The 72,089-nt window shown below is 40.8% G+C and overlaps 4 protein-coding genes across 4 annotated transcripts in view; all 4 read right to left on the bottom strand.

Moving 5' to 3' along the window:
* Positions 1 to 15,741: 15,741 nt before the first annotated feature.
* On the bottom strand, positions 15,742 to 30,454 carry foxk2b (forkhead box K2b). Its single transcript, XM_023406967.2, has 9 exons — positions 29,958 to 30,454; positions 23,834 to 24,028; positions 22,528 to 22,681; positions 21,274 to 21,420; positions 20,669 to 20,862; positions 20,099 to 20,301; positions 19,220 to 19,468; positions 18,685 to 18,885; positions 15,742 to 17,403 (listed from the first exon to the last, which is right to left on the bottom strand). Exons 1-9 carry the CDS (start codon positions 30,248 to 30,250, stop codon positions 17,195 to 17,197), a joined length of 1,845 nt encoding a protein of 614 aa, XP_023262735.1. The 5' UTR covers positions 30,251 to 30,454; the 3' UTR covers positions 15,742 to 17,194.
* Positions 30,455 to 33,915: 3,461 nt separating this feature from the next.
* Positions 33,916 to 37,689, bottom strand: tmem238l (transmembrane protein 238 like). Its single transcript, XM_087174159.1, has one exon. It carries the CDS (start codon positions 37,467 to 37,469, stop codon positions 36,987 to 36,989), a length of 483 nt encoding a protein of 160 aa, XP_087030285.1. The 5' UTR covers positions 37,470 to 37,689; the 3' UTR covers positions 33,916 to 36,986.
* A 2,202-nt stretch (positions 37,690 to 39,891) lies between these two features.
* pirt (phosphoinositide interacting regulator of transient receptor potential channels) lies at positions 39,892 to 41,254 on the bottom strand. The gene is made up of 2 exons (XM_023406974.2): positions 41,056 to 41,254; positions 39,892 to 40,745 (listed from the first exon to the last, which is right to left on the bottom strand). Exon 2 carries the CDS (start codon positions 40,727 to 40,729, stop codon positions 40,322 to 40,324), a length of 408 nt encoding a protein of 135 aa, XP_023262742.1. The 5' UTR covers positions 40,730 to 40,745; positions 41,056 to 41,254; the 3' UTR covers positions 39,892 to 40,321.
* A 29,897-nt stretch (positions 41,255 to 71,151) lies between these two features.
* The window catches only part of shisa6a (shisa family member 6a), a 77,711-nt gene continuing 76,773 nt past the window's right edge, over positions 71,152 to 72,089 (bottom strand). Inside the window, exon 9 of the mRNA XM_023406972.1 lies at positions 71,152 to 72,089. This exon is cut by the window's right edge and continues 2,286 nt beyond it. The gene's annotated coding sequence lies outside the window, so the exon portion shown is untranslated.

Here is a 72,089-nt window from a genome sequence, read left to right as displayed (position 1 = left end):
AAAGCTGTGAGACATAAAGCTTTCTTTTCCTTTCCTCACCCCTGACAGCCTCACAAAGCAATATGTGTCAGCCAGCGTTTCCTCTTGACTCTGCTCCTCCAATACTGAGACCAAGTCATGCAATGCTGCTCAGAGACCGCCGGAAGCAGAGGTAGACGTGTTCTGTATATCTGAAAGGGAAATGTAGGACATGTTGTTAGTACTCTGTAACCAGCAGCAGCAGAATGTATGTATGTGTATGTGGTGTCTGACTGGCTGGTAAAAATAGATCAGTGTATACAGGGGCCAAGCCTAAACTGGGGTTAGGTTCATGATGCTGGGAGGATGACTCCCATTGTCACTGCCTGCTCGACTGTTGGAATAGCAACACCTTCAGCTCATTCTTTGCTAATTAAATAAGATGGTTCTCGTGGTGACTAATGGATGAGTCATGATAACTGCAACTGCTCTGAAGTTGGTTTGGTTATTACAGTGATTTTTTTTTAATTACTCAAATCCAAATTTTTGGCTCTTATGTAGTGTATTCTAACACTAATTCTCAACCCACAAAAATATATAACTTTAAACATAAAAAAGTTCTCTCCAGAGTTCTCCAGAGACAAATACTACGGTATCAGTCTTACACCCCTAGTGGCAGCGAAAAGGAACAGTTTCTTAAACCACCACCTTGATGTTTAAGGTGGTGAATAAAAACGACAAAAACTTTCATTATGCTTGCGAATGAGCCCAAGTAAAAGCTAAATAGGCCTTTTTGTAGAAATATGCAACCTGTATTATTGAGAAGGCTCTGACCTCAGTGGCAGCTAAAGATGCTGGTTATCCTCATGCAGCTGTCCATCAATAAGTTGCAGAGATTTAGCTGTCCACTAGATTTTACATATGTGTTTTTGAATAAGTGAAGGAATAACTAAAATCTACATAACGGAAATGGAAAAAAAGCCTACTTTGACTAATTTGGTGGAGGTTTTGCTTCCATTGTGACAGATACAGGTGTATTTATAGCACAGTCAACTGAAACCCATTGACTACACATTGGTGGTCTCCACATAAATGAGTTAATTTATGTGGCTTCTAAAACCAGCTGACTTCACCACTGATGATTTAGGTGTGTCCTATCAAAAGGGCGTGAACACTTCTGTAAACATGTATTATATTTAAATCACTTTGAAGGGATCAGTTTTCACTGTCAAAAAAGCCACATTAAATCTAAAACATGAACATTTCTGAGGAGGCTGTAAACTTTTCACAAAGACAATGTTTGATTTTCATTCTGACTGTTTTGACAGTTTGAATAACCCAGTAATAGTCATGAAATTGAATGCACTGATTCATGTACATCGACACAAATTTTACATTTTTTTGTAATGTGTTGTTTCCTGTGTTTAATTTGAAGTGTTGATCCATAAGAAGATATATTTGTGGTTTTAAGAACCAAAAATAATCTCAATGTAGTTTTACATGTCCTCTCTCAGGCTTCTCTCTGGAGCTCTAGTAACAACAGGTTGGTGAGCCAATCAGAAGAGGGGAGGCTCTGAGCCTCCTTTCTGATTGGCTGACTGTTTTTTTAAGTGAACTAATAAAGATATATCAGATTTCAACTAGGAGACAACACTAGGAGAAATCAAATCCTTCAAGGTTGCAAGGTGAGTCCAAGTGGGTGGGGCTTGGGGCATGGCTGAGAGTGGTGACTGGTTTATTGTGACATCACAAAGTTACAGAAAGTAAGGCTACCAGCCCCGGCTGTTAAGAGCGGGGCTGGTAGCCTTAGGCACCTTGGAAGGGTGAGAGGCCTGTGGTGGAGCTGGTGAGGGAGTTGTGGGCGTACTCCACCCATAGGAGCTGCTGCGACCAGGAGGACAGATTCCGGGAGACCATGCAGCGAAGGGCCGTCTCCATCTCCTGGTTCTTCCACTCAGTCTGCCCGTTAGACTGGTGAATATGATGGCCCCCTGGAGAAGCTCGAAGGCAGAAGAGATGAGTGGAAGGGCATAGTGGTTTTTAACCGTGATGTCGTTAAGCCCCTGATAGTCTATACAAGGTCTCATAGTTTTGTCCTTTTCCACAAAGAAGAATCCCGCCCCCGAAGAGGGACAGATGATGCCAGGGATTCATTAACGTAGGTTTACATGGCCTTTCTCTCAGGGCCAGACAGGGAGTACAGACGTCCCTTGGAAGGGGACACGCTGGGCTGGAGGTCAATGGCACATTCGTAGGGCTGGTGAGGAGGCAGAGACGTGGCCTTGACCTTGTTGAAGACCTCTCGGAAGTCGTGGTACTCAGAGGGAACCCAAGCCACGTCTGGAATGGTGATGGGTGGTGACGAGAATGGAGCTGAGGCCACTTGTTTCAGGAAAAACAGATGACAAGATGTGCTCCACCCAGTATGGCCACAGTAGTCCAGTCTATGTGGGGATTGTGCTGACAAACTCACAGGTACCCCAAAATCAGGGGAATGTGTGGAGAGTTGAGGATATGGAATTGGACTGTCTCATGGTGGTTTCCAGATATGAGAACGTGGACCTGGGTGGTCTGGTGGGTGACAGTTCCCAGGAGGTGTCCATTAATTGCGCCCCAACTGAGGCTCCGGAGTCGAAGGTGGCGAAGGTCTGGGGCCCATCAGAGAGGAGAAGCATGACCTGGAATAGGGGTCGATGGTTGAGGGAATGTTGCGTGGAAGCCCGGCTCATCAGAAATTCCCTCTCTACTGGTGAGCCCTGGCCTTTTACTGGGCAGCAGGAGACAAAATGGCTGGCCTGGCCACAGTACATGCAGAGGTTACCCTGCCGACAACACTCTCGCTCTTCTGTAGTGAGACTGGTGCAGCCCAGTTGCATGGGCTGAGGACCTCCTGAAAGTGGCTCTGCCGAAGAGCTGGAGCTGAGGGAGGAGAAAGAGACCCGAGGAATAGCACACGGGTGATGATTCGGACCACTCTGCCTCTTCTCTTGTTTCTGTGCCTGGATACGAAGGTCCAATCTAGTAGCTAACATGATCAACCTGTGTGGACGGAGGTCACGCGGCACCAGTTAAGCCTTGATATAATCCTCTAGGCCATGAAGAAAAGCGTTGCATAGAGCTGATGAATTCCAGTCACTCTGGCGAACCTTGGTGCCAAAGTCAATGGAGAAGTCAGCCACCGTCCGGTTGCCCTGACCCATGCTCATCAGACCCCATGCTGTGCCAGAAACAAAAGCCCAAATATCCAAAGGATATTGGTAGAACCCAGTTGCAGCACCACAGGTACGATTGGTAATGACCTTTAATTATGAACCAGCAGAGATAATGCACACAGGTGGGTATTAGGGGTAGAGGTAGGGGTCCAGGGCTGGAGAGCTGTGGGTCAGGTGTGTGGAGTGAGGTGACTGAACTCAAACACACAGGGGAAAGTTCATGGACCCAAAGGCTGGGGCTGTGGCGGTGCTGTTCGTTAGGGAGCAGGCTGGAGATCTCGTCGAGGGAGAAGGAGGATCAGAACCAGGTGAGCAGTCAGCGGGGAAGAAGAACCAGGAAGGAGCAGGCAGGCGGGTAATCAAAGCCAGACGAAGGATCAGGAAACCAGCAGGGAGGCACTCACGTTGCGACGTCGGAGCTGGTGAACACCAAACAGCCACAGGGATAGGCACACGGGGACCAGGAAGCGCACAGGCAGAACTCGTGGTCGGGGACAGAATGCTGAGGCATTTACCAAGGCAGAGACGAGGCAGGATGGTCAGGGACGAGCAGAGTCAATAACGGGAAGTCAGTCCGGAGATGAACGCTCGAAAGTCTTGCATGAATACTAAGAACGATCTGGCAAAGAGCGAGTGAACCAGGGATGCATGTATACTGGCCTGATTGGAGATAGAGTGCAGCTGGGGGCAACAGGTGAGGACAGTGAGGCTGATTAGGAGGTGTGGCAGAGTTTAGAGTGAGACAGAGGCAAGGTGAAAAACAGAGAGGCATAGCAGGCAGTGACACAGTGGTTTAAAAAATTCTCTATGGACATTTTTGCACATTTCCCCTTTGACTGGATGTGGACACTGATGGAAGGAAAGACTATGCTTCTAATCAACTTCATTCAGTCATCATAACAGATTGAAGTATGTTGATCAGAGCAGGTCTGAGGAGTCCTCTCATCCTTACGAGTGGTCCCTGTGGGCTCTCAGCCCTGCTGGCCTCAGGCACATTGATGTCACATGTGGCCTCACAGGTGGCTGTGTGAGTCACCTTCAGCTTTATTCTGGATGGGTACACCAGCAGGTCAGCGTCTGATGTCCAGTCCTTTGGTCCAAGTGTTCTTAGCAGCTGTTATTGTGTTGATATTTTTGGACACACAAAGGCTGGGCCGAAATAACATTGTCAAAATGATATAAAAAAAAAAAAAAGTAATTTACTTGTTTTATTTAACCTTTATTTATTTTTGTTGTTTTTTCTATTCATTTCTCATTCATTCATGATTTTTTTTCTTTTTTTGACTTATATGTTTTGGGGAAAATAAACACAGTCCAACTTCCTGACATACCTGTATATAGATTAAAAGAGTATGCAACTTGAAATCAAGCATGACACACATTTCACAGAGAGTACAATGAAGTTAAAAATGAGGCTGGTGTTTTTCGGTATTCAAATCCCATGAAAAGACCAAAACCAACATTGTGCATTTAGCAGAAAGTAAAAGTAATTTCAGTTGGATACTGTAGTTTTCAAGGTAATGCTACTCAAACAGGAGAAAATAGTCCACAAAAAAAACCTACTTGTTAGCAGATCAATTCATTATAAGGTTTTTAAATTTCTTTTATATTTTAATTAGATTTATTGAAAGAAATTTTTTTTTGTTTGTTTTTTTTAAAAGCACCGGCACGTATTGTTCAAACAAAGAAGCATAATTTGGAAATGGGACAGATGTGAGATGATGTTATGATGAGACTGAAATGACTGAACATATACACCCACACACACGGCCAGCCACAGGTTTACAGGTGTGTTTTCCTATTTGACAACATGTGCATTGTCACATGTTATGAAAGGCTCTGCCACCAAAGAATCTGTAGTCTTGGAGACATGATGCAACAAATTCAATGGAGCCATTATATCATGTTGTGAAGTAAGAGTTTCACAATGAAAATGTGGCCTGAGGATTGCTCTCTGCGACAACAGGAAGTCCTATGTAACGGACAATGGTGATTATGAGGCTGCGGTGCATTCAACTAATTAAAAAAAAAAAAGATACAAAAATCCCTGACTGAAATGCATGTTGTCCGTGTGGAAGCCTGTGATTGCTACACTGGCAGGAGCCGAGAAGAAAAAAAAAAAAAAACCTGCTGCAGTGTGAAAGCGGCATCGTTGTTTCCTTGGGAACTGAGAGGAGGCTTTCCATCTCTGAGCTGAGTGCTGGGAGAGAGTGACACTGACCAATTAAGAGCGAGAGGGCCAGTGGCGCTGAGCCTCTCACACGGCCTCGCTAAATTATCTTCAAGAGCCTTTCCAGTCACCTCAGTGAAGAATATAATTAAAAAGCAACAAGGTAAAACTTGGAGTATTATTAAAGCATTTCGATTTGCTTTATTAGAGGTGAATCCAACTTTATCATCAAATATCCTTGAATTTCTCTTAAAATGTTCTCCATCTTAATTTACATTGATGGCATGTTTTTTTCTGACTGCATTAATGGAGTAGCACTCAAAGTCTATTACTGTATTAGTGTCCCTTTTTATGCAAATACATCATGAAAGCTCTATAAAGTCAGATTTTTAGATGCATAAATCTTTGCACAGCTCAGTTCTCTCATTTAGCCCTGCTGAATACAAGAACCAAATATCTGTATTTTACAGGTTTCTGCATACTGGTATGGCTTCCTGTTGCCCATTTAAATTAGGAGGAAAAATTATCTTCCCACCTCTGAAAGAAAATGTAAAAAAAAAAGGAAGCTCAAAGCTCTGCAAGTGGCCTTGACAATGTGTTATACCCCAAGATATGAATGTCTTGGATGGAACGAACAGCATCCTGCAAATCAAAACAGGGAGTTAGCACAAGAAGAAAAGCCATTAAAGGGGTTAAAATTGAAAAGCTTTTTTCCTCTTGGGAACACAAATGTGCTCAGTAAACATACTGTACACAACAGGAAAAAGTGCAATATGTGAGCAGTCATTAGCAATTAGACCCCATCGTAACGTCTTAATTTCACCCCATGAGCTGTACAGCAATATCCCCCTGATTAGTCTGGACACTGAAAACAAATCTAAATACATTAACCATGAAAATAATCTCTAAGCTTTATTTGGCGTCATGAAAATTACGGCCATTTTTCAACTTTTGTCCTGAGGGTGGTGCCAGAATAAAGGTCACTAAGTGTCCAAAGTGTAAAGGCTTCTCTTTTGGGGAGCATGAATGTGGTCAGAAACTGTCATTGCATGCCAGCTGTTAGATTTTTATTTCTTGTGTGGAAATTTTGGCCAGCAGGTTAAGCTAAAAAAATAAAGAAAGAAGGGAGGTAAACAGAATAATAGGTATTCATGTCTGGGCACCATGAATACCCACAGCCAGTTTAATTGAAATCCAATGGTTAGTTGTTCCAAGCTGATCATTTATCTATTTCAGTGTCCAAAATGTTTTTCTCCAAATGGTGGCACTAAAGAACAGGTAATAAGTTCACAAAATGGAAGGATTCATCATCTGAGTGCCCACAATGAATTTTATTGGAATCCAGTGATTATTTAGTTTTTATATCTTGTCAGGGACGGAAATGTGAATTAAAGGCTTTTGATTCAAGTTTTAGGTCACAAAAAAGGAGTCAGAAAAAACATTATGTTTCATCATCTGGGGACCATGAATATCCATAGCTTCTTTACTTGGCAGAGTGAAATTTTACTATTTAAATTGGTGATTACAATTTTGATGCAAAAAATTCACTTTATATCATCAGCTTCAAGTTTTCTGTGTAACTTAAGGACAAAAAGTCGAAAACTTTTCTGCACATAACTGAAAATAAACCTTTGCTCTGGTTCACCTGCAGTTTGAGCTATTGATTGAATGTCATGTTTGGATTCCTGGTAAAAAAAAGCTGAACTCAGACAGGTCCCGGCTGTGTTTAAGTTCACAGGTTTTTGAGTCAAAGAGCACAGATGTTTTCATCTTGGGTGTTGGGATCAGATTGTTCATTCCAAGAGGAAATGTTATTCAGAGTCAGAAGAAGCATTGCTCACTAATGTTAATACTTGATGTTACAGAGAACCCAGTGTGTTCTGCTACGTGGTTTCATGGATTCTTGTAAACATGCCAGGCAGACATGAGATCTTGTGTTCTGCTCAGTTGAATTTTATGAAATGAATGTCTGCCTCACTTAATCAGCCTTCACCAAAAAAACTTCCTCTTTGAATCTGACATGTGATCAACACATTTTATTGTAAGGGGCAATTACTATAATGACTTCACGGTTAAAAGCAAAGAGGTGCAAAATTCACATGCTTAAAGTCATTTAAAGTGTAATTTCTATCATCATATTTTCTTTTTTAGCCATTGAAGAAACACAGGTGTAAACAAAAATGGCTACTGGTCACTCGAATGAACCAATCAGGAGGCAGCACCTATAGAGAAAACGAGCTGTCTGACCAAACACACTGCACTCTGGGACATGCAGGTAAAAATCATGAAGTTAATAATACAACAAGGGGGGCATAGCACCGGCTGTATTATGACAGAGGCAGTCAGGACCTCACTGAAGGATTTTAATACAGGTCAGAAGCAATGGTTGTGACAGTGAGAGAGAGAGAGGCAGGGAAGTTGGGGAGAGAGGGGTGTGTGACATGCAGCATATGGCCACAGGCCAGACTCGAACCCAGGCCGCTACGGTAAGGACTAAGCCCACATGGTACGTGCTCAATGCAATATTTTGGCATTCCTCAGTGGAAGTATCAAAAAAGACGTTGTTGATGTCAACATGGAAAGTACCACACAACCCGCAACCAGTTTTTCCTGGAAAACCATCAGAATAATTTGAAAGATGACAAATCAAATAAAAATTCTTCACATAAGAACTTGAAATTGACAAACACTGAGGACTGTGCGGCATTGTTAGAGGTTTGTGTAGTTGTGTAGTTTAGTCTTGATTTTGGAGTTTTAGTCTCTCTCGTTATCGTCCTAAATCAGTGAATCACTCTAAGTTTGTGATTTGTTGGATTGAAAACAATCAAATATGAACATATACTGTCATAATGGAATGTCCAGTCAATCAAAAAATATAATTTTCAGCAAAAGTCCGGCGTTAAATTTACACATTTGCATGTTCGCACAGAAATACTTCATACAAAAAACAAACAAAAATATCTATCAAAGGTGAAACTAAAGTTTGAAATGTTTATGAGCCAACATGACTGTGACAAACTTTGTTTTGCACAGTGGCTGCAGAGTAAAACGCTCAGTCTGACAGATATGTTTGTGCACCTCTAAAAATGCGTTACGGGGTGTACAAACTCGCTGCACTCTCTCTGAGGCCCCTCTGATGTCAGTCCAAGAAGATCTCATGTGATGTTTTCAGACCACTCGATGACCCAGAGGCACCGCTTGATCCCGGCCCTCCAACACCCAGAGCGAGCAGCAGCCAGCCACATGTCCAAACCCATCCACGAGAGCCGCAGAGATAGAATATGAGATAGAGAGAAGAGGTCAGAGTGAAGAAACAGAACACTCTTCACGCAGCTGACACAAAGCAGAAGCACCTCGTACTTGGCATTTCAAGTGTTTTTAGCGTCCCATTAGCATGTTAACATCAGCAGCGCAGTCTGCGTCCATGCTGAGGCCTCTCACTGAAATGCCTCTGAGTGCTCTTAGCGTCCATTTGCTGCTGCTGCTGCCAGAGAGGTTTTTCAAAGCGCTGAGATTTGTGGGAGTCCTGCGTGTTTGGGGACTCTGGGATCCAGTTGTGGAGCAGCTGTTACCCTAGGTTACAGTCTCCACAGAGGGTCACAGGCAGCACAGCTCATCCCTGCGCTCCTCGCTGGCAACAAACGCCCACGCAGCCTCCCAGAGTAGAGCATCTTTCCTCTCTGCTTAAAACCACCCACATCTCTTTTTCCCTGTCTCACTTCCACTGATTTTTTTTCCCCCTCTCCCACTCTGTCTCCATCACGCTCTCATCCCTCTGTCCTCATTGCCCTCACTACTACTTTTGGAAATGGCTGCTGCTCGGCCACCATCGGATGTCAGGGCTGAGAGAGTGAAAAAGAAAATCAGATTCAACATCGTTGTGAACACTCTGGTATCCGGTGCAGCACTTGTGACTTTGTTGTAAATGTTGTGTGAGTGAGTGTGGCCAAGTGTGTGGACGTGAAGGTTCACATGTTTTGCTCTGCACTGCCACCATGTGGTCAGTGGGAGCACTGCAGCACTACACTGGATGTTTCAAGTGAATAAAACAGACAGTTTTAACCGGGAAAAAGACTCACTGCAAGGAAAAGTGCAAAACCTTTGCAGTGATTGTTTTGTTCTGAAACACAAAACTCATGTATTCTGTGGAAAGTTCATGAAAGCTGCTCTATTGGCTTCTTGTGAGGTGAAAGTCTTCATTGTGAAAAATCACTCAGCAAGTGTTTCCACTCCAAGAATCATTTAATGCAACACAACAATGAATTTCCACTCTTTCCAACCTTGAGTTTTCCTCTTCAGTGGTGAAAGATGACAAAACTACCAAATGCAAACAGGAAGCGGATGCAGGATGGTGGTTCGTAGAAAATGTGACTTTTAAAGAGCCAAAGAATGAATTTCAAGAAACAACTTTCCCAAAAGCCAGGGGAAAAGACAACCTTGTAATGTATTCATGGTAAAACTACAAAATGTAAAAGGGTTCAGACAAACAAGTGATTAATGCAGTAAGGTGTTGCATGGAAAAAAATAATAAAGGAATAGCTTTTACACTGCCAAATTTTTATTTCATGCAACACAATAATGATTGCTTTGACTCCAAAAAAAGCCTTGTACTTTATTCCCTTCAACTATAAATCTATATGACAAGGATTGTGCTCTAAGGTGTTTCATACAGTGGCTCTGAGAGCTCAACGCACTGCAACTTAAGAAAACACATGCAAATACACAAACGTGCTGCAAATTCAGAATCTTCATCAATTCGACAACAGATGCGTTGCATTGTTTCCTGGGGTCACTGAAAACTGATGAACCAAACTGATCCCTGTTGTTCAAAGCCAATTGTGACTTTTGAAGTTAAAAGCATTGGATAACAAGTGCGTCCCATCCGAGTTCATCACTTTTTCTTTTTAAGTTATTTTTTGCCCTAATTCAGAGAGTGAGAGAGAGAGTGAGAGCAAAGGGTCATGGGCTGGACTCAAACCTGTGGCCTGCTGCTGCGGTTAGGATTACACCTTCATGGCAACACCTTCCCACCCCCCACCCCTCCTCACACACTTCCGTCGTGTCGTAGGACTGAAATCGCAGTGCGTTTGTGTATTTGCATGTGTTTTTCCTAAGCTGCAGTGCGTCGAGCTCTCAAGGTAAAAAGGTGTTTCTTGCAGAATGGTGGTTGGGAAATAGAGGTTGTTCATAAGAGGTGGATAGAAAACTGACATTCGGCACAAAAACAGTTAAAAGAGCACTAACTAAAGTACAGGGCTCTATAAAATACCAAACACAGCAAAAAAAAAAAAAAACAGAAATCATAAGAACGTTGTGGGAAAGAGACAGAGTTCACGAATAATATTTCAAATATAAAAGCTTATTGTGAGCCAATAAACACAACTTTATTGTCCACCTGGGGCCTGTTCCAGCAAATTTGCAACATGAGATAATTTTCCTCTGGTGTTAATTTTGATCTGTTCTTTCAACCAGTGCATGAGCATCCAAGAGCCTGAGAGGACTCGTCGATTTATCTTCGTGACTGATGAATTTATGAAATTGGAGGCCTGCCACCAATTATGATCTGTGTGAAAGCGATGCTTTTTTGTGAAACCGGTTCTGGACTTGAAAACTGTCATTTGCTCACTAAGACATGAGTCAAGCACAAAAGCACATCACACAGAAGATAAATAATAAAAATATACAGCTAAAAGAACACCAGTTAAGAAAAAACAAAACAAAATACAGGCTGACATGAAATACAGTGAAGAGTCTATTCTCCAGCTGCAGCTCTCATTGGATATAAACTTGTTTCTGTGAGGCTGGAAGACTGAAAGGCTCGTTGTTTTTTCCTGTCTTATGTCAAAACATGGATTGCAATAATTACCAAATAATTAGAGACGGATTTAGTCTCTTAAAATAGCAGGATCACAAGAGGAAATCCACGTGGAGAGGCAGATTTTGTATAAGCAGGACTGTGCTTCAGCGTTCGGCACAATGCAGATCATTTCATTCAATGTCCTTTTTTTCATGTTGACCTGTCGGAAAAGGAGCACGTCCACTTTTTATGGCCTCTCACGTCGCCCTCTGACCCCTTCTGTTGTTGATGTGGTGATGACTCTCAGAAGATGTTCGTGGAAGCAGCAGCTTTAAGGAGCTGCGGTCCAACATGCAGAGACTAGATATTATCAGAGGATTAGAATCCTGGAATAGTTTTCCTCAGGGAATACAAACGGAAAGCAACCTCATGACCTGAGAGACCAGTTAATAAAAGACATCAGGCCCTAGTTTTAGATGAGTGCTTATGATTAGATCTTTGTTTGAGAAAAAAAGGGATAATTCTGAGGACAATTTTAATGAACAGAAACCATGCAGAGTGGATTTTCGGTCGTTTTTTGGCAGATGGTTCTTCCTTTATCATCTCTCTAAGCTCCTGCAGCTTCCAGAGTATCAACATTCAATACAGGCAGTCACAACAAGCTCCTGGTTTCTATGGAGAGTCCACCTACACAGCCGGCACTGGAGGCAACACAAATGTGTTCATAATGCCAACCCCCCCCCCCCGGTGTTTTAATGCCGCTGCTGCTTCTTCCCACTGTTCATCACCTTCCCCCGGTGTCTGTCAGTGTGCTGCACGGGCGATGTTAGAGAGCAGAGCGACAGCAGTGTTCAGTGTGTGCTGAATATTTACACACAGACTTCATATTACACAGTGTGTGTGTTTGCTCTCCAGTTAGGAGCAAGAAGTTAGAGACTCATCATTAACCCATCAAACTCACCCGTCTTTTCAAAATGTCTCATTTTGAAATGTTTGGAAATGAATGCACACCGTCTGCAGGTGGAGAAAACCTTCCACAGTTAAGAACCAGCTGCTTAAAGATTACATTTTACAAATTTTTGAATTTTTTTTTTTTTTAGAGCTTTAATGTAAAGTTAAAATAAATCCGGCCCACACTTGGGCCACATGCTTGTTTTCTTCTGGCCCAGTATACGCTTGGTTCCACGGCCCAAATCTGGCCCATATACAGCATGACTATCAGATGCTACTTCCACACTTGGACCAATTCTGGCGCATACACAGAAAATCTTGTGGCATTCAGACAATGCCAGAACATAACAGCTGGAATCTTCCCACATGTGTAAGTATAAGGGCCAGACTCGGGCCGAGGACCCAGGCACTTTGCTACCGTTCACAGGATTCAGGTGTACCAGACCTCTGTAGTCATGGTAACAATAATAAACACTTAGTTAAGATTGTGGAAAGGTCATGGTTCGGTTAAGCATAGGCACAAAAGCACTAATTGGTTTTTGTGGAAAACGAGCCCACAGGTTGTTGAGCCCAGATTATCACAGCCCATAGTCTCGTTATCGTTAGGCGACCTCTAGTGTCCAGAGTGATTAAGATGGGAGCAAAGGAGGAAGTCAGGTTATGTAGTGTATTGAACAACAAAATATTGGATTTTCACAGGGGAGACCAAGGGAGTCAGCATTGTCTCTTTTAACTGGTTTAACCGTTCCACAGCCTTAGGCATGTGTTTATTATTGTAACCATGACAACAAAAGTCCTTAAACCTTAAAGAAGTACTTATTTTAACCTGAACCAAGATCTTTTACTAAACCTAGCCATGTAGTTTTTTGTGCCTGAAGCTAACCAAACTGTCCACAACCTGAAATCTGTGTTTGTTAATGTAATCATGAAAACAATTTCGTTTTATTTGAATTTTCACTAATTACTGAGAAAATCAGAATTGAGAAGAGAGAAAAACTCTGTTTAAATCCAAGTAAGTATTTTACCTTTTTTTTTCTTTTACTGGTGTTTTTGCATGAAAAATTATGTTGTCCTCAAAACTGACATCTAATGAATCTCTGTTGAGCAACTTATTGATTAATCAACCTGTGTGTGTACATGAGCAACCTGTCCTCATACTCCCAGGGTTTCATGATCTGCTAACAAATAACATTTAGAAACACAACTTACTGGAAAGAACCTGCTGGAGACACTGGTAACTTCTTCTCTGATTGTTTAATATCTGGTGCAAATTGTAATAAAACTGCATGCTACAGATGGACTGTAATCTCTGAAACTAATGTATGCATAACAAATAGTTTGTCCAGTTCACATATCGTCCTGTTCTACTGAATTACCTTAGCCCTGAACATTTTCGTTTGAGTTGTTTCTGGTCCATTTTTTATCTTGATTATTTGTTTGATACAAGACACATTAACACTATAGCTGATCTTATTTCAGTGTTAATATTAGAACGTAGAAAAAAGCACCTTCGCAGTATCAGGATCAGGTGCTACTTCCACTTGTCTTGACAATCAGATGTTCTTGTGAAATCTTTTTCCTTCTAATCTCAGCAACAGTTCATCCACCTTTTACCTGAGAATGCTAACAGCTAGCGATGCACACTTGTTAATGAGCTTCCGACCTGTTCAATCTGTCAGCAAAAGATGCTTTCTGTTTATGTATGTGTTTTTTTCCCCCAGTGCACTTTCCTTATTACTGTGTATGTGCCATCATCTTTGTTCTTGCAGGTGAACTTTTCCTCTTTTGTGCTGTTACGGCTCAAATCACTTTTACGTATATATAACTGCAAATAATTACATGTTTTTAAACTTTGTATGATGGGATTCAGGTGTTATTTTGGGGTTTATGTTGAGCTAAATGCCCTTTCTTTGCACCAAATCCTGGATACATTCAGTGTCCAACAAAGTTAATAACCCTGCTGCAGAGTGTCATGATTGGTACTCTAAAGGTGTGTTGCTGTTTTCGTATCTCAGTGCATCTGCTCACTGCTTTGAAAACTGAATATTGGAGTTGCTTTCTGTGCGAGCTGAAGTGAGGAAACACCTCCGACACAGCAGCTTTATTTAGCTCCTCCGACACAAAGCAAGAATGCGGGAGCTCTGCAGAGTGCAAACTGGATAATTGTTTCAGTGTCGCCGGGCGTTTGTTTATACAAAAACACATCAGAACAAAAGCAGAGCTTTCATACGCCTCTAATGCCTCTATAATCTAATGAAGAAGAATCAGTGGCGCAGCAGCTGGCTGACTGTTGGAGGGAAATTCAGGAGCAACACATTTGTGCCAGTTTTACATTTAAATTAACAGAAAGAAGTCTGCCGGTAGATATCAGGAGCTCTCGACTACATTGCAGGATCTTGTTCAGCAGATGGAGTTTGCCCAGATGTGAATAATAAAAGATGAGTGCGATTCAGCTGAAAGCTCCAGAACAGCTACTGAATGGACCTGATCTGTTTCCAAGGAGATGATTGAATGAAATTTCAATCCGATTTATCTTTAGCTCCACAAAGGTGATCGAGCTTTTACCATGTGGCTCCTGGAGCCTGCAACAGTCTTCTGCAAAGTCTTGAAGCATCTTCAAAAAGTATCTTACAACACCTGTTTTCTTTGTCTCTTTCTTGATTTTCTAACTTTATATTCTGTGCTTTACACAGTATGTTTTCTGATGCGTTTCCCTTCTACATCATCCAATAGAGGAGCAGACTTTCTATACTGGACTTATTTATAACTGACTTACATTTCTTGAACTCACAGCTGGATTAACCTCCTCGAGGGCCCTGGGGCAAAAATATGTTGTTGGGCCACTATTGGCCCCCCCGCTGTACGTGCCACTTTCATTATTTCCTCAGGCACAAAGAAACCAAACTACAGCTAAAATGTTTTAATTGAGTTGCCTCAGGGTTAGCTTATCGACAGAAAGAATTGGAAACAATCGTCATCATTGTTTTTGTCGATTTTGAGTTTTACTGTGACGGAGCCTTTGACTCCTGCTCAGACAAAGCAAAAGACTGACTGTGTTCACCAGGGCTTCAGGGATCAGTAATGGACATTAAACAACTGTTTCCTGTCATTTTATAAACTGAACAATCAACTGTTTGTTTATGCTTAATGTCGTTTGTAAATTGACTTAAGTTTTCTATGATTTGAATTATATTTTGCGTGTGGACCAAGTACGATGACCTGAGATTTAGTTTGATTTAATTGTAAGAAACTGTCCAACATCAAGCATCTTATTGATGATGGGGCCGATTCAACACTGCCACTGTCCTATGAAAACCACGTATCCCCTCCAAGAAAAGAAAATCAGCTGTTTCCAGCCCCACAGACTCAGAGGCAACATTTGTGTTAAAAAAAAACGATGGATGAGCTAGTTGAACTATGTGAAATCAGTGTGTAATGAGGATCACACGCTGACATGTTCTTGCTATACATGTGTACTTGAGCACTCTTGTGCTGATGCAGCCATCCCGTGTTAAAGGACAAAGTTAATCTGCAACCATCTGATGTCTGCACAACTTTTCCTCTGCTGTCCCTCAGTGGAGCAGAGGGGAACTACAACCGCCAGCGTCACACTACCATCCTGACACCGAAACAACGCACGCAGCTACAGAGAAGGGCTTTAAATTAATTTATTAAAAAAAAGCATTTCTCCACTGAAGCAGAACAAACATCAATTTTTTTTCTTTGACTATTGTTTGGAACGTGTACAATCAGAAAACAGACTCACCAGGTCGCCAGAGCAGAGTAAAATAATCAAGCAAAAGAGGAGGAGGAGGAGGTGGGGGGTGGGGTGTAGGGAATGGAGGGGAGGGGGGTCTGCCAACACCACAACATCAACACAGCTGGGAGGGACAAGGAAGAGGAGGAGGAAGAAGAGGAGGAGGGTGGGAGGGAAACAAAACAAAACAAAACAAAAAAAAAAAGAAAAAAAAAAAGAAGAGGAAGAAGGAGGGAAATGAAAACACAAACATTTAATCAAGTGCAGGTTCTGGTTTGGACAAAGCGGGTCTTTTTTTTTCCTCTGTTCAATTTACAGTTAACAACTTCTCTGTCGGATACATGCAAGGTCAACATCTGGAACTACACATGGAGATTTCATATGCTTATATCGGTTATCTGTGCAAGTATTAAAATATGTAGGTATAACGAAGCAATTTCATATGGATATGTCAGAACGAGGGGGGGAAAGAAAATATTACGAAAACTATTACACTGTTTCACTGAACAGAAAAACAGAAGTCCACATAAAAAAAAGTGAGATTTCTAACTTAGTTACCGAAATGTCACCGACCTCACCGTTCTGTACTCTTCCTTTAATTAAATTATTACTTATCTAGGTAAGTGAAAATACATTTAAAAAAAAATCCTATGCTCCACATTTTGAACAACAAAATACTGCATATCTACGTACAGCTGCGATATAAAGGAAGGTCAGTATTGTGAGAGGCTAGCTGCCAGAGTTTTCAGGAATATTGGCTCCGAGTTGATCCCTTTCTGGTTGCGTTGACCGTTACTTTTTTATTTTTATTTTTTTTTAACCGTTGGCGTTCTCGTCACGCTCGGCGCTCAGTCGGTCGCGGACCCGGGGGGAGGATGTCGTTTCGTCTGCTGGCTGCCGGAGTCTCCTATCTGCTCTGAGGTAGATGCGACAGAAAGGTGGCGTCCAGCCCGAGCTGAGTCTTCCCGCTGTACCGCGTGAGGTCAAAGGTCAGCTCTTAAGGGTTAATTGTTGTTAAGGCTTCCTGTGGTCTTGGTTTAGTCACTCTCCTGTTTCAGTGGCTCACAGGGGACACCTTCTGAGTTCATCTTTGTCCCGTTTCTTTATTTTGTTCTCAACCCATGTTCCAGTCTTTAAAGGGGTGGACATTATTATTGTTTTCTTTCGATGCTCTAGAACAGATAACCCAAACTGAAAATGAAAAGAATCCTCTCCGTTTGGCACCTCTGGAGTCAGTGGTAGAAGGAGGTGTAACAAAACAAACGACGGGGGGCGAAGACAGGAGGGAGGAGAAAGTGGTGGTGGTGGTGGTGGTGGGGGGGATTGTGTGGTGTATGTGGTTGTACAGACTAGTTGAGGTGGCTGCCTTGGTCGTTAGCTGCCGGCAAGTCTGAGTTTGCTCCGGCGGTGGCCGGGGCCGCCTCGTCCTCTGATTTCACGCGCTTCGCGTCCGGCTGTTCGCTGGCCAGCTGGTCCCCGTTCTGACGCTTGGTGGGGAGGGAGGCAGAGGCGGAGGCGTGGGCCGCCAGCAGGTGGAGGGGGCTCGCCACAGCTGGAGCTGAGAAGAAAAAAAAAGGCAGGTTAACAGAGGAAATATTTCACTGTCAGACTGCGGTTAACCAACATCTGGAAGCAGCTGGCCTGTGGGAAGTGTGGTTTGGCTCAGAGAGAGCGAGATAGTTTTTTTTATTACGCGGAGGCTGAGAAAGTGCTTATTGTTGAACATAAACATAACTGTCAGGTCTTGTGGTGCACTTGAACGTGTGTGGTTATTTAGAACCTGTAATGACACCATTCATTAGAGACCACATGAACACAGAGCTGAGACGTTTGGTTGATTCATGCTACAACAAATGTGTGAGCAGCTGCGTGACACGCAGAAGTGATGAATATGTCATGCCCTCGTCTTCCTCAGCAGCTATCTTATCTCTTTGGCACATATTTGATCAGCGCCGCAAGGATGATGATGATGAACAAACTGTCCCACTTCAGCTTGGAAGCCGCCATTTTTGGGAAGTGGAGAAACAAATGTCCCCATGCATTTACGTCAAGACAGAGGGTGTACGCTTAAAGAACGCAGGCAACAGGTAATCCTGTTAAATTGTATCTGTAATTTATCGGTTAAATGAAAAGGTTTAAACTACCCCTCTGTAATCGCTTCAGGCCTGTTTATTTATATGGAGCATGTTTATTCTGTTTGGGCTTTTAAACTGATGATAATCGGATTATTAAGCTCCATGTAAACACACCCATTTAAATCATCTCTGGTTCAGCTTCTCAGATACGAAGATTTTTCCTGTATTTCTTCATCTTGTATGATTGCGATTTAACATCTTTGCATTTTAGATGGTTGGTCTGACAAAAACAAAAAAAAAACAATCTAAAGACATCACCCTGGATTTTGCAAAAAAACAACCATTTTCTGACATTTTTTGGAGCCAACAGAGTGAAAACAATCAGCTGATAAACCCATAACAACAAATTATTGTGGCAGACCTAAATTTGGTATCGCTATATATGGGCTTTATTGTGAAATGAAACTGTGTTGTGAAACATGTGTTATTAGCTGTAATGAAAATCATAGTTAACGAAGCTTCCCCTCACTGAAGAATTATTTACATCCATCTGAAAAGTACTGAAGCACAACGTGAACAGCTGGGTTCATTTAATAAATAATATCCTGATTCCTCTGAAAGAGTGTTTCTTCAGAAATCATATTGGAACAAATAAAAATGTGTGAATCTTATAAAATCCTTGAAAGTAAACCAAAGTTTCTCTGAGGCAGCATCTCCATGAAACATCCCACACCTCCTTCTCACACTGTTCCTGTGGGTCTCACCTGAGCTGACGGGTCCCTGGATGGCAGTGGTGATGCTGTGGGTGCCGTTCTGTGTGATGGCCTTGATGGGCAGCTGGTGCTGACCCACTGGGGCCTGCTGCACTATGGTAACAGTCTGCAGGGCCGTGGCTGACTGGGAGCTCTGGATGATGCGACTGGAGCCGCCTATAGAGGTGATGGTGGGAACTGTCTCCACTTTGACTGAGAGGAGAAACGCATTGGAGGAACTCAGTGATGGGTTATGGATCAGACAAACATATGACATGGGTCAAATCCATTGTATTCATATAGCCCAATATCACAAATGAAAACCTGCACACAACACCCTCTGTCCTTCAAGAAGAGCAACAGAGGACGGATCCCTCCTCCAGGACGGACAGCTGTGCAACAGATGTGTATACAGAATAGCTCAACACAGAAAATTTCAGATAGATTGCAAACATACATGAATTATACCTGGGTCTTGACGATACTAATGTTTGGCTGACACCAAATGCAATATAAGAGGTGATACAACAGGTTTCCCCCGACTGACCTTTGACCTCTGTGTGCTCTCCGTTCTCCTGCGGCTCACTCTTGATGATGGTGGCTGGCTGGGCGATGACGGCGGCAGGGCTGAGCGACCCCGCCGGGATCTGCTGCAGGACGTGGACAGTCTGGACAGCAGGCTGGGAGGCGCTGGTGCTCACCGGGGAGGCCATGGTGTAGGTCATCGGCTTGATGGTGGTATGAGGTAACGGACGCTGGACTGCTATGAGTACCGGCTGGTTGTTGACAGGCGAGCCTGGAACGGTGCAGCACACAGTGACATTTAGACGGAGGGAAAAGTGAACTAGCATCCTATTATTAAACAAAGAAATGTGAAATACACTCAGACACTGTTTACACAAGTGTAAACAGTGTCTGAGGCCTTCAGGGCAAAAGAGAGTGATGAAAAGATGAAGACAGAGAGAAACAGACCAGAGAGGCCTCTGCATTTACATTCATCACAGGTATTGTTTGTAATGTTTTAGGCCATTTTCAATGTCAGCAGGTAAAAGCATCTAATTAAGCTTTTCATGTGTAACACTGCTGTCGGTTCAAGCCCTGTAACTGTTTTAACTGGACACAATAAAGAAGTCTAATAAGTAATGTGAGAGTCAATAAAATTTAACAACCTTTTTTATGGTTTTACAGTCAATCTACTGAGACATTGTGGTTTATATCCCCCAGGATATTTTCTTTGCTCAGGAGAGATGTTTTGTACACCTAGACTCTGACTTGGCTTAATGTGAAAGAAGAAAATAAAACAATATAACATGTTGTGGCAGTCCAAAGGCAACGTCCACGGACGCAAAAGCAGCTCCACTGAAACTCACACCGCTGTGTGAGAGAGGCAACGACAATCAGAAGGCAGAGAGTGAGGGTATTCTACCTGGTGTGTTTTGTGCAAAGCGTGCTTCCTGGATGACTGCCAGTTTGGGCTGGACTGCTGTGGTGGAGGCCGGGGTGGGAGCTGAGGAGGTCTCCAGCTCCAGAGGAACCGGGGAGCCCTCTCGTGATAGGCTGTCAGGGGTCTGGACGCCGCTGGAATGAGCGGAGAGCACCCCCGAATGATTGGGAGACGCTGGTGCACTCCTGGGGATGAGGCAGCGTCAAAACAAGTGTTCATTAAATTTACCACAGGAAGAAGCACTCGACACATCACAGACATTGTGACTTAGACTGCAGCCAATAGTGATAAAATAATGTGTCATGGATCTTTAACGAATCTCATTTCAACTTTATGTGATGATCAGAACCACAACAAACAATCACACAGAGATACAGCATCACAAAGTTGTAGGTGTGACTGTGAATGTTGCTATAAAATGTCAGCTCATTGTGGTAATGACTCATGTGGAACTACACATTTACTGCCAGTATATATATAATGCTTTTACACTAGTGTGATTTTGTGTATGAATCAAAGCAGGAGTGCGTGGTTCGTGGAATGAAGACAGACCTGGAGGAGAGGGGTCCGTGTGGGGTCCTGAAGCAGGGGACGCCCCGGGGCCTTCGTTTCCTGAAGGCCTGCTCGATGAGCTTGCTCTCTGAGGACGGGTCTATCCTCCAGAAGGAACCTTTGCCCGGTTCCTCCTGCGACCGCGCCACTTTGATGAAATAACGGTTCAAAGAAAGATTGTGACGGATCGAGTTCTGCAACAGAGGAAATGTACGAGCGGTGAGGACGTTACAGCAAAAAAAACAAAACATGCTTTTCAGGTCCTATATAATATGAAGGTAGATGTCCATGTGTTCTTTGACTATAAAGCAGGTCTAGGTTCTATAACAATACTGTGAAAGTATCAAAGCGTTTAGAGAAAGGCACACAGCCTGTATTCAGAAACTGAGCCTTTAAACCAGCCGTCAGGACTTCTGGAACTTTGTGATGTCACAACAAAGCAGTAACCACTCTCAGCCGCGCCCCAAGCCCCACCCACATGGACCCACCATCCAACCTTGCGGGATTTGCAGCCAATCAGAAAGGAGGTTTTAAAGGTTATCTTTGATCTTCAGCAGGTCTATATTTGCATCATCTAACAGATGAGCATGAGGCTTGACACTCACCTGCCAGCCCTTGTCTGCGGTCCTGTAGTATGGGTAGTTCTTTGTGATGTGATTGTAGATTCCGTTTAGTGTGAGCTGCTTGTCCGGAGCCAGGGTGATGGCCTGGACGATCAGCTGTGCATAGGAGTACGGAGGTTTGGAGTCATCCTGTGGAACAGAGGAGAAATGCAGATTTCATGAATTAACAAAGTAAAAAAATTCTACTAGAATCAGAAAAACAAAAAGTCTTCATGTCATCTTGATGATAAAATATGTTGATGTCTGAGAAATTCACAGAAAGATCTGTCCTAAAATGTGGTGGGCAATTTCCCCATTTCATCCCTGCAGTTTCCTCTAAGCATGATGCACAACAGTCTGGAGTTTGCTTGTATCATATAATTCTTCAAATATTTTGTTTTTTATTTTCCTTGTGGATAAAATATGATTGCATTTAAGTCCTCACAAAGGTTGAAAGTTTGAGAGTTTTAAAAAAAGAGATGAATTAGCCTTTCATCTTTTTTTAAAAAACCTTTTTTTGCCAACAATCTCATAAATGTATTCATTTTTAAAGGACTGGGAAGATGATATGAACTGAACGCAAGATTTTACATTTGAACAATTAACTTGTCAGTGCTGGAAAAATTGTAATGCATACTATTTCAAAATGACTGCAAACATATATCTGGCATTTCTGAATTTAAATTTGGTTTAACTTACTGGCAAACATATGATTAATACCAATATATCTGCAATAAGTGGATATCTACCTGGACAATTTTCAATAACTGGAAGGGTATTTTTGTAGATAGAAGTATGTCAAATATAAAATGAAAAATTATGTTATGTTTTGGTTTCTTCATCTGACCAAAACTTATATATCAATTAAATGCACGGTATATGTCGACAGTGCGTAGTCATGTTTTTCACTGCTGTGTGTTGGATATAATAAACATTTTACATTTACACAGGTGAGATTTACATGTGTTTCATGATCTGACCACAGACCAGCAGCCTGAAAATGAGTAACAATGAGTGTGAAGGAAGGAAACAGTGGGCTATTGTGTTTGAAATGTTGTGATCATTAATGAATCACAGTATTCAAAAGACATGTTTAACACCAGAGGAAGTGTGATTTACTGTGTAAAAGTCCACACTGCTCTGTGGGAGGCTACAGGAGAGCAGCGACTGAAGTGACTGAACTATACAGTGAAATAAAGTGTGTATGTTCAATCAAACTGGGTGAAACTAGTCACTGGACTCTGGTATCAGTCTCACCTTGGGACTGTCACCTCCGGAGGCGTCTTTGTCGTTCTCAGGCTGGGAGTTGTCGTTGATGAGCTGCAGCTCTGCAGAGCTGACCATGCGACCTCCCATCCTGTAGCCTGAAGAGCCGGCACCCCGCGGGCTGGAGGGGCACGAGTTAGCAGCACTGCGGGGACACGATGACGACAACAACAACAACACTGTCAGCTGCCAAGACACTTAGTGTAAATATGATTCACACCCAATCAAGAAATAAGCAACCAAATATAGGCTTGGATTAAGTGCTTAAACCTAAACTATAACGAGCGTGGCATTTCCCAGAAGGGGCACGCTTGCGTTCCCTGGCTTGGCTCAACCGCAGTCTGTGCTGCAGTGGCACGCTTTTGGCTGACATCTATGCAAATCGCCCTACCGCCCAGATTGTCTGGAAACACTGCAGTCGCTTTAGGATCCACAAAGCCTAAAGCAACAACGCCTTCAAACTTTAATCAAGTGTGATTATCCAGTAAATAGGTTGAATAACCAGGGGATGAAGAGACCTCAAATGTAAAGCAGGATTTCCATATCTGTTTAGGCTCTCGGGGTGGGGTGGGGTGTGTGGTGGAGATGTTGGCAAACCAAACAAACACAGAGGCAACAGCTCAGGATTCTCACATTCTCAACACCTGCTGCCTCTTTCATTACTTCCACTGTTTGTGAGCAGTACACACACTCTATCATTTAACCTACAGGGGGAGACTTGTATGAAAGAGGAAACCTGGTTGGTTTTTAAGCCATCTGGCTGAGATCAGGGGTTGAGAGGATCTAAGAGTCTGAGGTGGAGCCGCCTCCCTCTCTTAGCCCTGCAGTCAGTGACCTAAGCCTAAGCTGATCACCACATAAATGCCACGTCAAGGTCAGCTGACACCCCAAGGTCAACTAGGGGTGGGGTGGGAGTTACTTTACTTACCGCCGTGCACGGAACTGGGACTGCAGTTATTACACTGATGGAAACAAGTGCTGAATTTAGACCTGGTTAAACTGAAATGTTGAAGTGAGTCATTCAGTTTTAATATTTGCTTTCCCTATGAAAGGTAAAGTAATTTGCTGTGCATTAAGAAATGAGACTCAAACAAAGTTCTAATTATAGTTTTCCATCAGAATTAAACTGGCAACAAATTAAAAAAAAAATAATTGCTGTCAAAAATCAACGCCTCATCTGGGAGATTGTTATTTTAACAGACACTTAATTTATTGGTTGAGATAAAGTGGTGAATTTTTCCACACTGATTCCTGCCTGCTTGAGGTCAGTGAATGCATCATCTCTAGTAGCGGGTACCTGATGGTGCCAGTAGGCGATGGCAGGGGGCTCATTAGGTGAGCAATGTTGTCTGGAATGTTGATGGTCAGGGGGGAGATCTGGGGCTGTACTGGTTTCACTGGGGACTCTGGAGCTTCGCGCTTCACCTTCTTTCCACTGGACAGGGCTGTGAACGTGATCTTGATGTTTGTGCTGGGGAACCTGAACGTGCACCTGCAGAAGGAAACAGACACAGCATTTAAAAAAAAAAAAAAAAAATTAAATTAAAAACCCCAGCTTTTGTTTTTTCTTTGTAGCAGATGAAACATCGTTTCAAAAGGCGAATCAAATCAGTGAGGACTTGCTAACACCACACACCGCTCTGCTGTTTGCAGATTCTGCCTCACTTCAACATGCTGAGAGAGACAATGTGTAAGTTAATTAAATTTGAATACTGATGCAATGGCTTGATGAAGCAGTTCTATACTGCAGAGGACTGAGTCCAGACTGGCACCATCTCTGATACGTGCTTGTTTTCAGAGGGAGCGGTCGCCTCAGAGGACGACAGGCCAGAATTAGATCAAGCCGTAAATATAAAGACACGTCCCATCAGCACCGTGTTAATAATAAAATACACCTCAGGTGAATGTGTGTAATTCATTTCTCTGTTTATTAGCGCTGCTTGATTCATCTGTTCACACAAGTCAATGGAAAATAAACTCAGTTACAATGATAATTATTAATTAGTGATGTATCATGTAAAATGGTACATATTCATCATTTCCAGGTCCTCAAATGTGAAGATTTGCTGCTTTTCTTTGTTTCATATCTTTGTGAACTGAAGGTCTTTGGGTTCGACTGTTCATCAGACTAATGAGCCAAATGAACAAGTGACAATGGGCTCTAGGAAACAGCCATCACATAGACTACATGATCCTTACGAACTTATCCGGAGGTTAATCAATAACAAAAAAACTCAATAGTTGAAACCTGAGCAGTTATTTTATCACCTGCCTGTGATATTCAAACCACTGCAGAGCAAATATTTCTCTTTGTTATATCCACTTTCCTCTGAGCCTTTCAACACACTGCAGTGTGCAGGGTCAGGACCTGCTTGCCTTGTTGCTTCATTGAATTAAGGCCCACTGAGGCTTCCTTTAACAGAAATGGGCGTCTCTGCCTCTAGGATGAATCTACTGTGTGTCCTGTGTTTCCTCAGTAAACTAGAATATCACTTATACTAAACTGAGAGAATGGGCGCCGCATGCTCAACTGATAATTATGACACCAACATGGAGAGATTGTGGATAAAGGTGATGAACTGAAGGTGTCTGACTTCGAAAATGCAAATGCCAAAACCTGAAGCCAGTCAATCATGAGCAGGCATAGCTAGTTCAAGGGCCACTGCACCAATTTTATCCTACATGGGATGCTACATTTTAACAGAAAATATATATCTAAAAGGGGAAGGTGTGGGGTTTAAAAGAAGGTGGCGTTCCCATTTAACAGAGCAACCCGATTCAGTTCATCTCAACATGTGGTTTAGGCCCATGTGTGCTGCCTTCAAACAAATTAGAATATATTAAGTGTTCTCATTCATTCATAATCATTTCTTTTAAAATGCGACAACCTCATTTCGTGGTACAACAGGTCTGAACCACTGATTGGATTCTTAGGACATTAAAAACACTGATGTTTTAAATAGCTGGAAAAACAATCACCTTCACTCCTCTATTTGATTTCCAGAGGAATTAAAAAACTAAAACCAACTAAATGGGCTCAGGAATGTGAGGACGCTGCCAACAGAAACTGAGCAAGTTGAAGGGTGGGTTTCTGCCAATTAAAATATTTTAGATTTGATAAAAACCAGGCTCGTCATTGGTTTAGCATAGAGGGATGTAGGGAAACTGTTAAATGAAATCTTCAACAGTCACAGATGATCAGTGAATAGGAGCAGCTTTTTTAAAATCAGTGTTCAGGATCAGGCTGCCCGACACCCTGGAGACGGAGCAGGCACACATTGGTTTTCATTTAGCTAACAAGTGCCAGGCACAGCAGTGTGTTTTTTTTTGTTGTTTTTTTTGCCAGGCTCTCACAGAGCTGGCATCTGCTGAGAGAACCGTATCCCCGACACTTACATCTCAAATTAGCCTTGCCGCTCACAGGAGGAGACTCAAACACTTCCTGGAGCCAGACTGGTGAGGGGAGACACTTTCATTATGCATGGGCACCTCCAAGCACCCTTTCAGGAAGGGGGGGGGGCGCAGAGATTTCTCTGTGGATCTGATGAAGTTATGGACGATCTTTAAATAACATCAGAGCGACTGTGTGTAACTGACAGAGTGGGGACAATGATCTAAATATACCGATAAATAATAAAATATCAAAGACAACACTGCTCCTTAATGTTCTGTCCTGCGTTTCACCCTGTGGTTGCGCGCAAATATAAATACTGACCCAAACACTAGCAGCCTGTTAAACATTAGATAGACTATTAAGCTTTAGAGACATTACAATATGAGGGTACATAACATGAGCAGCACATGTTGATGTTGGCTGATGATTCCTGTGGGTTCAGAGTGTGTGTGGGTTGAGACAGAGTCATAATTAATCCCCAAATATTCCCTGAAAACCATTACAACAAGCTAATTTTTTCAAGAAGTCCCTGGTCTATAAGCATGCAACTGGGGCTGCAACTACAGATTATTGATTATCAATTAATCAGCTAAACCTTTAGTCTATGTCAGAAAACTATGGAAAATGATAATATTTCCCAGATTTGATGATGTCAAATTGCTCCAAAAGCTAAAGTCATTCAAAGTATTCAAGTGATGATCAACAATAAATGAATCGTCCATTATTTTAATAACCAATTAATGATTTAAGCCATTTTTGGAGCAAAAATGAAAAAAACTCATTGGTTTGACCTTAACAAATGTGATTTTTGCTGGTTTTCTTAGACATCTGTGATGGTACATTGAGTGTCATGGGCTTTTTATACAAAAACAAAAGATGTTTGAAGATGCCACTCTGGGTTCCATGAATTATAATAATACAATAAGGTGACACGGAAGCAGCACATTCACTCATTTAAATGATGAACTGATTATCAGAGCTCTGGCTGCGTATCAATAGAGTTTCAGTTGAGGTATCAAAACAACACTTAATTAGAGCCGATTTTAGTTAATTGATCAAAAGAAAATTAAATAAATTTTTTAAACATTTGGCAGTTTCATACTTCTTCCTGGGGGAAACTATACAGAACATTTTTCTCTTTTTTCTGATATTTTATAGACAAAACGATTAATTGAGAAAATCAAAAGCAGATTAATCAAAAATTAAAGTAATTATTAATTGCAGCGTTGTGTTAACCATCGTTCCTCTTCAATAAAATAAGACAAAACTGCTATTTATCCAGAAATATCTTGTCAAAATAAGTATTAATCAATTCTGTGCCAACTTTTTCAATGCTCTGGAAACTTTTGTCAGTATTCATTAAGTTCTGTTTGTCAATACTCCACTCTACCATCCACTGATGTTTCAACATGTTAAACTCATGGTTAGTTTTTTAATTGTGTAATTGTGAGGCTCCCTGCTTTGGAAAGCTGCGTTTATGTAGCTGAACACCCCATCCCCCACCCCTCCATGTATTCACACAAACCTCTTCATCGACCCTATTTTGCTCTTGTGCGAATAATGAGGCCTAAACACCAAAACACAGATGCACAGTTGCTGTGCTGCTAAGCTGTTAGAACAGCAACAAACAAAGCTTATTCAAGTGAAAACTTTCACTTGATTTTTTCCCCCCTCCCACACTGCCAAAACAAGAGGGAGAATGTAAACAAAAGAAGACAGCAACACAGTAAGGGCACCAACTTGGAGAGAATTTGTGGGTGTGGGATAGAACAGGGGATGGGAGGAAGGGAGGGAGGGAAGGAGGGAAAGATGTTCCTTTCTGTATTGCTCTGTTTACATCACCAAAGAGGAATCCCTGGAATACAACCGACCTGTCCCCTGGGCCACAGCTCTGCGAGTTCTCTCATGCTGTCAATCTGCTCTTTTAGCTGCATCCGGGTGGTGAGGGTCGTTTGAGATGTCTCCTCTGACTCAGAGATTACAGTGCAGCATGTGAGCCCATGCAGGAAGTGTCTTAAAGTGTAATAAAGACTGCTACTGATTAAAAGCTCTTTATTGGCAGTCAGCCTGATCAATAAGAGAACGTGAAACCACTGCTGCTCTTTCTTAGTGTTGGTTACATAATGAAATGGATTGGGTGTATGATGTGGCTGGAGCAGCACAGAAACGATCAACCTCAGTAAAACTGAATTTATTTTTCTGTGCAAAAGGCCAATTTAGAAATTGCATCAAGTCAAAACAAGCCTGTTCTTTGTGCAGTACAAAAAAAAGTGGTTTCACATTGAGGGATTGCACAATAGCTGAGCGCAGGGTGGGAAGTATGGCCAGGGTTGGCAGAGGCTGGTGGGTTTCTCCACATGACAGACCACTTTAGTGAATAAATTGGAACCACTTATTTTTCTGCCAAAATCCCAAATAAACCTGTCTGGTCAAAATGTAAACAACTGGTTTGGTTTATTTTTGTGTCAAACACAAGCCTCCCACTGTGGTTTGTAGTTTCAATTCTGTAAAAAGGACAGTTTTTGCTCTTCTCTCTTACATGTTTGAAATTATACATCAATAATAAGAATCTAATGTTCTCTTGCCTATGTTTTGCCTTGGATATTATAGGAATATGGGCATATGATCACACACAGCTTCGAAATTGTCAAGGATAACACAATAAAATCCAATACTTTTTTCCCTTCTAGTACTCAATGTATAAACATGACTGGAAGATTTGTTGTTGTTGGTTAGTCCTTTTGCTTTTTTGGTTTGTAAAATTTTTCAAGATTTCCCAAAGTCTAATGTGATGTCTTCAAATTGTTCAATGGACAGAGATATAAAAACAGAAAAGCTGTACGTCTGCTGATTATTTTAACTGTTTGGGTTATACAAATGATAAAACATGACAAATGCCCATCATTGTTTCCCAAGGTCATGGTGGTGTCTTCAAATTGCTTGATTAACCAGACCAATAGTCCAAAACGCAAAGAAATTACTCCAATAAGTAATTCATTAGTAAAATTGCTGGCGATTACTTTGCTGATGATGAAATTAGCCTTTCAGCACTACTACATACCTTGTTGTTATCTAACTTTATCTGTATCTGCCACTCAAACATGGCCTACATCCAAGCCCCAGCAGCACATACTTGCTGGAATACAAGTGCCAAGTTTTACAACCCATTAGCAAAATGACATACAGATCAGGATAGATTCATCTGTGTGATATTTGTTTGTTTGGAAAGCAGCAGATTTCACAATAGCATATTATCAACAATCCTAGAAGTTAAACAGTGGCACTGTGTGCACGCTGCAACCTGCACTACATAGCTCAGAAACTACCTCTTAACAGCTAAACCCAACTTGCTCACTAATAAGTCTTATTTAATTTGGAAATTAACCAACAGGCTCAAATTCGTATTTAATGGTTAATGTTGGCAAATAATTGATTGAGTACACGAGCTAGCATGTCTTCGGCTGGCTTGAATAGAGGCCAAAGGTCCCGCAGGCTCTGCTGTTGTGAGCCGGCAGGGCGGGGACGGGCTGGTTTGTTTACGTTTAGGGGTCGAGAGGAGCTCCATTCACAACTACAGAGATGCTACAGCTAACTGCTAGGTATCGTGTTTGCATGGCCACAGTGGTGAATGTTTACAGTATCACAACACATACATTTCTGACTTAAGAGTGTCCACGTGATTAAAAAACAATCAACAACAGTGTCCCGGCGTCCAGTGTCCCCAGTGAGCTAGCTAGTTCTTTTAGCTAACTACCTCCAATACAGACACTGTGGAATGCGGCTAACGCTAAGTTAACCACAGGAGGGAATGTGGAATGAAGGCAGGCGGCTAATTAACACTGTTGCTAACAAGAATGTCAACAAAGAAAATGGCTTTGGGAACAGGATGCGGAGTTCTTGCTAACATGCTAAAACACGTGGTCCTCTCGACCCTGCTAGCCAACACAAACTCAGTTGTTGTTAACTGTTAACTTTAGCTGCCTGGCTACTAGCGTTGCATCCACATGTTCAACGAGGGGAAACTTACATTCGTGGTAGCTGCAGAGGAGGGGCGCCCCGTCTGAGGAACACTCCGTCTACAAACACCCCGTTTTTACCGAGACATCTCAGGTAGAAATCGCCGCTGCCGGTGCCGTCGTCGCTGGCGGTGAATATCTCCAGATGCCTCCGTGAGATGAAGCTGGAGTGGCCCATGCTCACGTCCACTGAGCCCTGAGACGAGTTCCGGCCGATGGTCACCGAGCGCTTTTTCATCATGTATTCGAATTCACGGCCCTCGAGCCGGGCAACCGGCCCAGACGATCCGCTCACCACGGCCATGTTTGGGTTTAAGTCTCTAAACGCCAAATACTGGGATAAATAAGACACCGGTGTACGGACGCCCAACTACGGCCCTTCAGAGGCGTGTAAATGGAGCAAATCTACAAGAGGGGCATCAAATTCAAAACAGGAATTTAGAGGGGAACATGCGAGGCCAGGGACAGCGGCTCCGACCCACCGCCGAGAGAAAGGGTAGCGGAGAGATCCAACCGAACGAGCAGGAGGCGGATATGGCTAGACTGACAGCGCTCTCCACCAGTGAGAGCGGAGAAAGCTGCTACAGCTACGATGCTGTGACCAATCACAGGCCAGAATTAATCCGAGGACAGATTCAAGGTCGGTTGGTGTGTAGCAATACGCGCATATGCTGCTCGGTGAGACGGAAGAGGCGGCGTAAGCGATTCAAACCACACAGGAAGGGAGCGGATCAACCACTTTACACGTGCAATCAGTCCCCATAATCACCATAGCGAAAGATTATCGACAATCTATGATCGTGCAGCGGTAACACATAGTAATCCTTATCTTAACCAAGAATCAACCACGTGTATTTGAAGTAGTTTGTAGGATGTAGCCCCCCCCTCAATCTCCACGTCGCAGCAGTGCTAAACCACAGGGCATGATGGGCTTCCTCCTCCACTACAAAATCCATGCCTGGCTTTTAGCATCGCCCCCTTTGCAGCATCTTGTGAGTTTGTAATGATGAGGTTAGCTATCTTTTAAGTTATCTTCGTTACAGATCTTTATTCACTACAAAGAAATCTCGTCGCCTTTATAGACCTACTTCACGTTACTCTGGAGGAGGCTGCAGGTTTTGTAATCCTGAGCCGTGCAGCCTGCTGCAGGCCATGTTATCGTCAGGGTGAGTGACCCTGCCATCTGTAGGCCACTTGTTTGTAAACACTGTCTGTGTGGAAGTAGTGTGGGTGCGCGAGCATGTGTTCGCGTGCAACAGCTCAAGGCCCCTCTCAGATGACAACACCTCTGACAGGGTGTTAAGTCATGATCAGGCGTTAACAGTCGGTTTGAACTGAATGCCAAATGGGGGTTAAACCAGATTAACAGAAGAAAATGGTCTTAAGTTTGAGAAGACCTTGACGTAAAAGTGTCCATAGAGGTAAGACCATGCAAAAGCAACATGCATTTAGGTCATCATCAAGACAACAAATAATCAAAAAGAAGAAAAATTATTTTTTATATGTCCACTGTTTCCTAACATGCTGTTCCTCTTTGTGGAAATATCAGTTCTTGTAAGTAAGTATATGTTGCACCCAGCCCTTAAGTTTTCCTGTAGTAGCCTACTAAAGATGTCTGCTCAATAATACAAATTTATATTACATGACATGTTTTGCCACTTGTGAATATATTACATGTACATGATGTGTAAAATGTGCTGAAGAGGATTAGGGTTAGAGTTTTGTTGTGACATCACAAAGTTGCAGAAGTCCTGACGGCTCATTTTAAGGCTCAGTTTCTGAATACAGGCTGTGTGCATATCTCTGTGAACTGAGGCTTTGATACTTTCACAGTATTAATATAGAACCAAGACCTGCTTTATAATCAAAAAAGAACATGGACATCTATCTTTATACTACATGGGAGAGACATAGAAATCTCACTTTATACAATATGGGACCTTTAAATTTGAATTTACTTCTTTTTGTCTGTGATATACTTTTTTGTTTTACAACTTCAAAGGTATCAATGAAAACTTGCTATTTCAATAATGATCCTCACTGATCATTTCCATGCAACATGAAAAATTTTTAACTGATGAAGTTTGATATAAAAATAAAATACGTAAAGCATGTAAAGTCATCGCAATTGGTCAAAGATCAGACAAACAGTTCAAATAATACACAATACTGAAATATTGACTGAACAAAAATTAAATGTTCATGTACATTTTTATTTATTTTTTCTTTTATGGTGTTGATTTTTTTGTCTGATGCACCAAATGTTTCTCAGTGGAACAACATTTTATTTGACTGCATCTGACTGCAGATTTGTCCAGTGACATTTCTTTTGATATGACCCATATAGTTCATCTCATATAATCAGAACTCTGGCAGATTCAACAACTATTTCACACACACACACACACACACACACACACACACACACACACACACACACACATAATAATTTTCAAGAACAACAAAAGAGTAAAATCTGATATAGTCATAGAGGATATGACTTTTAATGTAGGTGGATTCAGGTGTTGAAACTTGCAGGTAAAATATCATTCACTGCCACCAGATTTTTTCTGGAACCACCTGAATTAACCGCCAACTTCAACTCTCCCGACCACTGGAGGGAGACATGCACCTTCACAATCCTCCAAAGATGACATCATGTGAACTCGCCAGCCATTTTAAGCTTTTAGTCTAGAGTAGTGTTCACAAACAGAGCACAATAATATACACAGGAGCATCACTTCATCACCTGCCAGGATACAGATTTACAAAACAGCCAAAGTACTGCAGCATTTATGTGCTTATTAATAACAGCGTTTGCATAGTGCAGATTATATCCACATGAGCAGCCTAATGGGATCGATCTTTATCCAACAACATTTTCATGCACATGAGATTGATTGTTATAAGTAGCTAATTTGACAAAGTACTTTTGATTTTGAGTACCTATCAGGATGATTTAATAAAGCCATTTAGAAACCCACATCTGAAATATTAAAAACCTTTAAATCGAAGACATTTGTGAGATACATCTAGTTATCTGTGATTCTTATTGTACTTTTTGTGTCTTTCTTGTGTTTTTCCACTGGTTTCCATTTCCACCATGTTCCAGGAAGAGCAGCGGCCGCTGTGGCACAGTGAATCAACTGTTAGTCAAAGCTCTTCCCAACCACATGGTTATAGGATTTACAAGCTAATATGTGCTGAGCACTACCTGCAGAGGAGTATGTCTTTTATAATGCTGCATTGTTTGATGTGATGGATGTCTGAGCCTCGTGGTCTTAGAGTAAAAAACTTTCTATAATCTCATCTCTCATGAGGGGTGCTATTATACATTGATTGAGTGCAGGTGTGATTTAGATAAAATGACAAGAACTATCAGGACAACTTGGAGATCTCAGTATAACAGAGAGGGCGGTGTCCCCTGGGCAGCAGGGTTTCCATCTCTTTGCAGAGAGAGAGAGAGAGAGAGCGAGAGCCCCATTACGCCTCTCCTCCATTTCCTCTCTCAGGGGCAGGAACCAAATGGAAACATTAATAACACTCTCCATGTCTGAAGGAGCTAATGGTGCCTTGAGTGCTGATTACGGTTGGGAAGAATTGGGCGTGGAGGAGGAGTATTAGTTTCATTCTCCTCGCAGTGCTGTTTGTGGTGAACACACTGAAACACACATCCAGCTGTTTGGAGTATTTTTTTTGTTTGTTTTTTTAAACAAGAAAACTGCTAATTGGCTAAAACCCTTTGGCAAATGCAATTAGGTGTTGGAGATTCATTGTTTCGTGAAGGAACATGTTTCCTGCCTTTCTACATACCTGAGTAATTTTTTTGTCCATGTGAGAGAGGTGTTTATTCTCTCCTTCAGGCTTTGCACTGGGCGAATCTTACTAAAATAACCCTGAGCACAAACCCACACTGCCTGTTTAGCTAGTTTTTAATGAGGAGACACCTCACAGAGAACACAACAAGAATCATTTTAAAGCATCTTTACTTACTAATTTCACAAGCCTATCCATCTTATGTGAACACGCAGAGACATGCTGAAATATAAATATCAACTCTCAGTGTACACAGGTGAAAATAATGGTATTAGAATAAATAAGGCACACATTATTATCACAGTGCAGTTTTTCAAAGCTTCCTCCTCCCATTGAAAGTGCTGAGAAATACATTTTCCACTCCAACAAAGTCCAGGAATCACTGGTGCACAACATGACAAGTTGTTTTTACCCTGAAGTCAAAGGGTGGAATAGAGTTTTTTTTTTTTTTTTTTTTATCTTCTAGGATTATTCAAATGTGTTCCAGGTTGTGCCTGGATTTGAATTTATCACATATCCTTCACTGAGGCAAAACCTCAAGGGGTTCAGGGAGCCAGAGGCTCACAAATTCATGATTTTCCTGATGAAGCGTCTTCCTCAGTCCCACCTGCTAGTTCCCTTTTTCATCATCATGTGGCTGGTTTGAAGCAGTCCAATGTCTTGTCCAGCTTTGACTCAATCCAGCTTCCCTCATACTGCGATCACAGTATGTCATGTTTGGGCAGGTTGAGCTCCTCCTCTGACACAGTGAGGTTCCCCAGGTACCAAAATATCCAGAAGACCAGGCTGAGGAAGATCAGCAAAGGCCCGGACAGCACAAAAAAGTCCCAGAAGCTCAAAGGGGCAAAGATCCCCACGAAAAAGAGGATGAGGCCAATGACGTCCAGAATCACAGCCAGTGACAGGAAGAAGATGGTGGACCTCCCCTGCTCCATGGTCGGGCCGGGTGAGGCACACACGTCTTGTGAGGGTCTGACAGAAGAAAGAGCGAGTCTCTCCAGAAAAGTGCTTTACTGTCTTCTGCATCATTCTCTTTCAGTGGCAGCACGCCTTACATTTCTTTCATTGCACAAGACTTAGTGGCAAGACTGGTATCCAACCACAACAACAGGTTGTTCTGCTCATTAACAGCAGCTGAGAAAACCCCACAGTCCATCTTCATTCCTTTGCAGGACCGACTTGTTTTTACACCTTTCACATCAACCCATTGTCTGTAACCTGCGTGACAGATTTATGCACATTCATTTCACAATCAGTCGCCATTGAGCTCATGTTTACACAGTGATAAGCCTGCCATAATTAATTGCCCCCTTCCACCTCCACCCCCCTCCCTAGTTCTTTTTGTTCAGCTAATGAAATTGCATCAGTGTGCTGCATCTTTTATCAGATCGTTCAAAGCCTCCTCTTGACTTCACTCCCACTGACTTCACAGATTTACCCCAGGAAGTGTATTTACCCTTTAAATATTGGGAGCAGCTCGGGGTTGATACACTACATTCAAGCCTTTCTTAAATATTTAATAAGCCATAATTCATGCTTCACTACAATGACGATAAAGGTCTATTGTGAAGTGACTGTCACAAAGAGGAAATGCGCGTAATGGAAACTTCTCTGTGAGGACCTTGTTTGACCAGTCAAGCCGCCACTATTTGTCTCTGCTCTGCAGCTTTGACTTACTGCCCTGCCTAACACACAAAGAGAGGAATGATGCTTTATTTACTGGAACGCTGTCATGAGTATGATGACAGTGTCATGCCGACTCTCTGTCTGTGAGAGGCCCTTTGCATGAGGTATGACAATGTTGTCATTCAAATCTGAGGATCAAACTCTGCAGCTACTATCCCCACAATGTTATTATAGAGATTTGGTAGATATATACAGTATCTTACACAGTTTCCCATGTCACACTCTGTTGAGGATTTTCAGGCTTGTTTAACCAACACCACACCACACCACTGGGACAAACCAGTCTGACCAGTGTGTATGTTTGACAGTAAATTAAAGAACAAACATGGCCTGACTGCTAGCAGTTACCACTTAAGATATGACAAAGCATTTGTGAAAATAAAATAAATAAAGTTGAAATAATGGAGGAAGGTTCAGAGACAATAATCTGGTTCAGAACCAGTGTCTCAGGAGACTGACATCAAATTTTCTGTGTTTTACTACTGAGCTAAATTTCAATTCAATTTCAATTCAAATAAAAAACTAAAGATTTTATGGGCAGATTTTAGTATTTTGAATATATATATATTATAGGTTGTACTAATCTAATGGGGGCCCCCTCAGCTGTGGGACCCTGTGTTTCTCCCATTCTCTGTACATTAGTTTGTCTGTAGAAATCAGTTTACCTTAACTTGATTAAGCAGGATTCAATTTAGAGAAATGCACCATACAAGCACAATACAAACTGATATAATAAAGGCCCTAAAAGTGAATTCAAACTCATGGCCCCTCTAACAAGACTCATTCACTCAAGTCATTAGGCTCTCATCATTTCAGTTTATAACATGCTTGAGTGGTTGAGTTTTAACAAACACATTTTGAATAAATGAAATTACCACAAACTAACAGCCACATGCTGAACCGCTGACACTCTGGGGCCTCTGAGGGTCTTGGGCCCCTGGCAGCTGCCTACTTTGGTAACCTGGTTGGAAATCTAGCTTCACCTGGCAGTATGGAGAAAGCTTTGAAATAGCATTTAGGATTTGATGTTTGGATATAAAAATACACATAAAATACAAACTGAACAGTTAAATGAAAAAAAAAAAAACTGGAATGTATTATTGCACGGGTCCATGAGTCCATTAGCATTATTATTATTATTATTCAGTCGTTATTCTTTTGTTAATGGAAACTAAACCCTTCATTCTTGTCTGTCGATCAGTTTCACACATTTCACATGTATCTTTCCAATACCATGTCCTTTGCAAGAAACTTCATAGGGAACTGTTAGGAAATGATGGACCTGTAAAATAAAGTATTATAAAAACAAACAAAAAAAAAAAAAAAAAAAATATATATATATATATAGAGAGAGAGAGAGAGAGACCTTCTTTTCAGTGTCAAGACAAACTTTTCTGAGGGTGTGTGGGGGACACTGAGGGGCTTTGAATCTCAGTGTTTCTGAAATCTTGGCTACAGTCTTGCCTAATAACAGTCTGAATGAAAATGCTCCCATGAAGAAGCATCCTTCACAAACTGAGTATTTTATGTCAATCAGGTCAGATCTCCTGGTTTATTTCTTTTTCTTTCCCCGCAGTATTGTAGTCCAGAGAGTCATCATACCCTTCATTGTTGTAGACAGCGGATTTGCCCCATGTCACCCTGCTGGCTTTGTGTGGAGGTGATCCCACCTGGCTGCACCTGTTATCCACGGCGCTGTTCACGTCTTCCACCCCTTTCAGTTTCTGGCTCAGCCTCTCGGATATTTTTCTCGCCAACATCACGACCACGCTGTTCCTCTTCTTACCACAGCCGTCGTCCTCGGACACCTGGACGTTCCCCACGTACCACATGAGCCAGAGGCCCAGGCTGAAGAACGTGATCAGGGCGCCGGTGTAGATCAGAAAGTCGCCGTAGAAGCGGCCGTCGATGCGCAGGTTGGCGAATATCCCGATGAAAAGCAGAATCAGGCCGAGGACGTCAAAAACGACGGCGAGGATGAATAAAGGCACACAGCCGCCTATGCACTTTATCGGGTCCATGCTGGGGACATCACAGCGTCTTGCAGCGTAGTATAACGGGAGGATGCTTCATCCTGTGTACCTGAGCTGAGGCAAGCGCACCTGTAGAGAAACGCCCCACCTTAAAGTGAAGATAAACAAGGTGTTTCCCAGACTTCTTCACTGTGCACACACCTCAGACCGGGCTTAAACACACACTGACTGTCATGGCTTTAAGGCAGTGTCCTTTTTGTTGTCTTGATGGTCAACAGAAACATCACCGAACCGTCCAAATTTCACAATAATGTGGTCTGGCTTCGGTGATGCAAATGACCCAGGGCTTGCAGGAGGTTTGATTTGGCAGTCAAATTGATTATTATGCATGACTCAGCTTTTCTCCTGCGTATGTTGCATATACTTTGTATATAGACCAGCAACACTAGCCTAGTATATGTGAACAGAAAACTATAGGCTTTTACAAACATATGACCTCCTTCTCTCATGTAATGAGGCCAAATCAACATTTTTCTGTTAACTCGTGCAAAGTAATGGCCATCCAGTATGATACTGTGAAATGTCCTAAAGATTATATGTAATTGATTTTGCATCATTTGTTGTTTGTTTAAACAATCTATACATTCATTTATCCATTGCTGCTACTTAAATGAATTATGATAGAATAACAAAGCTATTTGAGAAGTCCTCTGTGGTGTTGTCTCTATGTTGTGTTTAGTTTTACAGCTGTTTTAGGGCTGTAGCGATTTTTTGGTTAATTGATACATTTTTGGTCATAAAATAACAATCATATGACTTATTCAAATGCCAAAATGTTTTTCCTGACCAACAGCCCAAATCCAAAGATGTTCACTATGATGTCTTAGCAAGAAGCAAATATTCACATTAGAGAAGCTGGAATCAGACAATTATTTGTCATTTTTGCTTTTAAAAAAATGTCTTAATTCTCTGTTTATTGAATATAAACTTAATCGGCCCTAACCGGCCTTCCAAACAGGTCACAGCTCTGACCTGTTTGGAAGGCCAGTTAGGGCTGTGATGTCCTGAAATCTAGAGTAGGCCTACATACTGTATAGTGGTATGGTCATTAGGACAAACATCATCTCATGTGGATTCAGAGATTAAGTGACACCATCTGGGGGCTTCTCAGATACAGTATTCATGGTTGTATATGACCAATGACAGTGACCAATGATTTCTGTAACTGGAATATAATAATATTAACTTGATATAATCTATGTTCCTTACTTAACTTTTTCTTTTTGACTGTCTGTCATGCTGGTGTCGTGACGGCTAAACTTTACGTCTATTAATTAAAAATGCATGACATTAGCATTCATTTGAAGTTGTGTTTTTGGTTACTTCCTGTCACAGCCGGTGGTGTAGGAGCAGGAGCAGGGAGGTGCAGTGAAGGACCTTTGATAGAGTACGTGATGAGGACCAGAGAGGTGGACAGGTGGGCAGGCAGGCAGACATGAACCGTCAGCAGGTAACTACAAAGAGGTATAGCAGGAACAGGATGAGCAGCACAAAGTGAAACACACAGAGAAGTTAGCAAACAATGTGGGGAACTGACGTACAGCAAAAAAGGGCTTGGTCTAAATACCAGGAAGCAGGTCAGGGGGAATGAGGAACAGGTGTATAGGTAGGCAGGGACAGTGTGGTGATTAGAAATGGGAGAAGGTGGGGCTGGAAACAGGAAAAAGGTTCAGGGACATCTGGTGGGCGGGTAGAGAATGACAAGAGGATAATAGACAAGGGTTGAGACAGAAATCATTACACCTCCTTAAACTCCTGAGAGAAATATCTGTCTTTTTAGCGGTTGGCAGTTCCTCTGTGTTCACCAGCTGGCCTCTAGCACTGTGTGTGTGCTCTTTGGTGGCAGGTAGCGTACAGTTGGTTTTTACAGATGTTTTTTAAAATGCAAAACAGCTGCCTACTACGGCTGAAAATGACGCTATGAGATTGGTGAAGATGAACCAAAACAGTGAAGTTGTGGACTAGAAACCACCTCCCCCCGAAAATACAATGAGCTATATTGCTCCAGAAAACCGCAGAGTCGGGTGATAACTCTCTTTAGCTTGATCATCACTACGAGCCATTTCCTTTCTCCTTTCTGGTGAACCATTCTTAATGTAAAAATACTGATTATAGATGCTTTGAATACAATCAACTCTGACATAACAAATCAGATTTTAAAACACCAATAAATATATAATGTCCATCAAACCAAAGCTGGGTCTGAAGGAGTTACGTCAAATTTCCTGCCACATAATATTAAATCCCATGAAAATGCACAGGGTCATGCTTCAGGTCACGGTAGTCAAATTATTTCTGTTTTACATATATTTGAGAATGATTTCACTCAGATTCAAAGTCGTCCTCTCAGTGACTCTTTCCCACGGTGAGGACTTCAGTGGACTAGACACAGTAAACCGGAAACTGACAATTATAAGCTCTCACAACCTTTAATTATTTATGAATTGGCATATACTGTACCACACAGCATTAGGAAACCCCCCCCCCTCTTGTCCACTTTCCCCTCATAAATATTCATAAGTACAGTTTTCTCTCGAGTATCCTCATCGCTAAATTGTGTGTGTGAATTTGTGGGTAATTGAGTTTCATACAGCACATTGTTGTCCTAGCGCTCTCACCTTCTTTTTTCAACAGCCGGGGTTATTAAAGCAAAATGTTGTCATGCACACTTGAGACTGGGATAAGTGCTTTGTTTTGTCAGTCCTCTTAAATCAAAGGAATAAATGTAAATGTCACCACCACGCAGAGTTTTACAATTATTTCCCACAGAGGCTCCCATGCCAAAAAGGTACACATTAATGCGGCGTGGTCTTAAAGTTCAGTTACTTCTGAACGTGTCGTCACAGATTGAACATGGGAGGCCTGTAGTAGGTGAGGGGCCTCTTCATGTTCGACCGCTTCCTGTTCTCCTTAGTGATGGGGATGAGGACCACGCCCACCACAAAAACCATCAGCCCGATGGACAGCAGGGCCGGTCCCAGGATGTTAGTGACCTTCCTGCAGTGGCCGGCAAAGTACAGGCCGCTGATGATGATGCCGCACGCCAGGAAGCTGCCCCCGGTGGACATCAGGTGGATGGGGAACCAGAAGACTTCACATTTGCTGCGGGAGGTCTCATTGGTCCAGAGGGACTCGCTGCGAGAGAGGCTGAACACGGTGCTCTCGGTGCGGCTGGGGGGTGTCAGCTGGTCCCTGGACTGGGAGAGTGTGCACTCTCCCAGGGGGATGTTCTCTGGGCTGCCTGGCATGGCCTCCTGGATGACTCTGTGGAAGAAATGTGGAATCAATCTGAGGATGTCATGCTTCTCTGACGTCTCTGTTGTAACACAATTAAGTATGATTGGTGGATAATTTGAAATTCTAACTCTCCATAATAAAGATATTAAACAGTGATACTGTCTTTACATCATAAAAATAGAGATAACTTCTTACGAAGCCATTGTTGTTCAGCACTTAAATCATATGAATAAAATTAATAATAATAATAACAATATAATAAAATTATTTTAAATCTGGGAACTGGGAAGCAGTTCACATCAGGCAAACAGAAGTAAACAACTAGACAAACACCTACCTTCAAAATCTGGATCAGCTTCCTTTGCCTGTATTTTCAACAATAGTCAACAATAAGTTTAAATGTCTTAACCATTAGAAAACATCCAGAAATCTGAGGTGGAAGAAAAAAAAGAATTCCGCCCACCGTCCGACCAGAGAAACCTGTAAAATGCAATGCTACTGATTCCCACTGAACAACCATCTACCCACCCTCCTCTGCTCTCTCCACCTCCTCAAGACGATCCTGTGACCACCATCCCCTTACCATCATCCACCATCGCAGGCGGTCAGTGCTGATGTTGCATCCAGGGCGAGGAGCTTGCCTTCTGGTCCCCAGAGGATATACATACACCACAAACCACTCAGAGTGATGTCTCCACTGGGCTGTAAAATGCTTTTGAAAAAAAAAAAAAAACTTCTACAAACAGCTTGAAATGTCTAAAAATTTCCCAGGACTGGACAATGAGAGGAAAATCTGACTCACTCCTTCCACACAAAGAGGATCAGGGCAGGGCAGCAACTAGGAAATGGCTCTCTGTTATAGCCGGATTGATGCAGCAAGCAATCACCCATACAGAGACTTTCCAATACAGCCTGATATGTTGGCACAGTATTGATCCCAAAGTAGCCTGGAGCAATTATCTGCAAGTTGTAGTTTTGTTCGCTGAACATGAGATCGATGAAATCTGTGTAACATAATTAGCCCTCAGAAAATCCAGGATATGATATAGAATCTCAGATTTAGGATTTTTTCATCATCACCTGCCTCGGATGGACAGGGAGGATGGTGGGGTGAGGGGGGAGGCACAAGAGGGATGTTGCTGCAATATGACACTCCTGCTTCCATTGAACAGCCCTGATATTACATTTGTGTCTTTGTTGATTTTGTGTGCTCTTTTGGAAAGACACAAGTGTCAGTGTGAGGCCATTGATCTGAACATGAGCTCATTCTTTAACACAATTATGCCCCCCCACCCCCCACCCCAGAGAACTCCAAAGCTTTGAAAATGGCTCCGCAGCACTGCTACTTGTACTTCGTAAACACCAAACCTTCAGCCCTGATCTCGTTACTGATGTCATCTGTGTAAAATGCAACATTGTGACCGTCCTGTGGGCTCAACACTGATATCATGAAACCTGTCACCACTCGCAATGAGCCGCACAGTCCAGCAGAGGGCAGTGCTGGCATGTGGCTGGGCGTGAAGGGGTGCGAAACCGCTGAAATCAGTTTAGCTGTATCATTAACTTTTAGTGAAATATTTCACACAAGGATTAGTTAATTAGTCGGTTAATTCAGTGTTTTTGTAATTACCTCAGGCTCCAGTTCATTCTGACGCTCCTTACGGATCAAAGTCTTTTATTTTGCAGCCACATGTGAGAAACTAATTATCCATCCCATGTAATGTGTTACAGTATCTTGCGATTATGATGTGCCTAATTCTCCTTAATGGTCCGTTTAAGTGGGTTGTTGATCATAGTCATCTGAAGGTATTTTACACTGCTGAGTAAACCTGTTAAAAGATGAGGGGCAGCTGCAGACCTCCATTTATTCACTGTGTGTTTGATCAAGTTAGATCAGGAAGAAGACTGAAAGGATGATAAACAAGTGTAAGCATTTGAGCAACATGCAGGATGTAGTTTTGGACCTTAAGTGTTGATCAATACTGGGATTTAAAGTAGGGCTGGAACCATGAATTGATTAAGACAGAAATGTAATGATCTACTTTCAGCTTCTCAATTCTTTTTCTTATATAATAAAGAATTGATTATTTTTAGGCTTTGCACTGCTTGTTGGACTAAATAACATAATACATAATAAAAATAATACAACATGACATGCTGGCAAAATGACATAATCTAGGGTTTCAAGAAGTTGTGACTGGCACTCTCTCTCCAAAAGATAAGTATAATAAGTTATGATAATCAGATCAGCAGATTATGAGGGGGACAAAACGTTTTTGAAGAGTAATGGTACTGATATTTTTGAAGCCTCTGTTGTTGATGTTTCATACTCTAAATGTGACTATATCTGACTCTCCACTGAAGGACAGAGTCATAAAATTCATTTAAATGGTCAGCCAGTTGTAAAACAGGGTAGATCAGCTCATTTAATCAGTGTATATCATATATTATCAGCTAAGAAATGGTCAGGAAAAATTCTAAAACACATTAGGCCTTAATGACAATCATTTATTTCCAGATGACAGGGATGAAATAAAAAAAAAAAAAAAAAAAAAAAAAGATTTGCAATGCCAATTAATGTGTTGCAGGTTTCCCAGACTTTATAGAGGATCCTGTATCATATCACAGGTGGATTATGGGAGCTGTCAGTGTCCTAAAGTTAAAAGTTGAGCCAGTATATTGGTAGAGCGACATACAGGTATCAGTCTAATCCTGTTTGATAATACAAACACAGAGGGCTGTCGGGGATTAGAGCTAATAAGCCTCATCTTGAGTCAGCACGCTGACTTTGTTGGTTTGGCAGGGGTTTTAGGACGAGGATTCAAATGAACTGTGGACTTTGAGGTGCAGCGTGCACCCTCCGGTTAAAGCCACCAGAACTAAGATGCTCTAACAACTCCAACCCTTGCGTTTTTAGTTTTTTTTTTCCAAGGCTGTGGATTAAACAGAATACTTTTTTTGCCAAATGACGCTTCGCACAGAGCCTCGTTAACTCCTGAGCAAATATCAATAAAACCTGTGCAGCAACTTATCTGCAGATATTCGCTCGTATGCAGACGAGTCACATTTCTGGTAATACGCTTCTGATTTATTAACGCATGCGGTCTCTTTTTCTGTGCAGGTGACCTTGGAAAGATAATTAATCTGCTTTGCATATTTACAGCTTTTTGTTGAGTAATCCCAGGGGGGAGGGCATGCAAACAACTGTAGCATAAAGGTTCTTTCACTCATGGAAACACAGAGAGATCTGTGATACTCATAGTTCTCCTTTAGCAATCAAACTTCCCAGCCACTGACTTTCAACCTTCCAATACCCACTTTTCCTAGCAGTGTGTTTTAGTGTTTAGTGTATTTTTTTAGTGTGTTTTAGCCTGATTTGATGATCACTAAATAAGAGGCATTATGTTCCTTTCAGGGAGAGTTGCCTAAAACTCAGAGCAAACGAACACAGGCAGTTGGACGAACTGGGGCTCCTCTGTGCCAAGAGGTGTTCACTACCACTTCACCAGGAGGTCTCAGTCCAAACACTTACAGAAAAATAAGGGCTGGACTAGACTGACAGTATGACACTGTTTAAAAAATCCCATAAAGAGACCATTGTGTTAATTTCAGTGAGATTTGGCAAAAAAAAACAACTCCTCAACACAACAGAAAGTTGAGTCTGGCTCAGATCCTTTGGCGCACTGCTGCACATCATCCATCAGTGCATAGCATGGGCCAACATATTTTGAACCTGCCACTTCCAGAGTGCCAATAACCTCAGGTGTAAATTCCCATCAAGCATTTTTTTTTTCCCCTTTGTGGTGCCTCAAACTTTCACCCCTCCTTGTCAGGTGTAAAGTTGAAATAAAGCCTTAGTTTCAAACCTGATAGCTTTAGTGAACTCAGAGCTAACGCTGAAGCTAACTTGCGGGTGATGTTGACTTGCTGCTTAAGCTCACAGAGAGGATTTGGCCTCTAAAATTAATCAGAAAAGCAAAATCTGATGAATTCGGATTCTCCAGCAGGATATTTTAACAAGCTCTCTTGGTATTTGTAATGACTCAAAGTGACTTAAAAAGTGGGTCAAACATGTATAATACATTATCAACATTAGTTAAATGGTAAATTGCCCTGTTAGTAGTGCTTTGTCTCTCCGGGCTGGTTCAGAGAAAACAATCCTAACAAAGAGCAGTGGGAATAGAGGAGATCCTGGTGTCATATCAGGTTACAGAGCACAGTAGGCAGATTAGGCAGGTTATAACTGCAGCAGACAGACACCGTTGGGGACTAATAATGAAGAACTGCTGCAAGTGTTTTGGCATCTGTATTCAAAAGCAAAATTAGACAATGAACATTCACATTTTCTTTTTTTTTTTTAAAATCCAGGATTAACAGTATGACTGAAGTGTTTCTTTGTAGGAAGCTTGATGAGAATGTGATATGATTCTCTAAAAATATTAGCACACTGTTTAATAGATAATAAGCAAACCCCATAGCATTAAATGGTGTGAGAGAGGGAGATGATAAGGCATCATTCGTTTTCTCCATTCACCAAATTTTATTGCTCAGTTTAAATGCGACTAAAAATAACCACTACTATGGCCTTTGTAAAAATAAACAGCTTTAAAATGAAATAATGCTGAATTATAATGTGCCTATCATGAAGTATAAGAAACAGGAAGCGTTATCTGGATCATTGCTTTACTAGGATGCAAGATTTTCCCTCTCCAAATGAATGAAATATGTGTTAAGGTGGATTTTTCCCATCCACTACCTGTGTCCAGGGAGGAAAGTGAAGGCATGCTTTCACTCCATGCATTTCCCTGCTTTCATGATCACAGCATCCATATGTATTAACTTATAGATCTTCTAGTCGTCTAGTTGATTCAGTGCAGTGGAATAAAAACAGAGCACATAATACATGCTTTCAGCAGTTAGAGGAGAGGTACCTGTGGTCCGCTGATGATGCTGGCCCCTGATGGTCCTTGGGCCTTCGTGACGTCAATGCCCCTGCTCTGTTCCTCCCCTGCTGTGGCATGTCAAAGATGGGGGAAAGGCAGCCAGTGCTAATAGATGCTGTGGGAACAGAGAAGATGTGCAGGGTATAAACAGATCAATAGCTCAGCCACATCTCATTTCTGACAGATTTGTTTTCCCAGTCTGATAATTGGGCAGAGAACAAAGTGTGCCACACTCCTGTTGATCTGATGGTTCACGGTCCCCAGGTTCACTGGGCTCTCTGCTGGCTCTTTTTTTTCCAAGGTGAGGATGTTGGAAGGTTCTGATGGTGGACACAGAGGTAAGATTTTTGCTACATGTTGCCCTGACTATTATTGGACACAGGGTAAAAGGTTTTCCTTTTTCTCCACGCCAGCCTTTGGGAATCTTGTAATAAAGATGGTCAGCCATCAAAGAGGAGTAAATTTAACCTCCTAAGACCTGAACTCTTCCATGGCATGCATTTTTAATTTCTCTTTGCTATTTAGGCTGATTTTTCAGGTTGATTTGGAGAAAAATGATGTCCACTTATGAGGACATTAGTTTTAAATTTCGATTACTGAGTGGCAGTATAATATCCTCATATGTGGTCACCAGGCCCTTGTTGAGAAAAAGTTAGTATTGTGGTCTAGAGAACCCAAAATGTGAGGTCCACATATGTGGACGCCAGGTCCTAGGAGGTTAAAGTTCCTCTCCAGACATGTTGTAAGCTATGTAAAAATCCTCTGCTATGGTTAATATTTTGTTTAACATGGTTTTCCCACATAAAAAGTAAAAAAAGGAAAACTGGGTCTGAAGCTTATCTACTCTTACTTCCTGATTGAGAAATCTGGATTGGGCCTTGTGCCCCGCCCACCACCTGCTGGCTCCAGGTGGACAGGTGAGAGAGCAGAGAGTATCAAGATGGTTAGAGGAGGAAACATCAGAGAGACTCAGACACATGTTTGAGCCTCAGTCAGACCCAGACTCAGATGAGGAGTCTGTTTTGTGCCAAAATCAGCGACTAGCAGACAGAATGGTTAGCACAGTTAGCCTCTTTTATTTGTTTATGTTATGTTTATGTTAAGTTGTAATTGGCAGTGGCTGACACAGTGTTAGCGGTTGTGCTAATGCAAACGCTGGGTGTAGCCTGGCTGTCTGAATCTGTTTTTTTTTTGTTTTTTTTGCGACTGTCATTGGTACACTGCAGTTCAAGGTGGAAATACACAGTCATGGTGTTGACTGTTTACTTCGCTCATGATATGACTTGTATTATATATTAAAAAAAAACGCCATATGGACATGTTAACAAGGTAAAACACTTGATTTTCTTCGGAGGGGGTCTTTAAGTTGAAGGAGTGTCCAGTTCAATGCCTCTGCAGTGCAACAATGGCTGGTGCACTTTTAACACAACAATTCTAGCTGGATGTGAGACATGAAACATTATGCTAACCATGAAGAAGAAGCTTCAAAGAATGTGTCTGAATTCAGCCAAAAGAACATGTTTGAGGAGTAAGAGGCATCTCAAACAGCCTCTTTAAAAGAAAGAAAGTGGGGTGCCTGACCTGGAGGTGTCAGCTCACTTCCAGGACTGTCACTGGCAGTCTGCATGAACACAATGCTTTAGGTGAGAAATCTGGCAGAATTAACAGGACATCGTCTTTGATGACAGATCCTGTCTCTGCATATTACTGCAACTCTCTCACAGACTGGCCGGCAGAACACACTCAAAGGGCGATTTTCACACTTGAAATGAATAATTTTATGATTTTCCTAAAACATTATCCAATAATAATGAGTCTGTGATGGTGAGTCATGTATTTTGTCCCATTTTGAATTAGAAAAAGAAGCTCTAAAGAGAGAGAGGACCATCAGCCCTTTGGACAAAAACACAGCAGAGAAAACCCTTTTTTTCAAGACACACGTTGTTAAAGATGCTGAATGGGAACCAAGCACATTTTTTTTGCTTTTTTTGTTTTTTGTTTGATGTCGGACAGATTGATTTCAACATATTTGGCCGTCTGTGCAAAACAGAGCACTGAATGATGAAGCAATTTCTAAAAATAACAGCGTCTACATTTCACTCCAGCCTTACATTCTATACTCCATGCAGCTTTCATCAAAGGGCATGAGAGGAGTTTTATGTATGGAAGATAAGCACTTACATGTAGGTGCGGAGTGTTAAAGTCTTATTATGTACACTTACAGCCTTGGCCAGAAATACACAGAAGACTGTGTACGATGCACTTAAGGTGAAGAACCTTTTAATATAGTGCTGTATGGAAGCATTTCTGTGGTCCTTCTGTTAATGTATACAGTCTGAACAGCGTTAAAGATGGTACTAGTATGGTGTAAAAATTGTGTTCTCCCTCTCTAAGTGATCTTAAAGCATGTATACTGCTAGCTATATAAGAATCACACTTGATGAACAGGTCTTAATATTATCTGCATCAAGGTAACACTTTCATATAACAATTCATGTAGACTCGTTTCAGCTCAACTCATTTCAGAAGGAAAAGACGACATGAAATGTACCTTTTGGAGTACCAAGCTTGTTGCTGGAATGGAACAATGTGCAGGTGCATTATGATATAATTTCTTACAAGTCTGTTTTTCCATGCTAACTCTATAAAAAGTGCAATCAGTTACTAAAATGTACCAATAAATATTCATAATTACGGGAAAACACTTTAATTTACCCCTGTTTGAAATGGGCTATTACCCCGTCCTTGTTGTTGCTAATTCCTATGGTTGGAGACAGTGAGGTAGAGTGTATAGTGGACACTATAGCGCTGTGACAGAGACATGATCCCTCACCGGCTTCCCATAGCACACAATGTGTTTAGTGGGGCCAAGCTGTGGTTGATCAAAATCCTTTACTTTATAATTGTCCTTTACCTACGTGTTTTTTTGCTCTAAAAGCGGCTATAATCAATATATTTGTTTTAGCAATAGGTCGCATGACTACAGTTGCTCGTAGTGACAAACCCACAGAGAATCCTCACCTGACAGGCAGCTGCTTTTACCAAAAAAAAGTCAGATAAACCCACTGAACTCTACCTGCCAAGCACCAAATGACAAACTGACAAATGTAACAACTATAGGTGATAAACACAGTGGAGCATTTAGCAGATAAACAGATGGATGATGATGTTGTTCTGCCACATCAACTCAAAACGTGACCATACGATCCGTCAGTGTGGTGTTCACATCCTGTTTCTCTCTGCTGCTCCCAAATCAGTTATACCAAGTTTAACTGAGACTGTATTCTGTTTGTTTATGATCTGTTATTCTGTTCTATTTTCAAACTCGCTGTAACTGGAAACAGGGCATTGATGTAAAATAGCACTCAACCCTGTAAATAAAGAGATAAAAGACTAAACGGGTATAACTCTATTCACTAGAGGTCTTCTTATGTCTCTGTTCAGGTGCGGCTGTGAAAACATGTAATTTCTCCTCTATACATGTGTCTGGATGTGATATGGTTTAGAAGTGTAAAACAAGATACAAGGGAATTTTTGAAGCTATAATCTGATGACTGATCGACACAAGGGAGACAAAGGAACAAGCACCAACCACATCAAGTCAAATGCCCTCAGGAGAAAAAATGAAGGACACTGATGTCACACGGTCTGGACAGTAATTGATTAAAAAGGTGACCTCTGTTTGAATGAAGATTTTCCAGTATTTAAAGAGGGAATTGGACGCTATCTGGCTGCGAATATCATCACAGAAATTCAGGTATTTTGCACAAGATTTAGTGAATAAATTCCCAGACAAACACAAAGACAGTGAGAGGAAAAGAAGGGAGCAAAAACTTTGAGGGTGACTGAGCACTGTTTGATGCCTCAAAAACAGTGCAGCGTGCCATCTCTTTACTTCTCTATGATCCTCTTAGAGGCAATAAAACACAAATGATGTCAGGTCTGAAACGGGGTGGAGAGCTCTTGGTTTGAGGTTACAAAACAAGTGAAGCAATATACAGCAAGTTATGACTCTGCTTCACAAGATAGACTCTGACATCTAATTTCATATATCAAGAGGGCCTGGCTTCCTGAACCATGGGAAATAAGAGCAATCTAGCTGAGGTCAAAGGGATAAAGGTGCTGCAGCTGGATGGCTATGTCCCAATATATATGATTGAGATTCCACAATCAGTACTCCATAATGCTTAGGTTTCCACAGGCTGTAAAGCTGCCTAGTGTTCGGTAGAGTCTGTCTTTGCTGAGGCGCAGAGATCACAGGTCAAGGCTCAGACATTTCTCACCTCTGATGGAGAAACCCTCTGGTGGATGTATTATCACAGTTGTAGCTGGAGTTCCTTTTGAAATGCTAATACCCCTCGGAGCAGAAGGGACCAATCAATGATATTGATCTACATGCCCATCAGCAGTAAGGACAAGATACTGCGGTCATATGTATAAGTATTTTACATTCCCTTTCCCCCCCCTCGCAGACCTCCATATTTTACATGTACTACGCTGATCAAACTCAGACGCTAATGTTCAGTGACACTTTGATGGCCAAGGCTCCACAGATGTTCAGAGACTTCAGACCTAATAAAGATAAATGGGAGCCTTTTGTTGCATGCTGAAAAGTCAGTACAGTGGTCCTGCTGAGTTACCTGGAGAAACTCCCTGTGGAGCTCTGAGGCCTGGCAGGCTTTAGATTACTCTGAGGGAACAGTGAGGAACAGACTCTCACAACAAGCGGCAATTAACAAGTTTTCTTCAACTCTACTCTGATTCTGCAATTTCAGCTTAAAGGAGCTATTTGTACGTTTTGCTATTGCTACATAGCCAACGTTAGCTGTTTACTTTCCAGTCTAGAAGAAACATTCAGAGTTCAGCATCAAGCTTCATTCCTTTACTTGCCAAGAGCTGGAAAGCAAAGCCAATGTTAATAGAGACTCTTGTCTCTACTTTCATGCTCCAAGCATGAAACTTACACATAGCCCCTTTAAAGTGCCACATCTCACAAGATTTAGAAAACAATTGAGGAAACTTGTGGGCACCTCAAAAAAGGTCAAAAGAACAATATAATGTCTCAAGTAAGGGACAAAACATAATGTGAAACACGTGAAACAGCATTTTACAAGTGGTCAAACATAGGTACACATCATATGATGATAATTTCACATTTGAAATATCTGAATACAGAATGCCTAAAGACCTGTGTTAACCACTTTGTTGATAAAAGGGGTTGTCTTTATTGCAGACTGATTAACATCTGTTCACATAATGACAGCAAAGTTCTACATTTATTATGATCTTACTGTTTTCTGTTGTTAAAGGTTCATTTCATAGCATTAACATTTGTAAAGACGGGTGAAATAAGGTTATATTTTCAGTTATGATCAGTTGAGAAACTCAGACATGCACATTGATGCCAAACATGCCTGTGATTCTTTTCCCCTTTAAACACAAACTAACATAAAGGCCGTAAGCCTGGACACAGCTGTGAAGCTGCAGTGTGTAAACAGGTAACTTAATATAAAGCCTATTTTGATTTAAAAGATTCCTGCTTTAGAGCCTGTCACCAAAAATACAACAGTGCTTGTTATTCACTGGGGTGTGTTTATTTCCCCTAAACGACCTGGGTGAAAGACAAAGTTGCTGTTTACCACTGAGGCTTTTCTAGGGAAACGTTCATCTCACGTGTCTGCGATCACATTATCCTTAATTTCAAACCGTGACGTAAAAATCACCATTAGCCGGTGCGACCATGAACTGCGACCACAGGGACCGGCTCTCACAAACAATCAGCGTGACGGGCTGTTTGGGCCTCTTGTGCCTCTATGAGGAGATTTCATTAATCTCTGGCTCAGTGTGGAGATGGCACAGTGTTAGATGAAGTTAGACCGCCCGTTCAACTCGCTCCGTCTATGTGTCACTCTGAGCTAAATATGAATAGCTCTGATGCAGTTTTGCTGATTTGGTTGTTATTTTTGTTTAGTTTGTTATTCAGAGTAATATTTGGACAAAGCGAAGAGAAATTCATGAGTCACTTTGTGCCCATGATCATAATCACAAGCACTGCTCTCTCCGATTTTAACCCTTTCTTTACTGGCAAGCTTCACTATGACCATCACATTCACTGTAATCTATCAATCCTCTACTGTTTTCACAATGGGCTGAATATCAGTGTTTGATTATAATAATATTTTTCATGGATTCGTAAAGAGATCAATTGATGAAATGCATGAAATCAATATTGTTCATCTTTGGCCTTAAAAAGTTAGTTTAACAAGAAATTCTTAACTTAAGTTTCACTTACATTATTTTTCCTGGAAGTTTCAGTTTAAGAAGAACTTTTATAAACTATTTAATAAACTTTTCAGGAGAAAGATTTAATAAATGTTTTTGTCATATGTCAAGGCTAGTTCAGTCGTATATCTATTTATTCTCAACCTATTGTTTCAGTACATAAGAAAAGCAACATTTTAAAATGAATAACAATTTGTTGTAGATTATATTTTATATATACAGATATATAATTATATAAAAACTCCATTAATCAGTATAATGAGTAAACTGTGAAAAATATATAAGACATTTATATATATATATATATATATATATATATATATATTCTTATATATAAGCTTACAGAATGTCCTGCTTCTTATCATGGAAAAGTTTAGCCTTGTGGTTTGTGCTGTTTTGTGAACAATGGTTTTCTGTGCAGTTCCACGCGGAGCCATGTCATTACCTTGTTCAAGCAATTAGCCTAAATTTGAAATCACAGGTGTACTCACTTTTGTTGCACTGAGGGTGAACTTTGGGGCCCCTATTTTTAATGTAATCTAACTTGTTTTTAATTATACATAAGAGCAAACACCTCACACTTCAACTTCAAAATAATACAGTTATTGGGCCTCAGATCTTACCACATCTTACTGAAGATGTAAATCTTACAAGTACTAAAACACAAACAAGAGGAAATAGTAGATTTTCATGTTCACCATTTTTAATCTCATTAATCCACACAGGGTGGTGAAGTTTACAGCAGCAGGACAGTGTGTGTGTGTGTGTGCGTGTGTGTGTGTGTGTGTGTGTGTGTGTGTGTGTGTGTGTGTAAGACATATCAGGCTTTGGATATAGAGACTGTGGCTATGGAAGAGATAGAGAGTTGAAGACTGACATCGCTGTCACATTGCTTTGTTACCATTTTATCAATGAGCTCCTCCATCAGATGTTTGGATGATGTCATTTATTGATGAACTCTGTGTCTGGTGATAGAAGTCTCACTTCCTCTCTGCTGTTTGAGCTTTAAAAGATTTCATTCAGGTATAAAGATTTCATTCAGCACTTCTTGGACAAACAAGCAGAGGAACACTTACTCCCTCAGATTGTGTCGATAAAATTGACCCCCCCCCCCCTTCATTTTCATCTCTCTGTCGAGACAGCATTGATGTTTTGTTTTTTTCTTTACTTGCTTCATTTCAAAAGAGGAACAGCAATATAATTACAGCATCTCCTCAGTGTCTGTAGATTCAAAACTGTGCACCTAATTGTATCTGTCACCTCCTCTCAGCGTGCTGGTGTTTTCTACTTGACTCAAACATTGTCAGTATCAACACGTTCTTGGCAGCTTTACTTTCTTACACTCATAGCTCATTATAAAGTGCCGTTTGCTGAAAGACTAACATTTTGAATTATTCATGAGTGTACTCTTTTTCTCCCAAAACTGTTTTTGTTTGCTTCAAACTGTCATGCCGCATTTTAATTATTCCTCAGCCTCTCCAGGCTTATAGAGGAAACACATAGAGGTTTGACCTTAACAGGAAAATCTTGTTGCCATTTCAGATCAAAACAGTTACGATTTTGTTTCCTTTTTTCTCGAGGACATTGCTTGCTGCAGTTTTGCAGGACATTTGAAAGGCCAGATAGTGAAAGTGAAATCACAAAAACAGACTGCTTATTTTCTCACTGTTTCTTTTTTTTGTCTGCAGTACACAGCAGTTAAGGTCAACAGCCTTTTATCAGGCTCAGTGAGAGCCGGTCTAGAGAGGCACACGTTTAAGAATTTTTTGATGTTATTCCTTTCGCCCCCGTACGCTCAAATCAATATATGTGACTCTGAACGATTCTTCCAAAGCCACAAACCAGACAGCGAAGACTCAAACTTGTGATATCATCAGGTTTTTCGAGTTGGCCCGTAGACAGTAAATTAGAAAAGAATAGTGAGTTGAGTGGTGGGGCTTCCAGGGTTATTTTCTGGTGATTTACAGTAAAAGTACATCTGACAGGACAAGTAAAGGATGAGGCAGATGGAAGTAAAAAACTGAAAAATAAAAACAAAACAGAAAATGCTCAAAGTCATTAACATTGAGTTTATGTAGCTGAAGACTTGAGGTAAAAGTGGAAAAAATAATCTATATTGTTATTTTATGTGATCTTATCAATACAGTCACAGTGACATTATTTCAATACTTTCTGATGAGTACACTAAAGGTCTGTTTGATGAAGGATCCACAGAGATTTCACCCAGATCTCACAGTCTTCCTCAGCACGTCTGTACATTAGTTGGCATGGAAATAGCCAAGCTGTTAAGTTCATCAAACGCTGTTCTGCACATAGCAGTGTCCCCTGAATTCGAACTCCTACTGTGGCAGAGACTGTTAAAATACATAACTAACTTTAGGCACAAAAACAACAGTGAAGTTTAGGGAAGGATCGTGGTTTCAGGTTGAAAGTCCTATATTGTATAACATGAGATTTCCATGTCTTCTTTGATTATAAAGCAGGTCTAGGTTCTATATTAATATTGTGAAAGTATCAAAGCCTCAGTCCGCAGAGAAATGCACACAGCCTGTATTCAGAAACTGAGCCTTAAAACAAGCTGTCAGGACTTCTGTAACTTTGTGATGTCACAACAAAGTCACCGCTCTCAGCCATGCCCCAAGCCACGCCCACCTGGACCCACCATCCAATGTTGCAGGATTTGGTTTTGTCTGAGTGTTTAGCTGAAATCTTCTCTATTTTAATTAGATCACTTAGAAAACAGTCAGCCAATCAGAAGAAAGGCTCAGAGCCTCCCCTCTTCTGATTGGCTCACCAACCTGTTGTTACTAGAGCTCCAGAGAGAAGCCTGAGAGAGGAGATGTAAAACTACATTGAGATGGTTTTTGGTTCTTAAAACCACAAATATATCTTCTTATGGATCAACACTTCAAATAAAACACAGGAAAAGTGTAAAATAAGGGACCTTTAAAATGGGCATGGTTACACTAAGAAAATGTAAAAAATGGGTTGCAAGAAGTTGCTTGATAAAACGACCTATGGGGTTGTTTTTATGGGATGGAAGTCTTGGCTCAACATATACTTGCATTATATTTCTGTTATTGTGTCCACCTCTGAAACGTCCAGTTATCACAATTAAATTGAGATCCACATGAACTGACAAGTATAATTAACATCCTTCCTTCCTTGAGAAACTGAAGTGCTGCAATAAATGAACATGAAACTTTATTTTTTTCTTTTTCAACATTGTGTGCTCAAGCGATTTTCTATGGATTAAAAATGGAATCTTTACACTCCTAAAACGGACTCGTATCTCCATCTTGCTTCTTTTTTTTAGCATGCACATAAATACACAGCAGCTATTTGATAACAGGTGTGTACACACTTTTTCTAGGCTTTAGGTATTGCTTGTGCAGTGCTTGGGGGGAAGTTAGCACCCTGATTTGGCAAATCACAGGAGAGAGGCCATGTTAATTGGGGTACCGGTTAGCCTGAGTTCCGCATCCCAGCAATTGAATGTAGCACATTTCATTTAGAAATTCATGGATTCTGGTTGAGCCTCTCTCTGAAGTGATTTAACACAGTCTTTGAATTTTTCATGGCCTGTGACCCCGATTTTAGGTCCCAAAATTCAGATGACCCTCCCCAATATTCTGTTTTCAAGAACATATCTGAGTCATCTTTGCATATTAAGCTGCCCCATACGGCTTTCAACCCCAAAGATAAGAAGCTCTCATTTAACACTTGAATGGGAGCAAACAGTGTCTAAAAGGCACTTGAGCCTAAACAGTTATGTTATAAACAAAATATTTTTTTTTGTCCATTCATTTGTTTCATTTTAACCTGAACCCGTTGCATGAGTCATCACAAAAACCCACATGAATCAGCAGCTCTAATCGAAACAAACTTAATAAGCAACAGTCATCATTATGTAATTTTAGCTTTAAGGTTGGTTGTTTTATTGCCTTTATCTGTAATTTGCTGTAATAAGATCCACACTATCAAATCCATGCAACAACTTTATTAAAGGATAAAGAATAAACACTTTTGAATAAAGTGAACAATTTAAAGTGACAAAGAAACACTTAGACCTTCTAAAACTGTAAATTCAGCACAAAAGCAATTGCTGTGTATATCTGTGTGTGTGTGTTTGTGTTTGGACTGTATTCCTAAATGTGCATTTGTCACATAAGGGTTCAATCACTGTCACAGTTGTGACAAATGTCGATGGCTGCCCCTGGGGTGCAGGGTTTGTGGGCCCAGAACTGAAAATGTACACACTTGACCGACTCTTCTTTTGGCCTTCTTATGCAAAGTGTTCCATGTACACAATGCAAAAATTCTCATTATCAGAAGTGTCAGAATCCTCCCGGTCATTGGGCTTGGCTTTTCACCTTTTTTCTTCACCATTTGCTTTGTTTTCTTCTTTTGCCCCTTTCCAAACAGCAGGTTTATTCTCTTTATTACACTTTCTCCAGTCTTTTTCAGTCCTCTTTAAGTGCCTATTTCACAGGTGTATCAGACAGGATTCCTGATTGTCTCTTCTTTCTCTTCCCACTGGGAGTCTTCCTTGGTCCTGCTTTGGGAAATGGACAGAGAGCAGATGGACTGAAACCAAGGGTGTAGGTTTGGTCTCAGTGTTGGTGGTGACACAACAATGGCACCAACCCTCCAAAACAAAGTGGACTTTTTAATGCCGTCAACCAAATGGCTTATTAACATATAATATCTGAATTTACATTCAGAAATATATTTATATTTAAATAAAACAATGCAGTATAGGATATTAGCATGTGTTATAATAACTTACAATTTACCGTTAGAATAGGTGGACTTTAGCTATGGTATAATTTAGCCTACAATTTATCCATAATAGTGTATATTTAATCACACTATCATTTTAAATCCTCACCTCAAACCCTGAAGATGCACCTGTTTTCTCATCAGCCTCCTCTACTTCTCTGGTCTGCTGCTGTTGCAGCATACAAAATAATTCCTCAAAAATGATAATAGTTGAATCAACAACTGTCAAAAACAATTTTACTAAAAACTGAACATTATAATCTTCATGAAGGAGGATTTACTGCAAGGCTGTTGTATTAGACTACATCAGTTTTAGCTGGATGTTTCTAAAAAATTGCCAACTGAGTTTATTAGTAATTATCAGTTGTATGCACAGGCTGCAAAGTGCCTGACTGGAATTAAGTGGTTGATTTCAGTACTGTTGTCATCTGTGAACGTATTCATCTGGCAGCCTAAAGATGCTCTCTAATTTATCGTTATCGTGTTATCATATATCATATTATCACCATATGTTTACCCCCTCCCCTTAAAATGTAAAGCAGTTACACCTTTACTCAGAGACATTATAACTGACTTACTTTGTACTTTAATCTTAGAACATTTTTACACAGTAATTTTACTTCTACTGCAGTAAAATGTCTTTTCAGTAACAGTAATAGTGACTGTTCATGTGCTGACGTGCTGCAGTCAGTGTAGTGTCTCATCTCCAGTCTCTGGACTTTCTGTTCGTGGTGGTTAATTGCTGCTCTGTATGAACACAGTTAATGTTGTTGTTTTCTTCATCGTAGTGTCTAACTACCTGCTGTACATTTAAACTTACACTAGTTCAGCTCCAGCCCTCACAGCTCTCTGCTCCTTTTAGCGACTTTCACTATTTCAGCAGTTGTTTACAAGCTATTTGGATGCTAGTTAGCTAGCTTCGATATTTAGATAGCTTACCAGTTAGCGCTAGCTTCTCTCTGTCTCTTGCTCGGTGTATTGGATCAACAGATGAACTAGTTCATCAGTGTGGTGTTGTTGTAACTTCAGTGTAGAGGATTGTGATGTTCATTACAATTTCAGTGATGTCTGCAGTCTTATCTTCATCACACAGCTGTGCTCGTTAGTGCAGCTGCAGTTTGTCCATGCCTGTCTGTGTACACAGCAGCCTTCAGCGTGATAGGCTATTACTCGTGACGTTTAACCAATCAGATGGTGCAGTGGGTGGGACATTGCTCCAGACCACAGAGTGGAAACTACAGATCAGAGACAGGTGGCCGCATCAGAGCCAAAATAGCACATTGTAAAATTGATTTATTCTATGGGTTATCTGTAAAAAAACAAACAAAAACGATATTGTGCCCAGGCCTAGAGCTGGGCCCACATGGGAATGTTCTAATATGACTTCACTCCAAACATAGTGCAAACAAGTTCACTCAAATATTGGTAGGGACAAATCTGTCCTCCCAAAATATTGGTAGGGACATGTCCATACTGTCCATATGCACTTGACTGACACCCTGTGTAGCAGCTTAGTTGAGTTGAGTCATCATAAGGGGATGGTTGTGACATTTTCAATAACCTGTTACAACTATCCCCACCCCAAGCAGAAATTAAATAGCTAAAGGTTCTAGCATTTGGGTTTGACGTGGGAATTAATGCAAAGCATTGAATTAAACTAGAGAAACTGCTACTTCAGGTTATGTCAGTCAATACAGTGAACTCTAGGCAAAAAATAATCTTGATAAAAAACTTTACTTTTATTATCTGAAAATATTTTTTTGGTCATAAAATACACAAGGTTGCTTACAGAGACATGCCACTTCTCCTGTGTGCTCAAAAAGAAAATCGGGGTGTATGATATTGATGACATCAGTGCAACTCTTTTCTGATTGGTCAAACTTGCAGTGTTACAACTAACCCAGTGTTACAGCACTCCCCGGTCTCCCTACTCTTGTATTTATTAGATTTGCAAATGCTGTAATTTGCTGTAACATTGAGCCAACACTTTGCTGGATACTTTAATTTGCTTTACCATGGCAGTGGTCTCATTGGAACGAATGAGGAGGCTGCATCTTTGGACACAGTGTTTGTGTTGGATCTGAATGTGGCATTGATCTCACGCCGTTGCTAAAGTCAGGCAGGTCCATCATATAAAGTGAGACATTAGGGCACAGCTGTGATTTATTTGAATCCAGGATAAACAGTTTGTTTCACCATTACATCTCACGCATTATTCCAGTTTCATAATCCGGCATGTGTACCTGTCAAGTATCAATAACGGTTAGGTCTTCTCTGCTCCTGGCTCCAAACTAAAGTAGGCTGTGCCAGATCACACTGCTCAGACGCAAGGTGCAGCTTTTCCTTTAGGCTTAGGGAAATAAATCAGAGCTCTGTAGGTTTCTCTCCTGTAGAAATCAAGGTCATACAGTGTCTTTTAAATCTAGGACAGTTCGCCTCATGAGACAAGCTGTTCATCTACCTCACATTACCAGGGTGGCACTCCATGGAAGTTTACACAACCTCAAGTTGTCACAGCACACTTAGTTTGTACATGTTCTTTACTTTAACTGAACAACTTCCCTCTAAAGCGAGTTACATTTCATAAAATACTAATGTAAATTCAGATGTATCTGCACTTTCAGGAGCCAGTGATCCACTGAAAGATCCCGGGCCTCATGTTGGGCCCTCTGCAGGATCGCTGCTGTTGATTGATGGGTTTGTGATGTGAAGTCTTGCACAGCCAATCTGCGGGAGGCCTCTCAGAGCTGTTTACTGTAGAGAAATTTATGGACCATGGTGAGTATTTTCTTTGCTTTTGTGTGCTTACTTTGTGCCCCTCCAGAAAAGTCCTCTGAGACACTTCAACCTAGTTGCCCAGATTAAACATCTCCGCCTTGGAAGCGATCGGTTTGAGGTGGCGTGCAACTTTTAGTGAAGCAGAAAAGTGAGTTTCCTTCCTGCTGCAAATTAATGTAAAAAAATCTTTAAGGCTTGAAGTTGCCATGCAAACAAGTGTTCATTTCTACAGTCTCACACCCAGCTCTTGAAAAACAGGAAATAGTGTCTGAAATATCCCTGACACACTTCGACAAATAAGCAGAGGTGAACACATTTGCGAGCGCACACACAAGCGTCTCTGTAAACAAGTGCTGCTCTCTGTTGGTGGCTCCCTCTGTCAGATAATTCTCAGCAGGATACAGTCAGATCAGCAGCATCTTGTTGATGGCTTGTGAACATCCTCGTTTCATCATGTTCAAACAGTAGGAAGCCTCACCCCCCCCACCCCCCCACCCCTACACAGGAGGAAACAGGAGGTCCCACATCAGGTTCCTGTGTTGCCACCAGAAACAAGACTTAGACCATTACATGTAACATTCACATAATGCAAAAACGTACCCGTCAATCACTTTTACAGTGTTTTGAATCACTAAACTGAGACCAGTGTAGGTCAGTGCAGAGCAAAGCAGCTGCAGGAATGTGTTTAGTGCTGCACTGTCAATGTTGTGTTGCTTTGTGAAAATAAAGTTTTCTTTTATCTGATTACCCTGAGGTTTCATAACGTCCCTCAGAATATATACATATATATTTATGTTTTTATCCGTTTTGCTGCATATGTTTTGGAGGAAATGTATGGCTGTGTCGATTATGTGTTTTCCATTCTATGAACTGTTATATCCTTGAATCACAAAGAAGCCATACACAGGTAGTCGGGATGAATGATGAATGTGCAAAGCAGCGGGTACAGGTGATTGCATCCTACATGCTGTGTGACTTTGGGTTTAGACTGCAAAAACACTTTTGTTAAGGTTAAGAAAAGGAAACACATTTGGTTATATTTAAAAAGTATATATTTTCTAAGGCAGGGGACAGGACATTCTCCTGCTGGTTGTGACTTTCTATATATTTACAATTTTCAGCAATTTTCAGCTGCAAAAGCACAACAACTGTGGAATGTTATAAAACAAAATCATACTTTAGTTGTTATGTATGTGACTTTGCAGTTAAGTTTATTCAAATGTTTCCTTGTTATGGTCATCATTACTTTTCTTTCTAACTGTATTTAATATTGACTTAAATGAATTTCTGAGATTAATTTGATGACAAAAAAAATATTACCCCATTCAACAAAATGATATATATTGTTTGCTCTTGCTTACATTGCATCAAAACAAGGGGACTGTGCTGATGACAAAGTGATAGCAGTTAATTAAAATAAAATGTTTGCGATGTGTCAAGGACTTTTATTGTTGTAGCTGTATCCACCTCTTGTTCACTAAGATTAAAGTTTAATAGTTTCAGTTGATATTCAACATGTTGACAGTCTTGTGCCGGTTGAAGCTGAGAGGCAGCTTCAACCTTTACCAACATAGAGTTCATGTTTTGACAGCAAATAAACAGTGAGCAGTTTGATAGACACCCCAGCTCTTTCATTTTGTCACATGGTGTGAAAGGTGTTCTCTCAGATTATTTTATATACAGTATATATATATATATATATATATATATATATAATCTTCTGGCATTTGATCAAATGGACACACACACATGAGCTGAGACTCAGACTCAGGAGAGAACCTGATCTCTGGTGTGCTGCACACTGATCCGCTCCATGACCTGAACCGTCTGAAGTCTGGAGCCTCTGCTCGGCTTCATCACTAAAGTCCAGACTGAGAAAAAAAAAAAAAAAGACTCAGTGACTTTGACCAGGAGATGAAAAAAAAACCTCAAGGTGAAGAGAGGAATGAAAAAGGTAGAGAATGACAGAGAGGAATATGAAACCAGTGTGTGCGGAGACTTTAACAAACCCTTGTTATCCTGGTAGCAGATGGAGACAGGACCGCGTGTATGTGTTGTGATTAATGAAGGTGCTTGTCAATAAGACAATGCAGGCAGGATGTTAATTCGTCAGTCTGGCAGGCGGCTCTGACTATAACTGAAAAATGTTCTCTCTGAATGTGGAGCACATAGAAATAGGACTTTTTCTGGAGCTGAGAGTGACTGCTCAGTATCATACAATAACATGATAAGATACGTTTGACATAGGAATCTCACCTCAGCTATCACTATTTAACTTATTTTGGCTTCTAGTATATTTCATTTTTATTTTTTTATTTTTCTATTTTATCGTGTTGCTGTTGGTTGAGAGGTACCAAACATAATTTTGTTGTATCCCTTCATCAAATAAAATAAATATCTTTCTTTCTGCGCTTACTTTAACTCAACACCATTTCCTTTTGTTTTTCCAGAAGTAAAGATTTTAATACAGAACCAGGACATTTGGAGGCATAGAACTAACATGAAGCCCATTATGACATTAGCTGTAAAACTCTCCAGCTGCTGTAGTAAACATAATGCTTCCTTTGAACGCAGTGTTCCCTGTTGAAGATATTTCCATGATATTTGAGGAGGGATTTAATAATAACTCCCATAATTGTTGTAATTACAGTTATGATAGTAATTATCATCATCATTTCCTGGACAGAGTTGCCGTCCCTGACACTTTGCGGTGCTCAGCGGGCCTGTAACTTCACTCGGTGGATAGAACTGACCGAGGTGATGAGGCCTGAGCACATCGGGTATATAACCGATTGTCTTTGGTCCGGCGGTGCTTTGCTAAGCCTCATTAAGAAATTACTCTAATTATATTGAAGTTATGGATAATTACCTACAGGTAGCCACTTCATAATCATTCACCTCTGAATCTGTAAAGGCTCTGGCTTCTAAAAACTGGTGGCTGGCTGCTAATGTGAAGACCTTGTCTCAGCGTAGCTATTTTAAAGGACCATACCATGAATAAATAAGAAGGAAGTTTTCTCCTCCTGATCACACATTGTGGTCCTAAAACACTCAGAAACCTGAGGAGGATTTTCTGGTAAAACTCCCTCTGGCACAAAAGAAGTAACAAGTTTAATAAAATATATGAGCAGTGAGAGGCACAGAAAGACAGATAACAAGAAAACAAATAAAGACACACTGAAATACCCACCTATCTCCAATGATGTGTGTGGGGTGGGGGTGGGGTGGTAGTAAAGTCTTTGAATTACATCAAATTTGAATTTGTTCATACAATAGCCTACTTAAGAAATTTTGTGTTTTAAAATTGTCTGTTTTTTGTGTGGCCATGGTCACCGAATTTAAATTTTACTATATATACCAAACTACCAGCAACGAAGTAAAAATAAATAACAACACAGCCATAACACACAGAACGTTACCATCATTAAAAGCCTTTAAAAGGCTGAAAGCCACAGATTCAGTCACAATCTGTGTAAGTAAGTGGCTGCTGATTCAGGGAGAGTTTTTTTTACTGAACTGAACATTAACGACTTAAACCAGCAACAGACTGAAAATACCACCAGATGGCGCTATGAATGGTGATGAGGTGCAGTTGAATGGTGATGTGACGCAGTTGAGAGAAAACTCCATAGTTAGCGAACTTGAAATGATTTGAATTATTGAAATGATTTGTAATTTCCACCTCTAGTGCTTACCCGTAACTATAAGCTTCTTCCTGAGTCTCTTTTAAAAGTTTTATTGAAGGAGCTACTTGTAAGTTTTGCTGTTGCTACATAGCCAACATTAGCATTAACAGCTGTTTGATGAACAGTCTTGGAGAAATATTGCAAGTTTAGCATCAATTTTACTCACCAAAAGCTGTCTCCAACACCAGTGTTAACTCTTGTCTCTATCAAGTCTTTTCCTCTACTGATGTTAGCACACTAACCAGCTAGTCCTAGCCCATCTAATTGCTTTCTGATAGTGACTCACTGTAGCCTTCTATCTCCCCTGAAGATGTAGCGCTGCTCAGAGGTTATACTATATCCTCTTGTATTATAAAGACAAGGATGGCTGAAGCCCTTATCAAGCAACAATAACCACCAGGTGAATACAGGTGAACTCACTGCTGTGACATTTCAAAATGAACTTCACTGTGTGCTTCTTTGCTGTTCATTCCTGGTTGCTGTTCTCAATGTGGTGTAAAATGACACGCTACACATCACTGGATCTCACCAAGACGTGTCTGAAACTTAAAGGATGACAGCAAGAAAGTCTGATATGAGAATCAACACACGTTTACCATTCATTGCTTTGACATTGTGTCCTTCATTTGGACACATATTAGTATTGGACCAATATGGCCACATCACAAAATGATTCTCATGAAATCTGGGCCTGTTCAAGGTCAAGTGAACATTATCAGTCTGATTTATTCAAAACTAATGGTTTCCTTATCCTTTGCCTGTGACAAAGAAGTCGATCTCTATTGTGGCCATAAGAATAGCAAAACATTCAGATGAATAATGTTAGAATTTCACTGTCTTTCATTTCTCTCTATAACTTTCATAAAACTCATAAAAGCTTGAAGAACTCATAAACCAAAAGGAAAATAATTTTCCCCCCCAAAAAAAAGAAAAAAAAGAAAGAAGAAAAGCCATCCGATTGTCTGTGTTTGCAGAATAGACACAAGAGTCAATTTTTGTGGATTTTCCTCTTTGGTCTGTAGTTACACCATTTCCCCTCTTTGTAAAAAAACAATCTTTCCTTCCTTCCTCATTCTACAACTATCCATTCCTCTGCAGAAACATCTCAGAGGCAGCTCTGCTATTGACTGCTCTCATTTAAGCAGTGGTAAAGCAGTGTGTCGGAGGGAATCGATACCAGCCTCCTATGAGAACTACGTGTGTGTGGGTGGGCGAGTGTGTACGTGTGTGTGTGTGTGTGTGTGTGTGTGTGTGTGTGTGTGTGTGGTGCAATGAGAAATGCTGAGCCTATTAGTTGCATTCATCATCAGAATCCCATGGTGGTATGGTCACCGGTGAATGCCATGGTGTTTACACACTTGCGCAACCTGCTCTATTAACTCCCTGCATTTACATGATGCCCACATCCATTCGTTTTTCCCTCGAGGTGAGGAGCTGTAGCTGTGAACCATAAATAACACGAATTGTCCAATTTCTGCTCAGGTTGGATGTTGTTGGTATAATTGCAGTTCAGATAATGGCTCCTATTTCTGCCTGGGTGGCTGGTCAGCAGCGGAGACTAAAGTACATTTATTATTAAAGTCTTTCCTTTTTATACTAAGCCAACAAATTTCAGAGGGAAATATTCTCCTTTTCAGCCTGCTTCATTCATCTGATTTTACTTACAAAACATGTGTTTGGAGGATATGCTGCGTTTTTACAGCTATTGTTGGTTTAAGAATTCATGGGAAAAAATGAATAAAATCTGAAATTGTGAGGAAAAAGTCTGAAAATACTGAGTAATACTTGAGAATATTGAATGGAATCTGAGCATATTAAACTAAATCTTGAATAATGAATGACTATTATTGACTATATATGACTAGGTATTGAAAGAAATCTGAGAATAGGGAATACAGTTTCGTAAATATTGCATGACAGTGTGAGAAAAAATTTAAATCTGAGAATACTGAGTAAAACTTTGAAAAAATCAAATGTAAATCAGGGAAAATTTAATCAAAGTTTGAGAAAACAGAATGAAAGCCTTAAATTAAACATAATAGGATTTATCATTATGTGCGAATATTGAGTGACATCCCAGATTATGGATCGAAAGCCTGAGAATATTCAATCATTTCTACACTGATGAGCCAAAACATTATGACTGCTCTCAGATGATGTTCATAGTCAGCATATTAAATGCTGAGGAAATCATCGACATTGACAAGGGCTACATTGTTATGGCCAGACGACCGGATCAGAGCATCTCTGAAACAGCAAGCTCAACAGTGGTGAGTACCTTCCGACAGCGGTCCGAGGAGGGACAAACCATGCACTGGTGACAGGATGCTGGGGGATGTGCTGGAACAAGTCTGACTCGTGGCAGCTCCACTCTGCAGCTTATGCCTACCATACACTAGCAGACTTTGAAAAGACTTACGTTTGACACCCTCTTACTTCTAAAGACTAAAGTCTGACACCAAACATCTAAAGACAATGTATCAAACATAACAGAGATTTTAGTCTCACACTATAAGATTTTGAAAACACAAGGAATCTTGCAATGTCACTGTTTGCAAGACTAGATTCCTTTGAGATAATTTCCCATTATGCAACTGGTGGACAGACTTTTTTGCTCTTTGAAATTAAACATTATAATTATTACCATATAAAATTAGTAACTCAACACTGTAATTGTCATCCCCTAAATGACTGTTTGGACTTTGTGTTTATGATTTCCTATTTTATTTTGAAATGATTTTTCCTTTCCTTCCCTTGTGTATTTAACGGTTTAACCTTACAACTCACATTCTTTTGCATCGCTATTAACTCGGTTTGCTGCTGTCAGTTTGTTGCTGGAGAAAGCGTCATTAAACGTCACTCTCGTCACGAGCCAAGACTAAAAACGTACGATAATATTTAGCAAGTTTGATTCTCGCCAAGATGTCGGAACGTCAAGCCAAAACAAAAGACTGACTTACGACAGCTTGGACAATCATCTTACACCAAACGATCGAGATGACGGGAGTGCACCGTGACTCTAGCAAAAACACAAATGACTGAAATATTGATTAGTGTAGCTTTGAACAAGTTCAGTATTTTTGCCCCCACTGTTGGTAAGACTATTCGGCCTGGCTTCCTGCTATGCTCCTATTCTTTGTTTGAGCAAAACTTGTCCCTCATGGTGCTGTGGCGTCTGATTGGATCTGGTTGGCAGCGACACATAAGGTCAACTGCTGCCTTTTGAAAACCTTAACTATGCCAGTCAACTCAGCTAAAAGTCTCAAGATATACAAAATAAAGCAGAATAAAGGCAGAAAGTTCAGGCTTGTTCCCAGAAGTCATGTGCATTTTTTTCACACATAATGGAAAGGTCATCCTAACAGACCTCAGAGCTAGACATCAGCGATACACAATGACTGAGTAGGAAGATTTATGGGCAAATGTGGATATTTGAAATTGATGGCATTGGCATTTGGTTTGAATGCAGACACGGAGGCACAAATGGTCCCCCCTAATGGTTGGATCACTGATAATAAGAATGCTTGTTACAATATACACAACATCACCTTTATGGTTGGTCAATTGACGCCCATTTCTGTTGACCAGGATCATTCAAGCGCCACACTGAATGAATTCACCTGATAAGGACACTGGGAGAACAGAATTAAATTGTTTAATGGCCAGACATTTGACCATTGCTCCCCCATTTGGGCCACAGTTGTCCAAATAACCCTGTTCCTTTTTCCATCTAAATGCAAATGGTTGGGTGTTGAAGGAAGTGGAGATCACTGCCATTTGCTATCTTCCTATTTGTACATGCACTATTGTAACCATAAGATCTTGTTCTGGCATTGTGGGAGATGCATTGCCCGCTCGCTGCTCTATGAATTTCAAGAGGCTTTCCGATGGCCCAGGACGTGATGGGAACAGTAGGTATTAATATATGTGTCATAAAAGGTAACAGGAGTGTCAGTGCTTTTTGTTGATGGTGTCAGTGACCAGAAGCACATAGGTTTAGCTTGCGTGGAAAAACCGGTTTGGGTCTTACAAAAAACCCCTAAAATGTATTGATTTTGATTTAGTTTATGTTGTGTCTCTAGAATGGAGAAAATGTCTTGTCTTCCTTATGTGACTATAAAGCTGGCTTTATAACATACTTGATGCAAGAGGTTATATAAAGCAAATCACCCCCCCAGTGGGTTTTGATCTATAGTTTAGCATCAGGGATGTATGTGATTAGGCCATGTTGTCTTTTACTTATGTTCTCGACCATAACTGTGTTTCTAATCTTCAATTTACTTTGCCATGTAGAGTGACGGTGGGTTATGCATGGACTATTGAGTTACATCCAGATAATTTTATTTTGCAGAGAAGCCTAGACTTTGTTCTGAGGTTTCTTAATCTTAAAATCACTGACACTTTCTTATAAAATAAAGCTTAACTGGCTAAGTGTCTATGGCTTAACATTGTTAGCTACATGTGTAAACTCCATTGACTGTAAACAAAGATGGATGTAGCCTCCGTGACGTCACCCATAGATTTCTGAAGAGGGGTTTTGAGGCTCAGAAAGGGCCATTCTGTCGTCGCCATCTTGCCAGTACCTGACTCCGCCGAATCCAAAAATGGGCGAATAGGAAGGGCTCGTCTGTAGCCGAGACTTCGGTGCATGCCAGCTTGTGGCAGTTATACACTCAACTGTCACTCAAAGCAGCATGCCCTCAATTATGCAGAACTTTAAGCCTTGATAAAAATTTAAACAGGTGAGTTATATAAAAATTCACAGTTGTCAGGAAAGAGGATATTAGACATAGATACCAAAATCGTTTTATGTGCCAGGCTGTAAACGTGTTTATTTCTGTTGTAAAGTTGGGCATTTTAACATGGCAGTCTATGGGGATTGACTCGCTTATGGAGCCAGCCTTAAGCAGCCATTTGAAGAAGTGCAGTTTTTAGTACTTCCGTGTCGGCTTCATTTTACAGCCTGGAAGGTTGCCACCTGCTAAACTCACACAACTTTAAAATTACTTTGAGTTCAGGAGCTATGTGTGAGACAACTGTAGTGAAATGTGACACTGAGATAAAATCAATGGCAAATTACACTGAGACCACTCACATTAAATTAAAATTTGTAGAATAATTACAAACAGAAGTCAAGTGTTGTAAAGTAATGAAACACATTTCAAGAGTTTATTTGATGTTTGTAAGAAAACACCTCACTGCTCCCTTTAGATTTACACTTCTTGTGGGTTTTTCTTTTAACGTTAGGATTAAAATCTGAACCCCCTCAAGAAAATGTGCTGCATAAAAATAAAATCCAATTTGAAGATGAAAGACTGCCACTGAAACTGACTGAATCAGTTTACATAACAGGTAAGGTTAAATACACACTACTCAAACAGAGCCATGGTAGACTGACCACCTGGGAGCTGTGTCTTTATTGATTCTGCACAATGTCAAGCATAGTGCCGGTCTCAGAGAGAAAAAGAAACCGTTCTCTCCAAACAGCTTTCTCTCCAAGGAAACTTTGAACGAACTTTGTCCACAAGGTCACAGGTATCGACTTACATTCTTGGACATAATAATCACAGATAGAGCTGCGTAAAGGGAACTCCAGACTGAATGGGAACTTTAAATAGAAGGTGCATTCTGACCGCATCTTTTAACCTAAGAGAAGACAAACTTGATTAAAGGCAAAGTCTTACAAAGACTGCTTTTATTTTTTTATTTTATTTTTAATATTTTTGGGGGCTTTTGCGCCTTTATTGGACAGGATAGTAGAGAGAGACAGGAAATGAGAGAGGGAATGACATGCAGCAAAGGCCGTCCGATGCGGGACTCAGACTGGGGCCAACTGCAGCGAGGACTGTAGCCTCTAAACATGGGGCGCCTGCTTAGACCACTACGCCACACGACGCCCCCCAAAGACTGCTTTTAAGTAAGTGGTTGTTCAATCACATTCTGGGATTGCTTTGACTCTGTCAGTCTTTTGATAGTATGAAAACTGAAAAGCACCACTTCTCAAGGACCACATTCAATTACATTGTCTACTGGTTTCATAAAACTGAGACTAATGCTAAAAAAAAAAAAACCTTCAATCTTTTGCTCTCTGTTTGTTTTCTGCTTGATTGGTTCATGATTTTCCCCAAATTGTATAGAATTGAGTTGTGGCACATAGTTAATTGCCTCACTTGAAATGAACAGCAAAAAGCTGCTTTAAAAAAGCAGATGGGTGGAACCACTGAAAAATTATACTGCAAACAGTTTTACTTCGTCAATGAAATGCAAAAAGAAGCGTGAGAAGACTGAGACCAGCGTGAACCTCGTTGGATAAGCCTTCATGAGCTAAAGGAATTTGAAACCTCCTATAAACACATTTTAAAAGTTTAATTTTCCTGGTTTCTGGAATGTGTGTAAAAAAAATCAACTGGCAGGTCGACAGTAAATATCTGAATAGTGAGCACTGATGTTTTTATCCTGTTTAATTTTGCTGTTAAAAATGCAGCATTATATAACTCATAACAATGCAAAGTCACTTAGTAATGTCTTGTTGCGTCTGACTTGCAGAGTCATGTCTATAACTAGCAAGCCAGTGCTAACGCTAATGCGTCCCACCATCACAAGCTGTAGCCAGAAAGATATTTTAGGATTATAATCATTACCAGGCCACATAACCTTTGCATTTTTCCTACTGTGCAGTGTTTTGTCATTTTAAACACGACATAATTAAATGGAACAAAGATAATCAGTACATGACAGCTGAGAAAATTAGGTCTCACCTCATGAAACTAGGTCTAATCAGCTTGTTTTTCAGAAAATATCCAGAACCTCTTCTGGGTCACTACACTGTCTTTTGAGAACAATGTTGCTGGCAGCATTCATTTTTGACAGCGCCTGAATTTGTTTAATCCTTATTAAGCTTTCTTACAAACATATAGCACTATACCGTATCTCACTACTAGTAACTACACAAAGTAGTTAATTCAAATTACTTTTTAGTCATGTGGGTGATGTGGGAAATGGTTGGTAGAAGGTATACTTTTAACTTTTTGTCATAGAGCAAAGGAACTACAGTGGTAGGAACAAATCCCACACCTACTCTTACACAATCCGTGTAACGTTCTTTATAGTCAATATGAAAAAGCATAAGTGATTAAATTGATGTATACAACACACATGATGTGCTTTAATGGTTTGTAAAATAAAATGCACAAGAACAGTCATATTTTGTTGTTCTGAAACCTTTAAATTAGTCTCCAGTTATTTGTGCAATTACAAAGACACCATTTTCATTCATACTACATTTAGCTGTATTATATTAAAAAAAAACCTCCTCTTTGACTATGAAGGACAAATACAGTCCTAAATGAAAAAGGACAACAAAGCCTTTATGGCAGCAAATGAATCTCACAACATTTAAAGGAGAGTAAGTGGCTATAGAGTTATACTGCATGAACAGGAAATATTGCACATAGAGAAAAGGCTCTTGGGATGACATCATTATTAATTAAGTGAAAAGAAGGGGAAGATGTTTGTGATTAGTTGAGTGAGGTGGGGGTACAGATACTTGTTTGAGGAAGTCTAACCAATAAACACCCTCCCTCACCCATAGCTATCGAATGTACTTCATTGCCTTGCAAGCACTCTCCAAGAAAAAGGAAAAAAAAAATCATATAATATGTACAAAGACAATAATTTTAGAAGAAAAAAAAAAACAACCTCTGATTGACATCATTTAATGCAGACCTGGCATAAAAAAAGTAGCACATCAAGTTAAAGAAATGAATTTGTTGAAGATACATTTGGCCAACTTTCCACATCCCTACACTGTCAATAAACCATAGTTTATTTAATTAAAAAATAAGACAGTCAAGTGAAGAAAAACACGCAACATTACATGAGTGTATTTCAACAAAATCATAGATTTATGTGTAATGAGACATTGCTTTCCTGCAATTGAAATGAGACAGTTCCAATCACAAATAACATTGTTCAAGTTTTTATATACAGTAGCCTACAACTTGAAATATCTGAAGAAACAGCAACGTTCTTTATGTTTTACTTGTACAATAATCAATCTGATGTTTTCACTGACAGATAACCACAACGTCATTATTCTTGGCATTTTCTGAATGAACAGTGCAAGTCTACAGAAATACAAAGATTTTCCTACTAAAGACTGATTTTCACCCTCAAACGGTCTGACAATAAACATATACTGTATTGTGAAGGCCTTTGGACTCTTTAGCAGAGGTCTTCAGGGTCCAAAATTTTGGACACAATTGGAAATGGAACTACCTTAAACGGACAAATCAATAAAAAAAAAACTTGGATCTTCATTGTATTAACTTGGAACTTGACTTTAGAATTAACTTTTCACAACTTGTGGCTTTGTAGTCTTGGTCAGGAACTTGGGACTGATTTGTCTTCACTTAAGACTTTGTTGTCTTGACTTGACTTGGGATTTGACTTGGGAATGATTTGTCTAGATTTGGAACTCGACCTAGCACTTAATTATCTTGAGTTGGGACTGAATTGTCTTGACTCTTGACTGATTTGTCTGGACTTGGAACTTGACCTGGGACTGATTTGTCTGGACTTGGAACTGACTTGTATGAACTTGTGACTAATTTGTCTGGAGTTGGGACTTGGGCCTGAATTATCTCGACTTGGGTCTTGATTTTGAACTTATTTGTCTTGATTTGGATTTGTCTCAAAGGATTTGAGACAGGACTTCATAGCCAAGACTTGAGACTTACTTCTGATCTTCTAAACTATGTCTGGCAGGAGCATAATGCTGCCAATTAACTTGAAGTTGTTTGAAAAGAGCAGTGCTACTTGACATTTTTATTGCACTTAATAGTTCACACTATCCATCAGATTTACATATCTTACTCGGACAAATGTGTTTTTCCCAGAAC

The sequence above is a fragment of the Seriola lalandi genome, unplaced genomic scaffold (genome assembly GCF_002814215.2).
Source record: "Seriola lalandi dorsalis isolate HSWRI2012SDOR001 ecotype SW California unplaced genomic scaffold, Sedor1 jcf7180002054322, whole genome shotgun sequence".
In the NCBI taxonomy this organism is placed as follows: domain Eukaryota; kingdom Metazoa; phylum Chordata; class Actinopteri; order Carangiformes; family Carangidae; genus Seriola; species Seriola lalandi.
Note: the sequence above shows the minus strand (reverse complement) of the source record. Positions and strands in the feature narration are given on the sequence as shown.

What these genes read in the sequence shown, in the direction of transcription:
- pirt (XM_023406974.2), bottom strand. Translation starts at nt 40,729, where the DNA reads ATGCCAGGCAGCCCAGAGAACATCCCCCTGGGAGAGTGCACACTCTCC.
- tmem238l (XM_087174159.1), bottom strand. Translation starts at nt 37,469, where the DNA reads ATGGACCCGATAAAGTGCATAGGCGGCTGTGTGCCTTTATTCATCCTC.
- foxk2b (XM_023406967.2), bottom strand. Translation starts at nt 30,250, where the DNA reads ATGGCCGTGGTGAGCGGATCGTCTGGGCCGGTTGCCCGGCTCGAGGGC. An exon ending in CCGGAGGTGACAGTCCCAAG is followed by an intron (nt 21,421 to 22,527) that starts GTGAGACTGATA and finishes TCTGTTCCACAG; the next exon opens with GATGACTCCAAACCTCCGTA. An exon ending in CACGGACCCCTCTCCTCCAG is followed by an intron (nt 20,302 to 20,668) that starts GTCTGTCTTCAT and finishes CCTCATCCCCAG; the next exon opens with GAGTGCACCAGCGTCTCCCA.